At 45.1% G+C, this 71,725-nt stretch overlaps 1 protein-coding gene and 1 pseudogene across 1 annotated transcript; one reads left to right on the forward strand and one right to left on the reverse strand.

The window, feature by feature from the left end:
- Window positions 1-18,079: 18,079 nt before the first annotated feature.
- LOC112391486 (NF-kappa-B inhibitor beta pseudogene) lies at window positions 18,080-20,754 on the forward strand (annotated as a pseudogene).
- A 3,493-nt stretch (window positions 20,755-24,247) lies between these two features.
- CHRNA1 (cholinergic receptor nicotinic alpha 1 subunit) lies at window positions 24,248-38,940 on the reverse strand. Its single transcript, XM_024732840.1, has 9 exons — window positions 38,898-38,940; window positions 33,286-33,431; window positions 33,138-33,182; window positions 31,969-32,078; window positions 29,128-29,323; window positions 28,395-28,632; window positions 25,700-25,923; window positions 24,684-24,923; window positions 24,248-24,379 (listed from the first exon to the last, which is right to left on the reverse strand). Exons 1-9 carry the CDS (start codon window positions 38,938-38,940, stop codon window positions 24,248-24,250), a joined length of 1,374 nt encoding a protein of 457 aa, XP_024588608.1.
- Between the last annotated feature and the right edge of the window lie 32,785 nt (window positions 38,941-71,725).

The following is a 71,725-nucleotide window of genomic DNA, read 5'->3' on the forward strand; positions in this document are numbered from 1 at the left end:
GGCAAATATGTTACTGATGAGAAGGCAGTTGTTGTGTCTGGTGTGTAGTGTATTGCCAAGAATAGGCCTGCTAGGACTTGTAGGGTTAGGCAGATGCCTGGTAAGGAGCCAGAGTTTCATCATGAGATATTTGATGGGGTGGGGAGGTCAATGAACGTGTGGTTGAGAATTTTTATGAGTGGGTGGGTTTTTCGGGTGTTGGTCATTGGTGTTCTTGTAGTGGAATGGTAATGATGGTTTTTCATGTCATTGGTCATGGGTGAAGTCCATGTGAGAATAATGATGACATTTATTTATTTTAAGCATTATTTTTGTGATTAGTTTTGCGGGGTTTCTTCGAAGCCTTCTCCTATTTATGGGGGTCTAGGGTTGATTGTGGGTGGTGGTGTTGGGTGTGTTAAATTTTGGTGGTTCATTTCTAGGTTTAATGGTGTTTCTGATTTATTTAGGGGGAATATTGGTTGTGTTTGGTTATGCAACGGCTATGGCCACCGAACAGTGCCCTGCGGTTTGGGTTTCTAATAAGGTTGTACTGGGAGCATTTCGTTTAGGGCTGGTAGTAGAGTTTTTAATGGTGCTTTATATTTTGAAGGATGAGGATGTGGAGATTGAGTTATTTACGTTACTGGTGATTCTGGGTTTTTCAGCGCAGAGGCTATGGGAATTGTGGCGTTATATAGTTATGGTACTTGGTTGGTGGTTGTTACGGGTTGGTCCTTATTTATTGGCGTTGTGGTTATTATGGAGATTACTCGGGGTAATTCAATAGGAGTATGCTGAGGAATGATAAAAAGTAGAGACTGATAAGGCCTTTTTGACTTGAGACTAATGTGGAAGATTTTAGTTGAATGAAGGCTGTATTCTTTGGTAGGATGGTTTCTAGTCAGATTAAGTCTAGTAAGGAGGTTGCTAATTTTTAGCTTATTAATAGATTTAGATGAGGAGGTAGGTGGTGTATGATGGTGGGGAAGTATCCTAAGAGAGCGGAGAACTTGGAGGAGTCTGACGGGTGTATATATTTTAAGTTTTGTGTGTTAAGGTTGATTTCGAATGCTAGTACAAAGCCCAAGGTTGTTACTACAAGGGCAGTCAATTTTAAATGTAGGGGCATGGTTATTAGGGGGATGGTTGTTGGAGGAATGCTGTTGGAGATGAGGAAGCCAGCAAAAATACTACCGATAAACAGGCTCTTGATGGAGTTGATTAAGAGGGGTTGTCTCTGAAAGAGAGAAGCGCGGCTGTCCTAGTAGTGCAAAGAAGATAATGTGAGTGTTATAGATGGCTGTGAGGGAGGTAGCGGTTAGAGTTACTAATAGGGCTCAGGTGTTGGTATAAGACGTAGTGGCGGTTTCGATAATCAGGTCTTTAGAGTAAAATCCGGTGAGAAAAGGTATTCCTGTTAGTGCTAGGCATCCAATGATAAGGGCCGTTGCAGTGAAGGGTAAGGTCTCGAATAACGCTCCTACTTTTCGACCGTCCTGCTCGTTGTCTAGGTTGTGAATGATAGACCCAGAGCATAGGAACAACACGACTTTAAAGAAAGCGTGTGTGCAAATGTGTAAAAATGCTAGATGAGGTTGGTTGAGGCCAGTCGTTACTATAATTAAACGTAGTTGGCTGGAGGTAGAGAAGGCAGTAATTTTTTTGATATCGTTTTGGGTGAGGGAGCAGATAGCTGTAAAGTGGGTGATAAGGGCTCCTAGGCAGAACATTATTGTTTGAATGAGTTTGTTGTTTTCTAGTAAAGGGTGAAATCGGATAAGTAGGAAAACTCCTGCTACAACCATTGTGCTTGAGTGGAGTAGGGCCGAGACTGGGGTAGGACCTTCTATTGCTGAAGGGAGTCAGGGATGAAGTCCAAATTGGGCTGATTTTCCGGCTGCGGCTAGTACGAGTCCCGTGAGGGGTAAGTTTAAAGAGTTTTGGCTGAGCATGAACATTTGTTGTAGGTCTCATGCGTTTGTGTTAGATAAAAATCATGCCACTGATATGATGAATCCGCCATCTCCCATGAGGTTATATAAAATTGCTTGAAGAGCAGCTGTGTTTGCGTCTGCTCGCCTGAGCCATCATCCGGTAAGCAGGAAAGATATGATTCCTACTCCTTCTCATCCAATAAAAAGTTGGAAGAGGTTGTTGGCTGTAACAAAGATTAGTACACTGATAAGGAAGAGGAGTAAGTATCTGAAGAATTGGTTGATACAAGGGTCGGAGTGTATGTATCACATTGAGAATTCTATAATAGACCATGTGATGAACAATGCTACTGGTACGGCTATGATTGAGAAATCGTCTATTTTGAAGCTAAGTATTAGTTTGAGAGTTTGGATGGTAATTCACTGTCAGTTTGAGATGAATATTTCTTGGCCTGTGTGAAGGAATATTATTGTTGGGATTAGACTAGTAATGAAAGCACAGGAGACAGTATTTTTTACATATCATGGGTATTTGTTATTTTTATAGAAGTTCGTGCTAGTTATCATGATTGGAATAATTAGTATTAGTAATGTAATGAGGGCAAAAGAAGAGAATAGGTTATTTTAACCAATTCTTTGGTTCCTAAGACCAATAGATAACTACTGTCCTTTAAGAGTTTGAAAAAACCATACTATTAGGTATGGGGACATGAATCAGCAGTTCTTGCAATACTTTTTCGGTAAATAAGAAGTCTTAGTCTTCTGTTGCTAGATTCACAATCTAGTGTGTTTTTTAAACTATATCTACAGTACAGGGGCCCAAGATGACCTTGGGGTTTAGTGGTAGGAGTAGAAGTGGAAAGGTATGTAGGGTTGTAAGAGCATGTTCTCACGTGAAGAAGGGTAGAATGTTATTGACATGGTGTGTATGTTTGCCTCGTTGTGTTATGATTAGTATATACGTGGAGTACAGGGCTGTAATTACAATACTGGTTCCTATTAGGATAATAGTGAGATTGGATCACGAGAAAGCTGACATGACTGAACGGTTCTCCGATTAGGTGAACGGTAGGGGGTAGGGCGAGGATGTTAGGCTTGCTAGCAGTCATCAAGTGGCTACCAGTGGGAGAAGAATTTGCAGGCCTCGGGCCAAGATTATGGTTCGACTGTGAATTCGCTCGTGATTTGAGTTTGCTAGGCAAAATAACAGATGATGTGAGGCCAAGAGCAATCATTAGGGCGGTAGCCCCTCTATAACTTCAAGGGGTTTGAATAAGGATAGCTGCGATAACGAGTGCTATGTGGCTGACTGAGGAGTAGGCGATGAGCGATATTAGGTCTGTGTGATGCAGGCAGATAGAGCTAGTTATGATTATTCCTCATAAGGAAAGAGTATGCCATATATTTTGTGAGAGGGTTAAGTACTGATGTGATTTGCAGCAGGCCATAACCCCCGAGCTTTAGTAGTATGGCTGCAAGGACTATGGAGCCTGTGATAGGGGCTTCTACGTGTGCTTTGGGTAGTCAAAGGTGGAGGCTGTAGAGGGTCATTTTTACTATAAATGCTATCATGCAGGCTAATCACATAAAGACGTCAGACCAGGAGATGGGTAGTGGTCGGGTTCAACGTTGAAGTAATAGGAAATTTAAGGAGCCTACAATGTTTTGTAAATATGTTAATGCCACTAGTAGTGGAAGTGATCCAGTTAGTGCATAGAATAGAAAGTAGAGTCCTGCATTAAGTCGTTCTGTTTGGTTACCTCAGCAGGTAAGGATAATAAGGGTGAGGAGTAGTATGGCTTCAAATACAATGTAAAATAGGATGAGTTCTGTGGCGTAAATGTTATGGTTAGAAGTGTCTGCAACGTGATTAGTATTGGGAGGTAAAGTTTTTTTCGGATTAGTGGTTCTTTGAGTAGGTGGGATCGGCTAGCCATTAACATTAGGGGGAGGAGTCATACTGTTAGGGTTACTGGTGGTGTGGAAAGGGAGTCGGAGAAGAATGTTAGTGAATCGTTGAGGCTATTGTCGTTGATTAAGAAGAAGTAGGCTTGTGAAGCTAATTAATAGGCTGTGGGTTGTGGAGTTGATTCAGATCGTGTTGTTTTTTGATAGCCAGGTCGGGGGTATTAGTATGATTGCGGGGATGATAAGTTTTTAGCATGGGAGAAGGTTGAGGTTTCGTACGTAATCGGTCCCATATGTGTTCGATACTATTACTAATAGGGCTAATCTGAGAGCTGCTTCGCAGGCTGCGAATACCAGTAGGATGACTGGTATTATGCTGGCTAAGGGGAAGTGCGAGTTTAAAATTGTTACGGGGGCTTCCCTGGTGGCACAGTGGTTAAGAATCTGCCTGCCAATGCAGGGGACACGGGTTCAAGCCCTGGTCCGGGAAGATCCCACATGCCGCGGAGCGGCTAGGCCCGTGAGGCCTACTGAGGCTACAGGCTCAACTACTGAGCCTGCGCGTCTGGAGCCTATGCTCTGCAACGGGAGAGGCTGTGACAGTGAGAGGCCCATGCACCGCGATGAAGAGTGGCCCACACGTGCCGCAACTGGGGAAAGCCCTCACACAGAAACGAAGACCCAACACAGCTAAAAATAAATAAATTAATTAATTAATGAAAAATAAATTTAAAAAAGAGATGGTTAGGGCTGCTAGGATAAACAGTGATAATATTATACCTTGTAAGCAAAGTAGTGAGGATATTAGATGGGATCGGTATATTAGTAAACCTATAAGGGATATGGTGAAGGTTATTATAATGTTTATATGTACTAGAGACACTTGGTAGTTATGAGTTTAATCACAATCTAATGAGTCGAAATCACGTGTTTTATTTTAAACTAAATACCATGTTCAGCCCACTCCAAGCCCTTTTGAGTCCACTCGTAGGCCAGGCTGGTTGCTAGTACTGAAATTAGAAACAGGGTTATGACAAGTATTGTTTCTAGGTTGTTTGTTTGGGTTGCTCAGGGGAGGGGTAGTAGGAGGGCAATTTCTAGGTCGAAGAGAAGGAAGGTGATTGCTACTAGGAAGAATTTTATAGAAAAGGGTAGGTGGGCAGATCCTATAGGGTCAAATCCTCATTCGTAGGGGCTTGTTTTTTTCTGTGTAGATGTTTAGTTGAAGTCAGAAGGCAATAAGTACGAGTAGTGAGGCTAGTATTGTGTTTGTTAATATGGTCAGTATTAGGTTTATTGTTCTTTTACGGGGTGTACCGAAACAAACTGATTGGAAGTCAGTTGTACTAATTAATACTAAAAGGCCTATGAGCCTCATCAATAAATAGATTCATGAAGAAATAGTCATACGACATCTACAAAATGTCAGTATCAAGCAGCAGCTTCGAAGCCGAAGTGGTGGTTGGATGTGAAGTGGAATTTTAGTTGGCGTAGGAAACAATAAGAAAGGTGGATTCCAATGTAATCCTTTGGGAGCCTGTGGCTACGAAGAAAGCCTGTGGCTTTCTACGAAGAAGGGTGACCCACAGACCCTGTCTGAGATTGTAAAAGGGGTTTTGTGTGTGTGTATATATATATACACACACACACATACCACATCTTCTTTATCCATTCATCTGTCGATGGACACTTAGGTTGCTTCCATGTCTTGGCTGTTGTAAATAGTGCTGCTATGAACATTGGGGTGCATGTATCTTTCCAAATTAGTTTTTTTCCGATATATGCTGAGGAGTGGGATTGCTGGATAATATGGTAGCTCTATTTTTAGTTTTTTAAGGAACCTTCATACTGTTCTCCATAGTGGCTGTGTCAAATTACATCCCCACCAACAGTGTAGGAGGGTTCCCGTTTCCCACACCCTCTCCAGCATTTATGATTTGTCGTCTTTTTGATGATGGCCATTCTGACTAGTGTGAAGTGATGCCTCATTGTGGTTTTGATTTGCACTTCTCTAATGATTAGTGATGCTGAGCACCTTTTCATGTGCCTGTTGGCCATCTGTATGTATTCTTTGGAGAAATGTCTACTTAGATCTTCTGTAGGTGGGCACAGTTTTGATTCCAAGTCCAGAAGGGACTAAGGGAGTAAGCCCTGTGGAAGTTGGGACTTCTTCACCAGCTCCACGGCCTCCCTCCCAAGAGGGGCTGCGTCTGCCCAGAGAAGGGCCTTGAGTGGGCAGGCTGGGCTATAATCCTGGCACTGCTACTTCCTTGCTTCCTGCATGACGTTAGGCTAATTATTTCTTTCTCCTGAAAATCAATTTTGTCTGCAAAATGAAGGTAATAAAACGTCCTTGTGTAGCATTGTCATGGGAATGAAAATGGAACATACTTTATAAGGATCCAAAGGGAAACACTTGAGAGTGTGAACGGGGCGTTATTAGTAATCTCCACAGGAGCCCGCCTAGCGGCACTGTCCCCGACAAAGTGGCACATGTGGTCTCCTTAATTAAAGGGCACATGCTAGGTGCTCAGTGAGTGGTAGGTCATTTCTACTGTTACATCTACTTAAGACAGGATTGCCAGATTAGCGAAGAAAGGTTGTGTCACAGGGCCCAGCAGTAAGGTGAGAATTACGGGGTTAGTGATAAAGTAAATGTAGCCAAGATTCAATTCATGAATCACTGGGATTATCGCACACAATTAGCATGAAACACAGGTTAGTCAAAGTAGGGAGGAAAACAGGGTGGGTAATAAACCAGTCCCAGGAGAAGTTTGGGAAGGAGGCGTCTAACACAGGCAGTGGTCTCTGGTCCAGCAACAGGTCTTGCGACAAGCGTGAATAGAAAGTCACCCTCTGGGGGCTTCCCTGGTGGCGCAGTGGTTGAGAGTCCGTCTGCCGATGCAGGGGACGCGGGTTCGTGCCCCGGTCCGGGAAGATCCCACATGCCGCGGAGCGGCTGGGCCCATGAGCCATGGCCGCTGAGCCTGCGCGTCTGGAGCCTGTGCTCCGCAATGGGAGAGGCCACAAGAGTGAGAAGCCCGCATACCGCAAAAAAAAAAAAAAAAAGGAAGTCACCCTCTGCTCTGACACGGCCTCCGGTGTCCCTGGATCAGGTCTCAGCAGTGTGGAGCTGGGTTCTCCAGCGAAGAGCCTTCAAGTCACTGGACTCAGTGGTCCCATGTTAAGGAGTCTGTCAGAAGCAAATGAGACTGTGCCCCAGGGGGTCTTGTCTCTGTCAGTTGCTCCTCCTGTTCCAGTGAAGTTTTTCCAAGGACATTACCAAACAATTTCCTTATCTAAAGAAACAATTTATCACAGGAAGACACCACAGTCCTATACTGGATGTTCCAAAACAACTAATATGGAAGTTCGTGTTGGCCACTGCAATTCCATCTTGAATTACTTAACACAGCTTAAATCCTATGAGTTTCACACCAGATGAGTAGGAATCATGACATGAAAGAAATCACATCATAACACAGGGTCTGAAATATTGCCTGGAACGTACTTATAATAAAAAATTAGTTATTGTTTATCTGAAATTCAAATTTAACTGGTTATACTGTACCTTATCTGGCAACTCTTGTTTAAGAGCCTCAGGTCACAGGGACTTAAGTTATAGAAGTAAAACTCTGTTACAGCCAATGCCATGAAGAGGGATTGCCTCTTAGAAACAAACTGTTGCATTGGTTCTTTTCTCCCAGCAGTCACTGGGGTTATTTTGGAGCTGGCTTTAGGAGAAGGGGGAAGAGAAACCAAATGAGGGTGAGGGGAATGGTGGAAGGTGATGGAAGATCCAGAGAAACTGGAGGGAAGATGACCAAGATTTCCTGAGGAACAAATGGAGACAACGCTAGACCCTTTCAGGGCCTGGAGCTTTAAGAGATTAAGGACAGAATGAGCCCTTTGGGGAAAAGATAAAGAGGAGTTTGGAAAGCTCAGCCTGAGGTGATGAGTTGTACTTCCAATGCCCTGAAGGCAGGAGGATGGTTACTGGTAACCCGTGTAAAGTTTCAGGTGTTGTCTATTTCAACCATGACATTTTCGGTATGTTATTTACCCAGAATGTGCAGAGGAGAAGATTAGCAGGGCTTTTTCTTCATTTGCTCTCTTTTTTACCTTAAAGGTGATTTGAGAGCTTTGTCTCTCCTGTTGGTGTGAGAAAAGACAGTGAGAGAAGGAGGGAGATGAACCATGGTCACTTACACACTGAGTGCTGCAGGCGCATGTGAGAATCAGTCCTGGGGCTGTGCTGTGGGCAGGAGTGGGTCTGGGAAGAGGTGTCCACCGGCAAGGCCAGGGCTCCGCAGTGGTCCTGTCTGACTCAGAGGGACACCTGCTTGTTGGTGGCGGGGCTCCCCCTGGACTCTGCAGAGCCAGGACTAATGTGAGCACCGAGGCTGTCATTTTTGCAGAAGAGCCCTGGGAAGACTGTCCTCTTTGCTGGGGCGTTGTCTCGGTGGGCCATCAGCCCCTTTGGCCCTTCACTGATGGGCTCCCCCTCTTTGGGAGGGGGTGGTATATTTAAGGCAATTTAAGGAGTGATGCGAGGGATGCAAGCTATAGGTTTCTTTCTCACTACTGCCCACAGACATTCAGTCTGGGTTAAGCCCCTGCACACACACAAACACACACACACAGAGGCATCCCCTTTTTCTGGTTGTGAGAGGAGCCTTTCCCCTTTCTAATCTGAGTCCTGGAGTGGGAGGGAGAGAATTCCTCCACCAGTCCCTTCCTGAGATCAGACGGCTTGGTCGTATGGAGGTGATGCAGTAGAAGAGGCTATTTGAAAAGCCTTTCTAGAAAGCAGAGCACAAGACAGCTGCAGGCTCTTACTCGGCTATTGACCTCGCGGTCAGGATAGAAGTTTGCTCCTAGCAGTTGGGGTCAATTCCTTCTCTCCTTCCCCTTCACCCCCATAACCCACACGAGGCCGTCTGCATGCTCCCCTACAATCCAGCCAACCAAACCACACACTGAGACCAAGACATTGGAGAGAAGTGGAGGGTGGCGCTGAAGGCAATCACCTGGCTCCCACCTTCCGCCTGCCTTGCTCCTCTATCGGATTCAGAGTTTTTCATTTGACAATCCCCTCACTTGGGCTTCAGCATCAGCTAGTTTCCACTTTAGCTCCTGTTCCCCAGGGATGTGGCTTATCCTGGGGATTATCCTGGGGATTATGGAGAGAGGATTATCCAATGAAAAGAAACTATGAAGCCAGTTAGGAGAAACGTGGGCAGAGGATGGGTGTCAGGTGTGTTCCCTCACGTCTGCCCTCCGCTTTCTCTCTCCAGTATTTGGATTCCCATGTGCGGTCCAGAACTAGAGTTAAATGTATTCAACATAAAAAAACTTCTTTATTCTGAGATTATGCTCTTCCTAATTTTTGGTGTTAGAAGTTCTTTTTTTCCCATAAAATGAAGGTCATAATGAATGATGATTTTAAAACTGTTCATAGTTAGCAATATAAGATGTTAGCAGACTCGTGTCAGTCCCTGAAAACAATTTCTTTAAAATATTTTACGCTTACACTTGAAATTCAGAAGTCTGGGAAGCACTGAGTTAGGACCTTGGCGCCCCAGGTGGCTGGGCCAGAGCAAGCATTCACGTTCAGGTACCCGACGTGGCACTCACAGACACACCTCTGCACTGCAGCATCCTTTCATGACAGGCAGGGAGGTGACGGAGCAGACTCTTTCCGACATCATGGATTCTAGGGTAGAATAAATCTAACCTTCCACTGGTGTCCTTATTATACCACGGAAGCTGATGAGAATTCAACATGCATTTTGGCAGCAAAATGTTGCCGTGTTTGAGAGTTCCGTGTACAAAGCCGGTGAAATACATTCTCCACCGGATTCTAAATTTAATTAGCCCCGTTGCTTCCTAATTTTGTGAAATTGAACAAATATACATTTGAATCCTAACTGGACAAACATGGAATGAGGGGCTGTGGGAAAACTAGGAGTGGATCAGATGTGACTTCTGCCTTCCATGAGGTTACAACCCAGTAGGGTGATGAGAAAATGACCAACTGTGGTAAAGGGAGGACAGTGGGGGAAAGGCATGAGATGACTCAGTCTCGGGGGAGTGGGGTGGGGAAAAGGGGAACAGTTCAGAGGAGGCAGAGGTCACAGTTGACAGGGGACCAGCAAAAGCATTATGAGAAAGGTGACATCTAGATGGACCAAACTATGTGAGCAATGTGGGAGCTGCAACTGTGTAATCGCCCGAGTGTCCCTAGATCCCTGTACCCAGTGAGTGCTCAATAAATGTTTGAAGGATTCATTAAATAAGTATTACTGGTGATATATGTGCTAGTTTAAAAAAAGAGTTACTAAACACTATGTTTTTCTTGGGCTTAGAGCATTTGGGGAAAGCTCTTAGTTTAAGCAAGTTTTATGTGTATCTACTCAGGGATGCTTTCTCCCATTTCAATTCAGTGGCTGCAGTACTTACTTTTCAGCACAAGAGGGAGCTGCTGCCCAGCTTACTTAACTAAAATAGTAGTATTTCTCTAGGTTTGCCCATTTTTCTCAAATTACAGTGTAATATATTGTGTCACTTAACTACCCTCCCCCCAAATAGCCCACCAACCCCAAATTTCCTATCAATACAATAAAGTTATTATCGATGGTGCACTATTTTCTGAAAAGAATTTCTCCTGTTACATGATTAGTAGGAAAAATATTAAAAAATATTTTAAAATATATAAGATATATTTTAAAAGGTTTATAAACAAATATCTTAGACCAAGCGGACTGTTCTTCAGAGCCCTAAATAATCCAGGGTTTCCCAGTGATGGGAGCTTTGCTTATAAAAATGCTTTAGGACCTCATATGTGGGCAACAAATCTGAGGTAATAGTCACTTCTACGTGCCCAAGGTTTCATGAGGATCAAAGTCCAGGAGAGATGTTAGTTGAGTCCAGACCTTTGAACTTAGGATGTGCAATTTCTTTTGCAAGGAGCTACAAAGTGTAGATTAGGAAGTAGCCAAAATTCAGGTGTGTCTTGAATAAGAACACCTGATATTTATAGTAATCAGAGTTTGGGGGAAAATTAGCAAGTAATTGTGTATATGATTTCAAAGGATTTCTTAATTTACTAACGGATTCTTTACAGAATTTTTCCAATAGCAAGCTTCCTAGTACTGTACATTTAAAAAAAACACTTGAATTCCCCAAATCAAATCTACATACTATTTTTCAGTGACATTGTTTCTGTCAAAGTGTGTGCTGCTATCTAAAAACAGCCCCTATAAATGACAGTGTATAGAAAATTTAAATGTGGGAGGTAGCATTATTAAGGTAAAAGGAGAGCAATGTGTTTTTAGCCACCTGCAAATGAAATAATAGAAAGAGTTTAAAGTGAAAGAATATTTGCCCAATTCATGAGCAAATTCAACCTATGTAAAGAAATCTGAATTTCATCTTAAAGAAAGAAAACAATCCCTCTGGTCTTCCCAGAACTATTTCATTATTTATGATTCTTTTTGGAACTGTAAGTCCCAGATTTCTGCCGTCACCAATGGCCACACTCTCCCATGTCTGAATGCCCGTGTTTGTACATCACCTTCTACCTGTACTGTTGTTTCATGCTCTTCACTCTTAAAGGGCAAGGACCAGGGCTTCTTGATTTTTGTGTCACTTACAAAGCCTAGCCCAGGGCCAGTGGTGGGCTCTTCATTCACGTTTAGAAAAAAAATCACAGCCAAGGGTGACTGATAAGGAGGAAGGAAATGGGCTCTTAATGCTTAAGGGTTATGTGTTTGCTTATTTCTGGTTGATTGGTTGTTAAATCTTAATGCTTCAGTCAAGAGGTAGGGGGCTTCCCTGGTGGCACAGTGGCTGCGAGTCTGCCTGCTGATGCAGGGGACACGGGTTCGTGCCCCGGCCCGGGAAGATCCCACATGCCGTGGAGCGGCTGGGCCCGTGAGCCATGGCCGCTGAGCCTGCACGTCTGGAGCCTGTGCTCCGCTACGGGAGAGGCCACAACGGTGAGAGGCCAGAGTACCGCAAAAAAAAAAAAAAAAGGAGGTAACAGGGGTGGTGAGGAGCATGGACTCTGGCATCTTGGGTTCAAATTACAGCTCAGCTGCTTCTAGCTGTGTGTTCTTGAGTAAGAGTCCTGTCCTTTCCGTGTCTCAGTTTCTTATTCGGTAACATGGGATGATGCCGATGCTGATATGAATCTTCCCACATAGGGCTTATTCTTTATAAAATGTGCAGAACAGTGTCTGACATACAGTAAATACTATTAGTGATTATAAAATAGAATAATTATATTGACTGAGATGTAGTCAAAGTGTACGTTGTTCATTAAAAGCCAAATAAAGCTTTAAAAAATGTAATGGAGATGGAGTGATGAAAATGTTCTGGAATTATATAGTGGTGATTGTTGCATAGCCTTGTATACTAAAAACCACCGAATTGTGTACTTTCGAATAGTGAATTTTATGGTATGTGAGTTATATCTCAATTACAAAAATGTAATGGAGAAAAATTCAATTCAACAAATATTTATGGACACATAATCGGTACTCAACCTTCTCCTGGGCTCGGTGGAGGATATAAAGCACTTTAAGACATAATCTTTGCTCTGGAGGGTATTGTTTAAGCAGCATCTGCAGTGTCATCGACACCTTCCCCAGCGTTCTGGAGGACCTCACTCTCCATGTTTCTTACACTGAGACTCAGAAGGGTTATGTAGCTTGCCCAAGGTCCCATAGGAAATATGGGTAGCAGGAACCCAGCTGCTTTCTTCAGGTAGGGACAGTCTTGTTGAGGACAGATGATTTACATCTATAGAGTAACTAGTGAAGCAAACATCACAGGAGGTCATCAGGCCCATTATGTGGGATAAGGAAAATCAAAAGGAGCAGCCAGCGGTAGGGAAGGTTTTCTGGAGGCAAAGGCCTTTAGAGGGGTCTTTATAAAAAGGGGAGATTTGTGCATGTGAGTCACAGTGGGAGTAGGCATCGTAGATGTGTAAGAAGTGCTCCCTGACCTGCTTTTCCTAGAATTATGCATATTCTCAGGTTGAAAGCCTCTTATAGTGATCATGTTAACAAACACGACATATGAGACATTCAGCTGATACAGCTGAAGCCGTAGGCATTTGTTTGGACCAATGACACCAAAGTAGGATGTCAATGAGAGAACAGGAGGATCTAAACACAATTTAATTTGCTTGACTCACCACCCATTTGCTTGTTTCGTCATTTATTCAGTACTTTTTATTTCTTATTTTTGAGCGCCTACCTGAGTAATATCTGAGAATATAAACAGAAATAAAATGCAATCTTTGCCTTTCGGGAAGATTCCAAGCTAGGAGTTGACGTCAGACAGGTATACAAGAAAATAAAGTGATAAGTGATATATAGCAAAGGGCTATAGAAAGGTGAATGGAAACACAGACTTAGAAACACTACGTTCAGTTGATGTTCAAAAAATAAAGATTGTTGAAGAGGTTTATTTTTCTGGCTAAAACGTATACTCTTGCAAAGTACCTTAACAGGGCCTTTCCCAGCTGATAGAAGGACAAGAAAGGCTTCGGGAAGAGGTACCCAGGGCTGGGAAGAGACAGGAGACCCCTCCTCACTCTGCTCCTGTGAGCTCCCTGGCTGGTGGGTGGGCCACTTGTCCCAAAGTGGTTTTAAATGTAAAGTGGGACAATTTCTCTGCTCTACCTTTCCAAGTGACTTCCTGAGGGAAGATATGTTGGGGCCTGGTTGGAGGAGGGAGCCAGGCCCCTTAAGGATAGGATTCCTCTCCCCCAAGAGGAAAGCAGTCTCTCTATCTGGGCCTCACTTTCACCCAACCCTCACTCAAGGGACTACTTTCAAGGATAAGAAAGGGGCAGTTTGTGATTTTTTTTTTTTCATTTTAACATCTTTATTGGAGTATAATTGCTTTACAATGGTGTGTTAGTTTCAGCTTCACAACAAAATGAATCAGTTATACATATACATATGTTCCCATATCTCTTCCCGCTTGCGTCTCCCTCCCTCCCACCCTCCCTATCCCACCCCTCCAGGCGGTCACAAAGCACGGAGCTGATCTCCCTGTGCTATGTGGCTGCTTCCCACTACCTATCTACCTTACGTTTGGTAGTGTATATATGTCCATGCCTCTCTCTCGTTTTGTCACCGTTTACCCTTCCCCCTCCCCATAGCCTCAAGTCCATTCTCTAGTAGGTCTGTGTCTTTATTCCTGTTTCACCCCTAGGTTTTTCATGACATTTTTTTTTCTTAAATTCCATATATATAGGTCGCCGGAGGGCGTCTGTTCTTTGCTCAGACAGGACGGGGTTAAAGGAGCCGCTGATTCGGAGGCCCTGGCTCACTCAGGGCGGGGGTAGGGAGGGTCACGGAGTGCGGGGCAGGCCTGCGGCGACAGAGGCCAGCATGACGTTGCTAGCCTGACCCTGGCATTGGCAGGCTGCACAGGCTCCCCGGAAGGGTGTGTGGATAGTGACCTGTGTTCGCACACAGGCTTCTTGGTGGCGGCAGCAGCGGCCTTAGCGTCTCATGTCTGTCTCTGGGGTCCGCACTTTTAGCCGCGGCTCGCGCCTGTCTCTGGAGCTCCCTTAAGCAGCGTTCTTAATCCCCTCTCCTCGCGCACCAGGAAAAGCGTTCAGTAGGTGCTTTGTAGGAGTTGTTCCACGCGTAGATGTATTTCTGGTGTATCTGTGGGGAGGAAGGTCCAGTTTGTGATTTTAAAAAACAATACTTTTTATTGTGGTAAAATACACATAGCATAAAATTAATCATTTTAAGCATCTTTTAGTATACAATTCAGCAGCGTAAGTATGTTCACAACGTTGTCCAACCATCACCACTCTCTATTTCCAGAACATTTTCATCATCCCAAACTGAAATTCTGTACCCCATTAAGCAATAACTTGCCCCTCCCCCAGCCCCTGGTAACCATATTCTACTTTCTGTCTCTATGAATTTGACTACTCTAGGTATGTCATTTAAGTGCCATCATATCATATTTGTCCTTTTGTATCTGGCTTATTTCACTTAGCATCATGTTTTCAAGGTTTATCTCTGTTGTAGCATGTGTCAGAATTTCATACCTGTTTAAGGCTGAATACTATTCCATCGCATATGTGCATCACATTTTGTTTATCCATTCATCCACTGATGGACACTTGGCTTGTCTCCACCTTTTGACCATCGTGGATAACACTGCCCTGAGCATTGGTGTACAAGTATCTGTTCGAGTTCCTGCTTTAAATTCCTTTGGGTTTATACCGTCAAGTAAAATTGCTGGATCATATGGTAATTCTGATTTGCTTTTTGGGGGACCACCAAACTGTTTACCGTAGTGGCTGCACCATTTTACATTCTCAATACAATGCACAAGGGTTTCAATTTCTTCACATCCTTGTCAATAGCAACTGCAGTAGAATGTGGAAAGGATCCTGAACTTGAGTTGAAAGAAGTCAAGTACCGTTTCTGGCTTTTCCTTTTTACTCCCTTCCCTTCCCAGCTCTGCTTTTTAATAAAATATTTATAGGGGAATAATTTTAGATTTACAGAAAATTGACAAAGATAGTAGTCTTAGTCTGTTTGGGCTGCTATAACAGAATACCATAGACTGGGTGAACAACAGAAATTTATTTCTCACAGTTCTGGAGGCTGGAAGTCCCAGATCAGGGTGCCAGCATGGTTGGGTTCTGGTGAGGATCCTTTTTAGAGTTGCTGACTACAGACTTATCGCTGTGTCCTCACCTGGTGGAAAGGGCCAGTAAGCTGCGTCTTGAACAAGGGCCTCTTAATCTCGTTCATGGGAGCTCCACCCTCATGACTAAGTACCTCCCAAAGGCCTGACTCCCTAATACCACCATATTGGGCATTAGAATATCAGCTTCCCTGGTGGCGCAGTGGTTGCGAGTCTGCCCGGGTTCGTTCCCCGGTCCGGGAGGATCCCGCCTGCTGCAGAGCAGCTGGGCCCGTGAGCCATGGCCGCTGAGCCCGCGCGTCTGGAGCCTGTGCTCCGCAACTGGAGAGGCCGCAACAGTGAGAGGCCCGCGTACTGAAAAAAAAAAAAAATGCAGTATAGTATTATTAAGTATAGTCACCATGCTGTACATTGCATTCCTGACTTTTTGTTTTATAGCTGGAAGTTTGTACGTGTTGTCTCCCTTCACCCATTTTGTCCCCCTCCCCTCCAGTCCTCATCTCTGGCAACCACCAATCTGTTCTCTGAATCTATGAGCTTGGTTTTGGGTTTTTATTATAAATTATTATTATTATTTTTAAGATTCCATATATAAATGAAATCATTCAATATTTGTTTTTCTCTGTCTGACTGATTTCACTTAGCAGAATGCCCTCAAGGGCCATCCATGTTATCTCAAATGGCAAGATTTCATTCCTTTTTATGGCTGAATAATATTCTTCTGTGTGTGTGATATTTTCTTTTCTTTTTTTTTTTTTTAAAGATGTTGGGGTAGGAGTTTATTAATTAATTAATTTATTTTTGCTGTGTTGGGTCTTCATTTCTGTGCAAGGGCTTTCTCTAGTTGCGCCAAGCGGGGGCCACTCTTCATCGTGGTGCACGGGCCTCTCACTATTGCGGCCTCTCTTGTTGCGGAGCACAGGCTCCAGACACGCAGGCTCAGTAGTTGTGGCTTACGGGCCTAGTTGCTCCGTGGCATGTGGGATCCTCCCAGACCAGGGCACGAACCCGTGTCCCCTGCATTAGCAGGCAGACTCTCAACCACTGCGCCACCAGGGAAGCCCCTGTGTGATATTTTCTTTATTCATTCAACCATTGATGGATATGTAGGTTGTTTCCATATCTTGGCTATTGTAAATAATGCTGCAGTGAATGTTGGGGTGCATATATCTTTTTGAGTTAGTGTTTTTGATTTATTTGCATAAATTCCAAAAGTGGAACTGCTGGATCATAGGTTCTATTTTTAATTTTTTGAGGATCCCCCATACTGTTTTCCATAGTGACTGTGTCAATTTACATTCCTACCAGCAGTGCATGAGGGGCCCCTTTTTTCCTCATTCTCTCTAGCACTTGTTATTTCTTCTCTTTTTTTCTTTAATTGAAGTATAGTTGATGTACAATATGGTGTTAGTTTCAGGTGTACAGCAAAGTGATTCAGTTATATATATATATATGTGTGTGTGTGTGTGTATATAAATATATATATATTTTAGATTCTTTTCCATTATAGGTTACTACAAGATACTGAATATAGTTCCCTGTGCTATACAGTAAATCTTTTTACTGTTTATTTTATTTATCTATTTTATATCTAGTAGTTTAGTATAGTAGTTTGTATCTGTTAATCCCATACTCCCAATTTATCCCTCTCCCTCCCCTTTCCCCTTTGGTAACCATAAGTTTGTTTTCTATGCCTGTGAGTCTGTTTCTGTTTTGTAAATAAATTCATTTGTATCCATTTTTAGCTTCCACATAGAAGTGATATTACATGATATTTGTCTTTCTCTGTCTGGCTTACTTCTCTCAGTATGGTAATCTCTAGGTCCATCCAGATTGCTGCAAATGGCAATATTTCATTCTTTTTTATGGCTGAGTAATATTCTATTATATATATACCATATCTTTATCCATTCATCTGTCGATGGACACAGGTTGCTTCCATGTTTTGGCTATTGGAAATAGTGCTGCTGTGAACATTGGGGTACATGTATCTTTTTGAATTATAGTTTTTTATGGATATATGCCCAAGAGTGGGATTGCTTGATCATATGGCAACTCTATTTTTAGTTTTTAAAATACTGTTCTCCATAGTGGCTGCGCCAATTTACAATCCCACCAACAGTGTAGCAGGGTGCCCTTTTCTCCACATTCTCTCTAACACCTGTTATTTCTTGTCTTTTTGACGATAGCCATTCTGACAGGTGTGAGGTGATGCCTCATTGTGGTTTTGATTCGCATTTCCCTGATGATTAGTGATTGAGCATCTTTTCCCGTTGACCATCAGTATGTCTTCTTTGGAATAATTTCTATTCAGGTCCTCTGCCCATTTTAAAATCAGATTGTTTTTTGCTCTTGAGTTATATGAGCTCTTTATATTTTGGGGATGTTACCCGCTTTTCAGACACACGATTTGCACATGTTTTCTCCATTCAGTAGGCGGCCTTTTCATTTTGTTGATGGTTGCCATTGCTGTGCAGCAGCTCAGCAGCTTTTTATTTGCTGAGACCCTTCTGACACTCTCCTCTCTGAGCCTCAGTTTTCTCACGTGTCCAATGCGAACAATGATAACGGCAACCTCTACCCACAGGGTACGGTGAGGACTGAGTGGATAGAAGAAGTGAGAGTGTTTTGTGGGCTGTAAAGCTTCATGCCCACGGAAAGGATTATCATTGAAGCCTGCAGCCTCCCTCCTTTCACCAACGGGCCTCCCTTCCCTGCACCAGGTCTTGTGCCTCTTGCTGACTGAGCTGCCAAAGGCTGTCAGAAGGCGGCTCTGCCACCAGGCCTGCCCTGGCCAGAGGAGTCCTGGCGCTCCTGGCCCCGTAGGTGGCACTGACCTGCTTGAGGGCTCTGGCCTCTGGCAGGGCCTCTTCCCAGGGCTTCCTGTGTGTTTATAAAGCTCTTCCAGGTGCTGGCAGCTTGACACTTTGGGGGTGGAGAGAGGCTGGAGGTTACAGGCTCAGCTCTCTCCCTGGGCATTTGAGATGACCACTTGGGATATCCTCCGGCCACAGAGGGAGGAAGAAACCATGAGTTGGCTCAGCTGCTTTTTTTTTTTTTTTTTGCAGTACGCCGGCCTCTCACCGTTGTGGCCTCTCCCGTTGCGGAGCACAGGCTCCGGACGCGCAGGCTCAGTGGCCATGGCTCACAGGCACAGCCGCTCCGCGGCATGTGGGATCTTCCCGGACCGGGGCGCGAACCCGTGTCCCCTGCATCGGCAGGTGGACTCTCAACCACTGCGCCACCAGGGAAGCCCTCAGCTGCTTTTTAATTCTCTCCAGTTTGGGGTCGGGGAGGGGTGGTGGGCTGAGGGTGCAGGGGTGATATTCTGAGTCTGGTTTGAGAGATTGCAGGAGCTGAGCTCAGCACGCTCTCTCCACTCCTGGCTCCCTCTGGGGCTTCTTGGAAGGATCTCTCGTTTGCTCACGGCTACTCTCTCCCACCTGGCTTCTTGGTTAGTGCTTGTAGTGGGTTGAACAGGGGTCCCAAAAGGTCCTAACCTCTGCTACCTGTGAATGTGACATTCTTTAGAAATAGGGTCTTTGTAGATGTAACCGAGTTGAGGATCTTGTGATCAGATCATCTTTTAGGCCCACCCTAAATCCAGTGACAGGTGTTTTTATGAGACATAAAAGGAGGCAACACAGGCAGAGGGGAAGGTTATTGAAGACAGACACAGAGATTGTAGTTATGCTGCCACAAGCCGAGGTACGACACAGGTTGCGGCAGCCGCTACAAGCTAGGAGTGAGGCGTGGAGGCCATTCCCCCTCAGAGCCTCCAGAGGGAACCAGCCTGTCAACACCTTGATTTTGGACTTCTGGCCTTGTCTTGGTCAGCCCCGGCTGTCATAACAAGGCACAACAGACTGGGTGGCTTAAACAACAGAAATTAATTTTATCACGGTTCTGGAGATTGGAAGTCTGAACTCAGGGTGCCGGCATGGTTGGGTTCTGGTGAGGGTCTTCCTCCTGGCTTGCCAACTGCTTCCTTTTCACTGTGGCCTCACATGGCAGAGATAATGACAGACAGCAAGCGCTCTGGTGTCTCTCCTTAAAAGGGTACTAATCCCATTATGAGGGCCCCATTTTCATGACCTCATCTAAACCTGGACTCCCCAAAGCCCCGTCTTCAAATATCATCACATTGGGGGTTAGGGCTTCGACATATGCATTTGCGGGAGGGACACACAATTCAGTCCATAGCAGGCCTCCAGAACTGTAAGAGAATAACTTTCTGTTGTTTCAGGCCACTCAGTTTGTGGCAGTTTGTTATGGCAGCCTTAGGAAACTGAGACACTGGTCCTCCCCACTTCCCTAGGCACCCTCCTCAGTGAGACTACCAGTCCAAAAGAAGACTTACAGCAGGGCCAAGGCAGGTAGCATGCCTGGGGAAAGCTAAGGGTGTGGATGAATGGTGTGACAGCGGCCTGGACTCTCTGGGTCCAGACTCAGTGCCCGCAGGAGAACTGGCACTGGGCAGCTGGGGGCTGTCATGGGTGCCCCTCGTCTTCAGCTCCATCTCGGAGGAGGGGGACCTGGCACTGCACTTGGTGGTGATTCAGCAGCATGAGCCCTTCCTGGATCTCCTCCTAGGCTTGTGGCCAAACAGCCCTGCACCCGGCAGCCGTGCTAGGGAGGCATCCAGGGTGCAGAAGTCATATGTGGCAGGCACCAGGGTGCACATGATGGGGCCACACCGTGCCGCACCTGCTCTGCCACATCGCAGCTCCAGTGCCCACCTGGTGCGCAGAGGAGCTGCCCACGCCTGCCTCAGTCAAGGCCTGACCACACCCCACCAAATGCCTCAGTTGCCTTGTACCTGGGACCTACTTAGAGAAGTGGAGAGTGAGGAGGGTTGGAAACTGCAGCTCTGGTCTGAAAACTCTGAGGGCCACGCCCCACTCCACACTCCGTCATCCTCGAAGATGCAGAGATGGTCCAGCTGCTCCCAGGAGGTTGAGCTGACCTCAACAAACCAGAACCCACGTGAGGCCAGAGCCCCCTGCCCCCGGCAGTGGAGACCCAAGCAGCTGACTGGTGGGAGATTCTCCTGAGGGCAGGCTTGGGCACTGCCGCCCCCAGGTACGCGTGTGCACCCCCCGGGGCAGCCCTTCTCCTGCCCACCCCCTCCTCGCCTGGCTCTTCCGAGCATGGAACATCTGAGTCTGAGGAAAGGATGACAAGCCTAGCTTCTGCAGCAGCAGTAGTGACAGCCCCTGCGGGGGTGAGGGCGTGAGTCGAAAGGATAGATTGGACGGTCCAGCAGCGGGGGCAGGGTACACTGGCGGGTGGGAACGGGGAGAAGAGATATCAGGCAGAGCACTGAGACCGACCGTGGGCTGGAGCAATTGGAGAACTCAAGCAGCAGAGTGCAAGTGTCCTCACGGAGCAGTCAGCACAGACCTGGACAGGGGTGGTGGGAAGGACTTGGACGGTAGTGGTTGAGAATTAAAGCAACGGCAGAGGTAGAACTCAGGCGGAAGTGGAGACCATGGGTCACAGTGATTGGCAGCTAGAGACAGTGACAGGTGATTTGGGGGAGCAAGAGATGAAGCACTCAGGTGGAGGAGAGAGACTGCAGTGGCTTTGGCCGCTGAAGAACTGGAGCAGGGCTAGGACTCGAGCAGTAGCGGTGGGAGAAATGACTTTGAAAATGGTGGGTTGAAAGCTAGGAGCAAGGGAACTCAGGTTTCAAAGCAAGACCCAACTGTTGGAGTGTGAGGAGAGACCTCGGGCAGCGAGGAAAGAGGCAGATACCTGCGCTCCTCTGCCTCGCGCCCCTCCCCCCAGGGTGAACACGATGGCATCGTGGTCCACAGTGATTGGAGCAAAACCAAATACCTCCCACCTCAGCCTCGAAACGTCTCCCCATCTGATTTGTTTGATTGTTAATACAATTTCCAATTTGATAAAACCCCAGTTCTGACAACCAGAAAAGAAAAAAAAATAACTTAGGGATTCGAGCTCTGAATAATTTCTGCTTCCATTTTTTGGTCTATAATCCCCATCCCCCAGGAAAACTTACCCGTCTTGTTCCAGTTTGAGGATGCTCCTTATTTCCCAAGAAGTCACCCCTTTACCCAGACACACTCATCAATAAAGCCACGTGGGGCAGGACAGGGCTGGGTGCTCACCTCTAGGTGGCGGGGGGAGACAGATCCCAGCCTCCCCTCCCATTTCATCAGGAGATCAGCCCTTAACGAAGGGAAGAGATTCCAAAGGTGAAAGTCCTTGACCTGGTGACAGATTGATGCAACAGGTATTTAGGGGCTGGTGGAGCTTCACACTGTGACGTTGTTGTACCCACTCAGGGCCACCCTGCTGGCTTCCCGGACAGGTGGTGAGCAGGAAACATGTTGGAGGGCCTCACTTTTAGGGGAGAAATGGTCTATTTGATGTAAAGAAAACAGCATGAGGGCAGGAGTTGAGACCTGGCTTGTCACTAACTAGCTCTGTGACCTGAGGGAGGTCACTTCTCTGAGCCTCAGTTTCCTTGTCCTTAGAATGGACAACATGATTTTTAAGTTCCTCCTCTGAATCCATAGTGAGTCCTGGGGGACTGTGATACGTTAGGCAAGCAGCAGACTTAGGTGCTGAATCTCTCTCCCTCTCTTTTGGCTAATTGTAGTAAAATCTACAGAATGTGAAACTGGCCATCTTTTTTCATTTTTATTTTATTCTGAATTATGGTAAAATACACATAAAACTTACTGTCTTAACCATGTTTAACCATTCAATCAGTGGCGTTAAGTACATTCACAGTGTTGTACAGCCATCACAACTGTCCGTTTCCGGAACTTCTTCATCATCTCAGGCTGAAGCGCTACCCATTGAGCAATAACTCTTCCCTTCCCCAGAGCTTGGTAGCCTCTATTCTATTTTCTGTCTAATGAATTTGGCTACTCTAGGTACCTTCTGTAAGTGGAGTCACACAATATTTGTCCTTTTGCATCTGGCTCACTTACTTAGCATAATGTTTTCAAGGTTGATCTGTATTGTAGCATTTATCAAAATTTCATTCCTCTTTAAGGTTGAATAATTCATTATAAATGTATGTATATGTATGTATGTGTGTGTGCGTGTGTCTATATATATATACACACACGACATTTTGTTTATCTATTGATGGACATTTGGGTGGTTTCCACCATTCAGCTATTGTGAATAATCCTGCAGTGAACTTTGGTGTCCAAGTATCTGTTCAGGTCCCTGCTTTCAGTTCTTTTGGGTGTATACCTAGGAGTGGAATTCGTGGATCATATGACAATTCTACGTTTAGCTTTTTTTTTTTTAACATCTTTGTTGGAGTATAGTCGCTTTACAATGTTGTGTTAGTTTCTGCTGTATAACAAAGTGAATCAGCTATATGCACACGTATATCCCCATATCCCCTCCTTCTTGCGCCTCCCTCCCATCTATGTTTTGCTTTTTGAGGAACTGCCAAACCTTTTTCCCTTTAGTTTACTCTTAAATGAAGGCACTCAGTCCTGCCACGGGTGTGTGATGGGGAGTCCTGTGGAGATGTAGATCGAACCCACCTGCATTCAGACGGGCTGCCTGGCACTGCCATTCCCCGTTCTCCCTGGTACTGATGTGGATCAGATGTGTTCTGGGGATCTGATGGCCATTACTGAGCCCAGGGCTGCACATATTCTAGTTCTGGGGTGAACTGCCTTGTGGCTTATAGGTTGCTATGGAGAAAGGAAATAATTTTCTCTCCTTGTCCAGAATTGCAGAAATGATGATGATATGTGCACACATTTCGGATTTCATTTATAGAACTAGAACCCCAAACAGGAGTGGGGTAAGGACTGGGGGAAAAGGCAGGTGGTTTAATTGGGAAGGCAGAAAGATGGCTGACACTAGGACTGAACCTCTCAGAAACACTGACCAGAGTCGCAGAATGGCCCAGATGGAGCCAGAGTTGATCCAAAGAGCAAGCGAGCAGATGAACTGGCCCAGCCCAGAGCTGCTTTGAACCTACAAGGTCTAGGTTCAAATGTCAGTTCTCCTTGTTATTTTGGGCCATGAACTTAACCTCCCTCAAGTTCAGTTTCCGCATTTGTAAAACAGGGACAGTCATGAGAGTTCTGAGGATAAATAAAAACATGCCTGCGAGCCCCTTCCCACAGTGCCTGGGCCCACGCTCAATACAGGTTAGGACCTCTTTTCCCTCAAACCCCGAGCATCAAGCTCAGGTGCTGTATTAGACTGGGAAGACCTTCCCTCACCTCCAAGTTCTAGAAACCTACTTTAAAGCATGAGTTTTTGAGGCAGTTTGCATTGTGGTGGCCACTCTAGAATTTTCCTAATGTCTTTCTACTGCTTTCTTTCTCTCCAAGTCAAATGTTTCATTTTTTTAGGACTGGTAGATGGGGCTTTTGTAGAAGGCACAAAACTGACTTTTAAGCAAAGGATAGACGCTTTGCGTAAAATTTAAAAAACTAACAGAAAAGCTCAGTTATCCTGGGCAAAATTCTTCTGGACACTGTTGGAAATGAACGCTTCATGTAGCAATCCAGATTCATTTACTGCAAAGGGTTCACTCTCCAGGCAGCCACAGCAGGAGTGAAGGGAGAAGCAATGTGAAGACACTTTGAGGCCATAATCTTATGTAAACAGAAACTTTTGTCACGAATAATAAATACAGAAAATGAAACGTTTGATAAGTGAGCATGTATCCGAGTAGGCGAATTTCCCTGGCGCCGAGGTTCAGCTCAGCTTTCTGCTCACCCTTGCTGATTTAATTCAATGAGCCGACCTGCAAACACAGCCAGCGTTCCGATGATGCAGACGAGCATGAAGACTCCGAGGAGAATGTGGTCCATCACCATTGCAACGTACTTCCATTCCTCGGCCGCCTGGGAGAGAGGGATATGTTAGAATTTCCGTAAGACGATCATGGACTCACGGTGTTCGTGCTATCCATCATCTAGGGGCCCTTCAGTCTGTTGATCATCCCTCCACTGGCATTATGATCTTTATTTTTTAAATAGGTTATTCACAATATGATTTGCTAAGGTGGCCTAGGGGGTCACTGGGCACATCTTACATCAGTAGCTGCCCCTTGAACGCCAACCTCCCCATCAAGCCAAACCCATCCCTCTGTGCTCGAGCATTTGACCATTTAAACAAGAGGTGCAGATCTCAAGCCACAGAGCTTACGTTATTGGACTCCTGGTCTGACTTCATGGTCTCTGCGATGTATTTGATGCCCTCAATGGCACTTTTCACCTCGGGGTGTTTGATCAGGGGAGAGTGGAAACCCATGGGTGGAGGTCCCGGCTTCCCAGAAATGTCAGAAATATCAATGTCTTCTGTAAAAATTTTTTTGTCTTGTTTTTCTCTGGATGGTCTTTTCATCGTGGAGAAGAACATGATATTTGGGATAGTGTCGATAAAAACCTGTAACAAAATTTAAAAAGTCCACGTATGGGAATTATTGTCAGCAGGGCAAGCATCAAACTCTGATTTTGCATAAGCAATGTGACCTTAGGCGAATTATTCAGCTTCTCTGGGCCTCAGTCTCTTTGTCCCTAAAACAAAAGGACTCTACTAGATTTTCTCAAAGCTTCCTCATCTGTATCCTGTGACGGGTCAAATTACTAAGGCTAACAGAGATGATTCTGTAATGCCAGCAGCTTGCCACTGGAGGGAGCCTGTGTGCAGCTACTGACTCAAGAAACCAATGAAGCTTAAACTTCCAGACCCCCTGTAGGCACCCACTTCTCATCAAGCCCCCTCCCTACCCCCCACTCCCAATTTCTAGCCCTTATTCTAGTCTCAGCAGATGATTCTACCAGCAAAAAAATAAGCAGTCTGTTCACAAACTGGAAGACATAAAAACAGACATCTCAAGATTTCACAGCATTTGAATAAAAGGATAGTGATTTATTCATCTTCTCTAATCAAAGAGATTCTTTAAGGCTGAGTTTGGAATGGGCTTCGTTAATTCTAGTTTTCTTATCTCCCTGGGCCGGTTGCTTGAGTTATTTATACCCAGCAAGAAGCCAAAGAAAGTTCCTTCCCCAAAACCCCTACAGCCCAGAAAGGACTTTCCGTTCCTAAGTGCCCACAAGGGTTACCTAGGAGGCCACTGGCCACACAGAAGAGTAGGCCTGCGGATGCCTTGAGGGGAGGGGCAGCCCTGGGCAAAGTGTGCCGGGGCCTTGCTTGCTCACCTTCCGCACCCACTCGGGCATGACGTGGGTGCTGGGGGAGCGGTGGTGTGTGTTGATGACGATGACGGTGATGATGATGGATGCGATGACGAACACCATGGTGAACAGCATGTACTTCCCAATCAAGGGCACTGCACTGGAGGTGGAAGGGATCAGCTCCACAATGACCAGAAGGAACACGGTTAAGGACAGCAGGACAGAGATGCTGAGAGTCATCTTCTCTCCTGGACAAAAGAAGAAACAAACACGACCCACCTGTTATGGGCTAAATTGTTCTTCCACCCAAATTTATGTGTTGAAACACTAAGCCCCAGCACCTCAGGGACTGTTTTGGAGATAGGCCTTTAACGATGTAATTCAATTAAAATGAGGTCTTAGGGTGGGCCCTCATCCAATATGACTGGTGTCCTTATCAGAAAAGGAGATTAAGACACAGACACACACAGAGGAAAGGCCATGTGAGGACCCAGGCTGAAGACAGCCATCTGCAAGCCAAAGAGAGAGGCCTCAGAGGAAACCAACCCTGCTGACACCTTGATCTTGGACTTCCAGCCTCCAGCACTGTGAGAAAATAAATCTCTGTTGCTTAAGCCACCAGTCTGTGGTCCTTGGTGAAGGCAGCCCTAGCAAACGAGCACACCACCAAAACCCAAGGGTGAGAGGAATGTGACCGGCATGTTCTCAAGGTCTCGTTGTGGGGAATTTTTTCTGCAGAATTTCCTATGAGACCTTGGCACCTTAACACTGCTGGTGATGGCAAGTGGCAGGCATTTTCATTAGAGGCTGCCAAGCAGGAGATGCTACTTCACCTCTTGCCCAGCATTCCGTTTCTTGGCGGAACTCAGGGAACCCAGAGAGGTTCTGGGTGGTAATCGAGACCCCAGATGGCAGTTTTTCCGTCCGCAGCAGAATGTCTTAAACCTCACAAAACTGAACTGCAGCCTAGCCTACTTGTTACCCAGCAGATGATGGGCAGCCCAGAAGTACATGTATCTTTTTCTCATTGTGGGAGCAGAAAAAAGCTGCAAGACCAAAGCCGAGAAAGGACAAAATCAATGATTTCACACCACTCGCTTTCTCATCTTCATCTAAGGGGATGATTTGGGTTTTTTTTCTTGTTTTGACTTTTTTGTTTTTCATACTAAGCGATGAGGGATTCCCCTTCCCCTGAATCTTCTGTCCAGGCCCTACACTTTCAGGGTGAACAATTCCCGGATGGTGTCTTGGTTGGACAAGGAAACAAGAAAGCCAGGGGCTGGATGGCACTGGAATATTTTTGTGGGGATTGACCAGCTCAGATGCAGTAGCGAGCCTTCGGAAGGGACTTTCCTTGGGCTGGTCTTGGTGTTTGTGTGCTGGGAAACCCCTCGTGTGGCCCTGCTTTCCAGTGTGGAGCTTTTCCCATTCTGGATGCGTCCAGATGCTAGGAATATACACAGGATCCAGAGTGGATGCAAACAAGAAATTGTCAGTTTCTGGTGGGTAAGAAAGTCTTCAAAAGTAAAAAAGAAAACAGAATTATAAATATCGAATATTGATCAAGGTACATCCAATTTCTTGATTAATGATAATAACGATAGCTAACAATTATCAAGCAGTCTCACTGTTCTAAATGCTTTTCAAGCATAAATCATTTAATATTTATAGAAACTCTGATTAGTTTCCATATTGCCCTGCCTAGAGTGTTCTATCTTCACTTAAAGAAGCTTCATTTGATTAGAAAGGTGAAAAGATACTTGTTATGATTTGTTTAAGAATGAGTACAATCCCTAGAACATATGTTCTGTGGGGAAAATTCTGCCTTGTTCTCTACCTTATCCCTGTCTTGTAACAGTTGTTTAAACGGTATATGTTGAGTGAGTGAATGTGTAAGTTTATTTTTTCCTTGTTGGAAAGTTGGATTTAGACTTTTGTGGGTTTTTTTTTTTTTTGGTTTTTTTTTTTTTTGGTTTTTTTTTTTTTTGGTTTTTTTTTTTTTTGGTTTTTTTTTTTTTTGGCCTTTTGATAAAATTGTTATCTGTCAGGATTTTGAGGACCACCTTACCATCTTTCTTTTTTCCCTGCTTGTCTGCCGTAAATCATTTAAGAGCAGTGACTTGCTTGCAGGCATATGTGTTCCCTTTCCCCCTTTTCTGTAGATTGTTGGTGTCTGGTGAAATTATGTCACAGATGTGATTACTCAGTAGGAGGTAAGTAAGTCGTCCAGGCTGATATGGGAGAAAGAATTGCCACTTGGGAAGTATGGTGTTTTGTGTAAAGATACTGCCATCTGGAGAATGGATACACAAAAGCTATTTTCAAGGGGCAAGCCGTGGGCAAAGGAGGCAAGACCTGAGTAGTCACGTACAGCAAGTGACTTCATGGGGTACGAGGCATCGGTAGTGCCTGTGATACACGCCTTACCCAGCACACTTCGGGGCACACAGCAGGTATTCGGCAAATAGGTGCTGGTGGTTATTCACTTAACCGGACTGAGCTAGGTTTGCGCATCTTCAGAGTCCCATTCAGCTCTCTGCCTGCTCTGTAGTCTGCCCCAGCTGGAATTTCACCACTGCATGTGGCCAGTCAGTACACGCATCCTCCCAGGGATGAGGGTTTGGGTCTGTCTGCCTGTATTTGTGTATTAGCAGTGGTTATTTCTGGCTTCCCCCAAAATAGTAGCCCGAGATCCATCAGGGTCAGCAGCTGCACCCACCTGAGTCTGTGGGCAGGTAGAACACCAGGCCGGTTAAGAAGGAGAAGAGCAGGCAGGGAATGATGACGTTGACGATGAAGTAGAGGGGCAGGCGCTGCATGACAAAGTGGTAGGTGATGTCCAGGTAGGGGGTGGAGGGGCAGCAGGCGTAGAACACCCAGTGCTTCCAGCCCCGGGACTCCTTGATCACCCATTCCCCACTCTCCATGAAGTTGCTTAGGTCTGGCTGGTCGCTTTCCTGAGAAGATGGAATGAAACTTTGAATTCCCAGCCTCGTCACCCTGAGGAGGGGGAGGGTTTCCTAATCAGCTGTGACAAGGCAACCGATCCCAGCACTGTCACATACCCAGGAGGGACCCTGGGTCACCTTCGCTTTGGGGTCTTAGGTTCCTTTCCTGTAAAATAAGGGGGTTTGGACTATTGGGATTCTCCATGTTGACTATACATTCAAGTCACTCGGGAGCTTTAAGATATACTGGTGCCCTAGCTCCACCCCAGTCTGATTAAATAAGAATTCTTGGGCCTGAGCCTGGGCCTAGAGAATTATTTAAGCCCCAGGTGGTTCTCTTATGCAGTGCATCAAGAACCTTCCCAACCAATTGAGAACCATCAAACTAGACAATCCCCAAAGTTCGAATGGGTGCTGACAGCCTACGATAATGGAGGGGCAGAGTTGGAGACCTGAATCACGCTTTTCCTGCATCCAACCTCCTCACAGTAGGTCACCACCCACCGGGTTGATGGCCACCACGGATCCGTCATAGGTCCAGGTGCCCAGCTTCATGCTGCAGTTCTGCTCGTCAAAGGGAAAGTGGGTGACGATGATCTCACAGTAGCTTTTAAAGATGGCGGGAGGTGTCCACGTGATGTGGCCAGTGTAGTCCAGGAGCACTTTGGTGAACTTGACAATGGCAAAGTCACCATCTGCACTACAATTGGGATAAAAGAGGAACAGGGATCCAAGTGACAGATGAGCCTTCAATTCTGCTTGGGGATGCTAACGGGAGACAGTTGTTAATTATTCAGGTGCTAATTATAGAAGCTCTCTTTTGCACAGCATCCCTTTTTATCTGTGGCAATGTTTTTCAAATTTGTCTGATAATAAAGATCACTGGGGTGCTTGTTTAAAATATAGATTCCTGAATCTAAAAAATAATACAAGTGAATCTTTACAGACCAAAAACAGACTCACAGATACAGAAAACAAACTTATGGTTACCAAAGGGGAGAAGGAGGGAGAGGGACAAGTTAGGAGTATGGGATTAACAGATACAAACTACTATACTTAAAATAGATAAGCAACAAGGATTTAGTGTATAGCACAGGGAATTATATTCAATATCTTGTAATAACCTATAATGGAATATAATCTGCAAAAAATCTGAATCACTATGCTCTATACCTACAACTAACACAATATTATAAATCAACTACACTTCAATAAAAAATAAAATAAAACAAAATATAGATTCCTGAGCACCATCTAAGTGCTGAATCAGGATATCTAGGGATGAACCTGAGAATCTACAGTTTTAAAGGAATAACAGGTGACATGGATTCACTGCATCCCAGATTCTTCTTCCCAGTCCTCAGTAGTATTTGTGATGTTAATCTCCATGTATCCCTTCTCTGATATACTTTGAAAGTTAATTGAAAAAACCCAGGAATTTTAAAGAAAAACACGTCTAGTGGTTCATTACGGTGACAAGCACGTTAAAGAAGGGGTCTATTACCTTTAAAGAACTATTTAGACCGCAGTGGGGTGGGGTCACAAACAGATGCCTCCAGGGCCAGGCAGGCAAAGAAGGAGGGAGGGTTGAGCCTGGCATGGGGAGAGACCCTCTCTTCCCTGAGGAAGGCACCACTCAGCTCTGCCATGGTGTCTGCGTGGGAGCGAAGGCTCCATGTTGCCAGATATTGGATTCTTCCTTGGAAGCTGGGAATCAAGACTTTTAATCCAAAGTCGCCATTTTTTTTTTTTTTTTTTTTGCGGTACGCGGGCCTCTCACTGTTGGGGCCTCTCCCGTTGCGGAGCACAGGCTCCGGATGCGCAGGCTCAGCGGCCATGGCTCACGGGCCCAGCCGGTCCGCGGCATGTGGGATCTTCCCGGACCGGGGCACGAACCCGTGTCCCCTGCATCGGCAGGCGGACTCTCAACCACTGCGCCACCAGGGAAGCCCCAAAGTTGTCATATTTTTGAAAGTTGGATTTTTCTAGAGAAGTTAAAAATTCAGATTTTAATGTATTTCCCAATTTTCAAATGTTGGCAATAATTTCTCATTAAAAAAGGCAACATGGTAGATACTAAAAAAATAACAAACTATTTCTGAAGGTCTTGTTCAGTGGGTGGTCTGCTCATTCCAGAGAGCAGGTCTGCTCATTCCAGCCTGTGCCCCAGGGCCTTGGCAGAGAGCAGGACGGTGTAATAGGTGCTGAAAAGTGGGTGGGGTCTACCTTGCTGGGCTTTCAGGGACATGTGGTATATATTGTGCCTCACTTCATAAATCAAGAGATTTTCTTCTCATTAATTTTTCCTTGGGACTGAGAAGAGGCTCTATCCAGAAAACTATGCAGCTTGAGACCCTCCCAACAGAGCAGAGGGAAAGGATGGTCTGTGTCTCTCCTTCGAAGCAGGTGAAACAGAATTCTCTCCCCCGTGAGGGTCTTTCTGAGTGAGCTTATCAAAAGGACCTGAGGATTTTAATTGCTTCCCTCAGATTCTAAGTGAAAGAGAAACTTAAAGAGATAGACACTCTGTCCTATGAGCATACTTGTCCAAAAGTTTACACAAATGATTGTGTACTTTGACTCAAGTTTGAATCCCAGGTCGGATTGGAAAATATGTAATAAAGTATCAAAGTTGGGGAGGGTCGTCTTAAAAGGTATCGTTTCTTCTCACTAGCCCTGGCCACCTTGCCTGGTGAGTCTGCTAGAACGCACAGCCTGCTCGCTCCAGACACGTGCTATAGAATGTCAGACCACAAATCCTCTAGGCCAGTGTTGAATGCTCCTGCCTGGGAAGGATGCTCTTTGCAATGAACATTCCCTGACAGATGAAGGGCGTATGATAATGAACGTGTCATTAAATTGGAGTGTCTTGAATCACATTATAATTTCACAACATGCAGTCTGTCACAGAGCCCAGTGGATGGGCTACACAGGCATCCCAGGCCATCAGCAGCACGCAGCATCTTGGGATGCTGTGAGGATGTGATGAATAACAACCCCGGAGGTTCAGACCTATTGGTCGGAAGGACATTTAATTCCAAGGAACTCAATTATATGATGTTTGGTTTCCTTGGATAGTTGCCATATACCCTACAGGAGCTCTCAGGGATTAAATGTCCCCCACCCTGCAGCCCTGTTTCAATTTGGCTCTGATAATTGTTTCTATTCATAACACGAGACACCATATGGCACCCCTAGCATGTCAACTTGGCTCTTGGTTTTTAAGGGTTATTTAATGTGAACAGTGGTGAGACGCATGCCAAGAGTGGCAGCCCTTCCGTTAGGGCACTTGGGCTCCACCTGCCCCCGTAATGTCCGCCTTCTAATCCTGTCTGTTTTGCTTACTTGTTATAAAGAACTAGGTCCGGGTGCCAGATCTTTTCTGATGGAATGTGAATTTTTTTCACGCCACCATAGTCGTCTGGGTTCCATTTTAAGTTGTAATCCACCCATTGCTAGAAACGAAGACATTTAGTCGATTAAAAAATTAAAAGTATTTTTAAAATCTAGGCTTATCAAGAGCTCTGATGAGCATGGTAATTCTGGTATGGACAGAAATTGTGTTCCAGTAAGAAGGGTTTGATTCAGAATTCAGTTTTCCCCTTAGTAACAAGTAAGAGCAAACACAGAGCACTGAGTACATGCAGGCACTGTTGTGAGCATTTTACCCATATTCATCATTTAGTCCTCACAATGTTCCCATGAGGTAGGAGTGATTATTGACCCCATTTTACAGGTGAGAAAACAAAGGTAGCCCCAAGTAACGCCACCAAGTGGTAGCAGATCTACCAGGTACACAGCCCACCTTAGGAAAGGAGAATGACCCTATTGGGAATGTTTTCCTCAAGCAGGCAACATCATATTTTTAAAAAGTATTATATTTTCTTCTACATTATGAAAGTAACATATACCCAATGCAGCAAATTTGGATAACACAATGTTGAATTGTCTCCCCCAAATTAATATGAAGTTCTAAACCCCCAAGAATGTGACCTTATTTGGAGTTAGGGTCTTTACAGAGGTAATTAAGTTAAAGTGAAGTCATTAAGGTGGGCCCTAATCCAATATGACTGGTGTCCTTATAAGATAGGGACGTTTGAAGACAGATACATATTCAGGAATAAAGTCATGTGAACGTGAAGACAACAAATTCTGAGCAAAGGAGAGAGGCCTGGAGCAGGTTCTCCCTCACAAACTTCAGAAGGAACCAATTCTGCCAACACCTTAATTTTGGACTTCTGACCTCAAAAACTGTGAGACAATAAGTTTCTGTTGTTTAAGCTGTCCAGCTTGTGACTTTGTTCCAGGAGTCCTAGCAAATTAATACACACAGAAAAGCACAAAGTACAATAAAAAATAAACACCAAAACATGATCCACAGCCCCACTACCCCAAAATATCTACTTTTAACATTTTGTTACATATCCCTGTTACCTAAATTGATTCCCTCTGGGCCCATGTTAAATTTCAGGGTGAATAAAAACAACATGAATGCAATTATCTAGCTGAGTTACCTGTTTCAGACGAACATTGGTTGTCACGATCTGATTTACTTCATCCTGCAAAAAAGATAAGGCCCCATCTTTAGGAGGACAAGAGGGGAGCCAGGGGAGGATGGTCCGGGGTGGGAGGTGTGGAGAGCCTGGAGCTCTCTTGTCTCACCACGTTGATGAGCTGTATCAGCTGCAGGCCCACCGTCACCTCCACGGCCTTGCGGTGGTCTTCCACGGGCCGTACTACGCTGTTGTAGTTTTCAAATAGCTTTGCCACCAGGCGGGTCTCATGTTCGGAGCCCAGGACGAGGCCAGCTGAGACAGCAAACAACACACTCACTGTCAGCTCTCACCCTCTACACACACTAACGTGAGTAACTGAGGTGTGGCCAGCTCATGGAAGGCACGCAGGCCCCCTTGTTGAAGGGCTCCCTGATGCAGCTGTTATTGCCTTGAATTCCTTTCCAAGTGCAGCTGCCAGTGTGGTCCCTTCCCAGTGGGGCATGCCAGATTATCATGCACTTGTACTTTGGACAGATGACATTCCTTCATCCAGCATCTGTCTGCATCAAGTTTGCTAGGAACACGCACACACAAGAAGAAAGGTCCACACAAAGTCGGTCTTGCTATTTCAGAATCTGGTCATGATGCAATGAAATCTCAGACTGGCTGGCCTCAGAGCTCACGATGCTATGAGCAGCCCAACATTGATGCTGATCCACACCCACTAAGATGTTATTCCGTAATTAACAAAATTAAAATTGACAAATATTGGTGCGGTTACAGAGAAACTGGAATCCTCCTGTGTTGCTGGTGAGAGGTAAATGGTGTAGCTGCTGTGGAAAGCAGTTTGGTGGTTTCTCACACAAGTTATACACAGAGCTACCATATGACCTAGCAATGCCACTCCTGGGTATATCCACAAACGAACTGGTCATACAAAGATTTGTACATGGGGTGGGGGATGTATAAATTAGGAGGTTGGGATTAACGTATACACACTACTATATATACAATAGATAACCAACGAGGACCTACTGGGCATTACACTCAATATTCTCTAAAGGAAAAGAATCTGTAAAGGAATATACATACATATATATATGACTGAATCACTGCTATACACTTGAAACTAACACAGTATTGTAAATCAACTATACTTCAATTTAAAAAAGAAAAAATACAAAAAACCCCCAAAGCAAACAAAAAATCTGTACATGAATATTCATAGCAATATTTACAATAGCAATATGGTAGAAACAACCCACATGTCCATCAATGGATAAACAAATTGTGGTATATCTATGCAGTAGAATGTTATTCAGCCACGAAAAGGGACGAAGTTCTGATACATGCTACAGCATGAATGACTCCTGAAAACATTATGCTAAGTGATAGAGGTCAGACACAAAAGGACACATATTGTATGATTTCATTTATATGAAATATTCAGAATAGGTCAATCCATAGAACAGAGAGTAGGTTAGTGGTTACTAGGGACTGTGGGGACTAGGGAATGGGAGTGACTGCTAATGGGCCCAGGGTTTCCTTCTAGGGTGATGAAAAAGTTCTGGAATTAGTGGTGATGGTTGCATAACACTGTGAATGTACCTAGTGCCACTGGATCGTGTACTTTAAAATGGAAAATTTATGTAATGTGTATTTTACCATGGTAAATCTTACATACTTATGTATTTTTCCATAATTTAAAAAAAATAAATAACCACTGCTGATGGGCCCATGTCCCAATTAAGTTGCTAAGAGCGAAAACCACATGTTCTGCTGACCTGGGTTTGGGGGTCCTATTTGGAGCATGAATGATTCCAAGGAATCTTTACTACGTTTTCCTTCGGGATGGAGGGCAGTATCATCCAGTATTCTCAGAGCCCGCAGGCTTTGTGTGTCCAGCATGATGTGCTCCTTACCAGCAGGCAGGCAGGCAGACATTCTCGCCTGAGATTCCGAGAAGTGGGCTGACTTGTCTGAGGTCATGCGGCTAGGGCAGAGCTGAAGTTAGAGCGGGTCATTCTGTGCCGTGCTCCTGTACTCACTTTTAATGTTATGAATGTGCTGGAAACTGTACAGCTACATGTGCCATTATTCCTATGAGAAACTGTGTTCCAAATTCCAACAAGTTCCTTATGAAGGATCTCTGTAACTCAAGCCTGCTGTGGTTTGGAGGTTGCCTGTTCAGGTCTGGGAGAGGAAGTAGACACACAATCCATTTGTCCGGATTCGTGTAACCAGATCTCCCCTTTCCGCAGGTTGTTGCTGAAACTACACTTTTTCCCTGGGCCAAGACAACTTTAAAAATGAAACAAGTGAAATGCTTTCCCTTTTTTCCCAGTTGTGTTAACCGATCACCGCTAAGGCAGGCGATTGGTTGTTTTTTTTTTCTCCTTCGATCCTAAGTTTGGAAGCGTTTGTCAACAAAATAATTATTAAGTAAAAAGTAATTCTGTTTTCTATCTTTATTGATCAACAAAAATAATAACTAACACACCCAACTTGTTTTGTGCCAGACTTTCTTCTGTGTGCTTTTTACATACTAAGTCTTTCAATCCTCATAACTGGCTGTGGTATGTACTGTAGTAATTATCCTCACTGTACAGGTGAGGAGACTGAGGCCCAGGTTTCATAAATGGTGGAGCCAGGATTGACAGCCAGAGCCCATGCTCTCAACCACTATTTCTCATCCAGGACTTTATATCAGTTTGAAACAACCAATGCCATGGAATGAATTGAAACACGTTCATGCTGCCGAAAGTACGTGTTTTAATTAGCCTGTAGAGCTTTATTAAAGGTCCTGTATTCATATTACCTTATTGAATCCTTATAAAAATCCTATGAGGTCAGTGTTTACTCCTACTTCACAGATGGGAAAACTGAGGTCTGGAGAGCTGAGCCGTGTATTCATGGCTCCCAGCTAGTTAGAGGTGGGATTATAAGTGGAGGCCGTCTGACGAGAGGGCCTGTGCTCTTCACCACCTCCCTGAAGGCCAATGTATCATGTCCATTCGGATTTTTGAAGGTTTCAGTATAGCTCAGATATCTTTATTATGACCTTCCTGAACTCTAGATACTGAATGCCTTACCTAGCCTACCTCTTCATTTCTAGTTTCCCAAATTTTCTGAACCTAAAAGGGTCTGTGCAGAGCTTTCATGTGGCATCTCCCCCAAACTACCTGCATTTGAGGACCCTTAGAGCAGCATGTTGTCCAAAGACCCAGGTTTTGCAGGTGCCCCACTGAGCCCCTGGGATGCAGCTGTCCTCTGTCCTCCACACCTTGTCTATCCCGGGGCCCACCCAGCCCACGTGGGGGACGGGTGTGGATCACTGAGTGCCTTGGCCACTGGGTTTGAGGTTATTGCTTTGGTGTTACCTTGGGCTGCTTATTTTTAAGTGACCGTTTATTCCAGTTTGACAGGAAGAACATACTAGAAAGCAACAGAGAGAGCAGATGCTCAGCGTTCTGTGACAGGAAAACTATGCAGGCCAACCCTAAGTTCTGCTAGGGAGTAGGGACCACTGGGGAGCCAGGCACGGTCGGGGTTCCAGGGATACTCACTTCTTCCTCTGCACCCTCGCCAAGGCCAAGGGACCTTGTGCCTTTTGCAATGAATTTCTAAGGAATTTCCAAGGAGGTCTCTATTTCTTAGACCATATTTGTTGGTATTCTTTTCTTTTTTCCTCCCCAAATCAGGGTAGAGTGAGAGAAAATTTATAGGACCTGAACTCAGAATTCTAGGTTTCTGTTCCCAACTCCAGTATGGTCTGGAGAATTGGACCATCTCTTCACAGATTCAATAAATCACAGTAAATACTTTCTTTAAAAGGCAGGATGTAAATTAACAAACACAGACAAACACATACGTAATGTCAGAGTCTCCCTTTTCAGCCAAATCATGCTGGTCATCCCTATTCAGACGGTGGTAACATTAATTCATTCACATATTCGTTGAACATTTGCTGTGTGCAAAGCATTGTTTGAGTAGCTTTGAGGTTTTCCAACATGAATCTGATACAGATCCTGTCTTCCTACCTTCATGGACATTGATATTTTCCATTTACATAAATAACTGTAAACAAGCTGGAAAGTAATATGCCATAAGAAAGGTGGTAATGAAGTGCTTGGGATTCCTGAGCTGGGGGAGAGGAAAGGTTGTAATGAAAGTGCTATAAAAATAGAACAGAGATCATTATGTTACGCTAACACGGGAAAAAGTGTCCCTCACTTTTGCCCCCAAAGGACTGGATCTAAGTAGGGGAACCCAGCCACAATTTTAAAGTGTTCTTTTGTCCCGTACTAGTCCAATCTGTATTTTTATGTGGGGAACAGCTTGGTGGGTTGGACAAAAGGAATTCTGTCCTGTTAATAGCCACCTTGGGTAATTCTTATCTCAACCTGGTGCTGTGTTTCTTGCTACCTTTTCAATTTCAGGCTGTGTTTTCTGACCATGCACATAAAAAAATGGAGTCTGATCACATTCCAAAGTTTGTACATGAAGTGACTTTGGGACGGTCAGTTCATGTCTTTTAGCCTCAGTTTCCCTATAATATAAATTTGAAGATGTTGGGTTGCCTCGTCTTGCTCTAAATTTCTGTTAACTATCCATGTGAATTGACACCAGCAAACTCTAGGTTTGATCTAAATACATATCACATACTTCAAAAAATAGCTAAACTTGCATTTTTGGAGATCTTAGTGTCCTAAAAGATCACTTAAGGATTTTTATATATAAACATATCACTTAAGAATTTTCATTGAGTGTAGTGTTTGCAAACACACACACGCACACACACCACCACCACCATCACCACCAAGCCAGCTTTGGTTGGATCGAGTCCAAATCCCAGAGGATATAGTTTATCAGAGTTTAGGCTATTTCCTTCAACTCTGCTATTGAAAGCCATTTATAATACAGCTCTTCACCTCTTTTGCCCAGAAGACCCGTGTTTGTCAGAGCAGTATTAGAGAAGAGAAATCACAGAATGTCAGTCGCCTTGTTTCTCAGTTGAGATGATATCACCAGTAAACTTTTATATGAAGCAATCAGCAAACATCTATTTCCCTCGACCGGAAGTTTGGGATTCAGGATAGCTTTTCAGCTGCTGTGTTGTGACACATTCCAGAGTTGAATGCAGGTCAAGGGCTGTGCAAGGTTTTACGGTTTCAATTCAAACCCAAACCTACATATAGTAGGGTCCTTTAAAAAAAAAAAAAAGTAGACCGTAATGCATTCATATGAATTTTTTTTTTTAGCTTCAGAAGTTTAAAAAATTACAAAATATTTCATCTCTCATGGAGAGAGTTTAGTTACAGTTATGAAAAGGTTTCTCCCTCCAGCACATGGAGCTGTCAGTCTAGCCTCTTCATTTTCAGAATTCTCCTAGAGCCATAAAAAGACTTGTTAACCATACTGCTTGTGATTGTAAGTCACCCTTCTAAGTTCCTATAGTTGTTCAACTATGATAGCAGCTCCGGGATGGTAGAAGAGGTGCTGAATCAGATCATACGGATTTACTAAGATGCAGGCACTGAAGGAAAGAGAGATTGCATGTCTACTTTGTAGCTTTTGACCAGGCAGCTCCTACTTTAATTGGATAACCCACCTAAAAATCTTTATCCACAAACCCAATCGAGCCAACATCGGTGAGAAACGGACAGAGCAGCCTGGGGCTGGTGAAGTCCTGCCATTCTGTGTTCCCATCAAAGAAGCAAGACTCTGGTTCGGGGGCTTCTAGTGCTTTAGCCTCAAAGGAGCAGCCCTGGCACTTACCTGAGCAGAGGCCAAGGAACAGCAGCAGCGGCCGGGGTTCCATGGGCTGGTGGTGGGGTGTTCGCCTGGGCCGCTCTCTGGCTGGACACTCAGCTGCTGGAGGGTTTGGCAAGTGAGTGAGCTGAACCAAGCTATTGTTCACACCACCTGTTTGTGGCAGTGACAGCTGGGCTGCCCGGAGCCCTGGAGCCCGGGGCTGAGGTCCTTACGTTATTGCAGGGTGGACACTTTACACAACTGCTGGAACTTTGACAAGCTGAGGGTGAACTGCGCTGTGTTTTCAATGCACCATGAGTCAGGTCTTCATAAAAAAAGAAAACACGTTAGAGTAGGGAATGAATTCTTTTGCCTGGTGAGCAACTCCCTCCCTTTTGTATAAACCAGAACCTCATCTGTGTGGATTGATTTGATCAGGGTCACTGGGTCTGAGTAGATAGTCAGCTGTGTGTGTAAGACACTGATCATCCTAAACCACAAAAGTCCACATTCTACAAAGAGGAAAATTTATTTGCTCTGGTTCCCTCTAGGCTGAGAATGCCTGGGGCTTCTGTGAGGGAATGAATTTGAGAAAAGTGGGGTTGGTGCCGCTGGAGAGAATTCCATGTTTGATTGGGTTTGGTTTCAGTGGCTTCTTCCGTAAAACTGGTTTTACGATAGCCCCCGGAGTGGCTGTCCCCAGCCCTGTCTCTGTATCAGGCAATACCTATCCTGCAGTGTGCCATTAGCGACAGCAAACAGCCCACCTCCCATGTCCTGTTATTCAAGTGAGAAGTAATTAATGGGAAAATTGGCCCACTGCATAAGCGCTGTTCCAGGCTCCTACTTCCTGCCGTCATTCCTCTGCCTACTCTCAGGGAAGCAAAGAGCAGAGTGCTTCAGTTTTTCAATTTATTTGTTTAAAAAAAAAAAATCCTGAAAGCCAGTAGTTAGTAATTGCTCAGTCAGAGAAGGATTTTTGCCAAAATAGAAAAGGGAGCAGTTATTTAAAGACACCCTGCCGGTTCCTTCCTTGCTTCCTTCTCAGATTGAATCAGGTGAAGAAGGTCCCTCACCTCAAGCCCAAGGACAGCATCCTGACCAATTCCCCCATTCCAGTGAGTCCAAAGAAATAATTAGGGAAAGGGCTGGGAGTGTAGTGAAGAGAGCTTAGAGTCTGCATTATTTATATGTTTTTTGCTTTAAATTGTGGGAGATGTGCTGTCAACAGAAAAATTGGTCCCCTCCTTTCCATAGCATAGCACTGTGACTACAAAGCCAGGAATACATCCTTTCACCCTGCCCCTTACATCTACATGGAGCCATGGGACTGAGTTCTAGAAAATGAAATGGGAGGGGAAATTTTATGAGACTCACCATCCTCCCACTGGAGTTCGTCCATGCTCTTCTAGTCTCTGACTGGCTGGAATGGACATGGAATGGACATGACCCCCAGGGTGACCTTGGAAACCACATGTTGAAGGGGGCTTTGCTTTTGATATCCTGAATCCTTGAATGACTCCAGGGAGGAGGGTGCCCCATTGGCCTGGTTACCACCCAGCTCTATTTCATGAGAGAGAACAAAACTTTGACTGTGTCAAGCCATCAAAATTCTTGGGTTTATTTGTACAGAAGGTGGTTTTATCATCGTTAATACAAAATTTACTCCCTTGCATTGGGGATCCTAAAACATGTAGCACAGTGGGGAAGATAAGAAAATTGGTACTGGAGGCAGAAAAGATGAAGATAATAGCAAATTACTTAAAATAACTGTTGTCCTAGATTTCTTCATGAGCAAAGTATGTACCAAGCCAGTGGCTCTAGAAGAGGTTGGAAAACACAAAGTCAGTATTAGGGGGCTTTTTTGGGTTTTTTTGTTTGTTTGCTTGTTTTGTTTTTTGGCCACACGGTGTGGCTTGCAGGATCTTAGTTCCCTGACCAGGGATCGAACCCACGGCCCCTGTAGTGGAATGGTAGAGTCCTAACCACTGGACCTCCAGGGAATTCCCAGTTCTTATTGGCTTTGCTTAGGGAGTCTGTGCAAGGAAGAGTCAAGCTCAGGTAACAATTGGTTGGTTCAAGAACAGAAATGAAAGGGATAGGATGAGTCCAGAAATCTGGAGCCTTCCGCTTTGAGCCCTAAGAGTAAGTGATAACAGAGAGAAAAAAAAAAGGCTCTGAGCAGCAAAAGCCCATTAGGACTTCTCAATACCTGGTCTCACCACTGTAGCAAAAATCGTTTAAGGTTGCTCTCTTCACGCTCAGGCCAATTTCTTTCCCAGAGGGCTTCAAGATGGTTTCCATTAAGTTGGAGGAGAGAAGCCTAGGGGTTAGGGTGCAAAGAGGTAAATCAGGCTTGAGAATTGTGTCTGGTAAAGAACCCTAGTAGTGCATACTGTCACGTGCAAATGACTGCAAAGAAAGATTTCAGAAGCTTACTAAATATTTGAAGGAATTGTATGGCCAAAGAATTCTGTGGTTTTTTTTAAGAGTTTTTTTAAACATCTTTATTGGAGTATAATTGCTTTACAATGTTGTGTTAGTTTCTGCTGTATAACAAAGTGAATCAGCTATATGTATACATATATCTCCATATCCCCTCCCTCTTGCATCTCCCTCCCACCCTCCCTATCCCACCCCTCTAGGTGGTCACAGAGCACAGAGCTGATCTCCCTATGCTATGTAGCTGCTTCCTACTAGCTATCTGTTTTACATTTGGTAGTGTATATATGTCCATGCTACTCTCTCACTTCGTCTAGAGTCTGTCATACAGAGTGAAGTAAGTCAGAAAGAGAAAAACAAAAACCGTATGCTAACACATATATATGGAATCGAAAAAAAAAAAAAGGTTCTGATGAACCTAGGGGCAGGACAGGGATAAAGATGCAGATGTAGAGAATGGACTTGAGGACACGGGGAGGGGGCCAAAGAGTTCTTGAACTCAGACTACAAAAACCTTGGTTGCCCAAGCCTTGAATCAGTCCTTCGGTGCCCAAAGACGCACTGGGGGAAAGCAAGCTACAGTCTCTGCAGGAGGGCACTGTCCACACTGCTCACCTCACATGCGGCCTTGGAGATAACGGACCAGGAAGAACCCCGGCAGAGGGCACATCCAAGAGCCACGGAGGGCAATGGACAAGGGAGCTCTGCCCAGAGAGCAAAATCAGAGACTTAACCAAGGAATTGTTGCAGACCCTCTCAGAGCCCAGCCACGTTCCCTTGGCTTTCACCTCGACTTGGAGAAATCTACTGACTGCCCACACCTGCAACCCTCTACCTGAGACTTTTTTTTTTTTTTTTCCTGGCTGTAGGACAGGGGACATGATGGAAGTGTAAGGGAATTAATGCCCCGCAAAACAGCCCCCAACCACTGTCGGAGGATAAATTCCCGCCTAGGATGGGATAACTGAGGCACTCTCTGCACTGCGTCCCAGGGTTCGTCCATGGGATGGAGTCTTGGTTGCCCCTAGTGGGTGTGGCCTGACAGCCTTGCCTTTATTCGTTTCTGTCTCTTTTCTGTCTCAGTGTCCTCACCCTGCCACCTCTCTGATAACCCCTTGCTGGGTCTGCTTCTGGGGAAACGCAAATCGAGACAGAATTTCTTGCACTGTCTGGGCAGGGGATCTTCACGATGACGTGCGTGGGTGCCTTTCCCACGTTTCCACCATCTTACCTATTCTCTTCTGTGGGCGAACTGCAGACTGAAAAAAAAAAAAATTAAAACTGCTATCATCCACAGGGGTAAACCTATTTTTTTCATTGAAAAGTTTATTATTAAAGTAATTCAATTTTATTATAGAAAAATTGGAAAACAGATGAACAAAAAGAAAAATTTTTATCCATGATCCTTCTACCAGAAATATCTATGGTTAATGGGTTATTTTATATACATTCAGACTCTTTCCATGCATTTATGTATGTTTTATGTATTTATTATCACTGACCCCAAACCCTGCTTTATGTTTCTTTAAGTCAAAAGATTTCCTTTAATTTTTAGGTTTTTATGCTAGGGAAATGATATTTTCAGGAAAAGATTAATTTTTTTGCAGTTTTATTGAGGTATAATTGACAAATAAAATTGTAAGATATTTAACGTGTACAATGTGATGATTTGACATCCATATACATTGTGAAAGGATTCCGCCCATGCCTTCATTTATTAAAACTTTTTGTCATTGGGCATTGCTATGTGCCAGGCACAGTTCTAGGCATTTGGAATACATCAGTAAATTAAATGAAGATTTCTGTTCGTCAGGAAAAATGCATTCTAGTTGGCGGAGATTATCAATAAAAAAATATAGAACTATACTCCAATTAAAAAAATAAATATATATACAGATAATAAGTGAATTGTTTAGTATCTTAACAGGTCAAAATGCTATGGAAAAAGTAGAGCAGGGTAAGGGGGATCGGGACAGCTGGAGAGGGGATCGCAATTGTAAACGTGGTAGGTTGAGGGTACGCTTCAATGAGGATGAGGCATTTGAGCAAAAACCGGAAGGAGGCGCAGATATCTGTGGTATGAGCCTTCTGGGCAGAGTGAGCACAATAGAGGTCCCCAGGGGGAATGGGCCTGGTGGGCTGAAGACAGAGCAGAGGAGCCACCCCGGCAGGAGCAGAGTGAGCGCTGGGGAGACGGCCAGAGGATGAAGTCAGAGAGTAGCCTGGGGGCGGAGGGGCCTCAGCACACCTTGTAGACTGTTACTCTGTGTGAGATGCGGAGCCCCTGATGGTTTTGAGCGGGAGTGACATGATCTGACACATGTTGTAAAAGGGCAACTCTGGCTCCTGTGGCGACAAGAGGCTGTAGGGGAGACAAGTTAGGAGCTACACAGTAATCCAGGAGGTGGATGGTGGTGGATGGGACCAGAGTGGACGCAGTGAGGGCCATGAGAAGTAGTTGGATCTGGGAACTATATTCTGACACTAGGGCTAACGGGATTTCCTGAAGGATTGGAGCTGGATGCAAAAAAAAAAAGAGAGGATGATGATTAAAGATGATTTGCAGGGTTTTGGCCTGAACGTTATGAAGGTCTTATGTGCCAACAAGTGAATTAAGGAAGGCTGTGGATGGAGCAGATTAAAAGGGAGGAAAATCATGAGTTCTGTTAGTTTGAGGTGTCTATTAGAAATCTGAGCCGGCAGTTGGATTTAGGAGTCAGGAGTTTAGAGGAGAGGTCTAGACTAGGGTAAATGGTGCTTAAAACCACGACTGGATAAGGTCAAAGGAATGAGTATAGACAGAGAAGAGAACTAACATCAAAACCACAATGAGCTATCACCTCACACCTGTCAGAATGGCTATCCTCAAAAAGACCACAAATAACAAATGTTGGTAAGGTTGTGAAGAAAAGGGAACCCTCGTGCACTGTTGAGGGGAATGTAAATTGGTGTAGCCACTGTGGAAAACAGTATGGAGGTTCCTCAAAAAACTAAAAATAGAGTTGCCATATGATTCAGTGATTCCATTCCTGGGTACATATGCAAAGAGAATGAAAACACTAATTTGAAAAGATACAGGCACCCCAGTGTTCACAGCAGCATTATTTACAATAGCCGAGATATGGAGCAACATAAGTGACCACCAACAGATGAACGGATAAAGAAGATGTGGTATATGTATGTACAATGGAATATTACTCAGCCATAAAAAAGAAGGAAAGTTGCCATTTGCAGCAGCATGGATGGACTTGGAGGGTACTATGCTTAGTGAAATAAGTCAGACAGAGAAAGACAAATACTGTATGATATCACTTATAGGTGGAATCTAAAAGTTACAACAAACTAGTGAATATGACAAAAAAGAAGCAGATACAGAGAACAAACTAGTGGTTACCAGTGGGGCGAGGGAAGGGAGAGGGTAAGATAGGGATAGGGGATTGAGAGGTGCAAACTACTGTGTGTAAAGGAAATAAGCTACAGCAAATGGAATATAGCCAGTATTTTATAATAACTATAAATGGAGTATAACTTTTCAAAGTGGTGTTGTACACTTGAAACTTATGTAATGCTGTGAATTAACTATACCTCAATTGAAAAAAAAAGTTGGGAAGAAGAGGAGGATGCAGCAAAAACAGAAGGAGGAAACACTGAGGCAGGAGGAGATTCAAGAGAGGATGGGGTTCTGAAAGCCAGGTGAAGGGCTCTGCAAGGAAGAAGGTGTGGCCCACTGTGTTAAATGCTGCTGATGGAGCCCATGAGATGAGGACGGAAATGACCACAGGGCTTAGGGATATGGCGGCCACTGGTGACCTTGACATGTACAAAACCTGACTGGAGTAGGTTTAAGAGGGGAGGAATTAGAGGGGCTTTACTGCAGAGCATAACAAGGAAATGAGGTTGTAGCTGCTGAGAGAAGTCGTCAATAGAAGTTTTTATGTTTTGTGCCCTTTTGGGGGAAGGGAAAAATAACAGCATATTTACATGGTGATCATGATGACCCAACAGTAACCAGAAAAAAAACATTGTGTAGTAGGGAGCTGGAAGAAAACACCCATATAAATGTTTTCAAAAATGAGATTTACTATACATGCTTTTCCATAACTTACAGAGTATATAATAGGCTCCCAGTCAAATAATGTCTCTACATTTTCATTTTTAATGGCTGTAGAATATTCTAGTTTTTGAGTGTATGATAATTTGTTTAACCAACCCCTTATCACTGGACTTTTGGATGATTTCCTTTATTTATTTTGCTGTTACAGGCAATCATGCAGTGGACATCCTTAAAAACCAGGTAATTTTCTGATTGTTGCCTTAGGATAAGCTCCTACAAGTGGAAGTACTGGGTCAAAGAATGAAAAGATTTTAAATGATTTTAATGCATATCAAATAGCCCAAATCCCTGTTTTAGAATTGATCAAAGCCATTCAGGTCTGCCCTTACCACAATTATATTTTTCTGTTATACCTATCACAGTTGTGTACTGTTACATTTATCTGTGTGATGATCTGATTTATGTCTGTCTCTCCCACTAGACTGCTGACCAGCGAGTGCAGAGACAGCGCCTGATTTTGCTCACTGCTGTATCCTCAGCTTTTGGCCCAGAGCCTGTCCCATGGTAGGCATTTGGTTAATAATTATTGGTGATGGAATGAATAAATGTAAAGCTTAGTTCAATGCATAGGGGAGAAGATCACACTGATCATGCCATTTGGAGGTAGAATGAGGGATGGCAATCAATTGCTCCAGCGCCTCTCGGGGTACCTGGTACATAGCTACAAAAGTGTTTGTAATTGACTAATTAAATAATGCATGAATGAAGGGTACTGCTTTTACAAAAGTCCACCTTCTTGGGTGGCTTAGTGAATGGAATAGTTGTGGATCCTCCCAAGGTCACTTCTTTGGAAAAAACCCTCAGTCTGTGTCTGTATTTTGGTGCCTCTCCCAGGAGCCTGGCTACCCCTTAGCCGAACCCTCCTGTTCCCAGCGCTGAGTTCTTCCTTCCAGCGGCCAGCAGGTGGCAACAGTGGGTCATTGAAGAGACGGTGGGGCGGCTCTCCTGCCTGGGGCACCGCCCGCGGTTCCCAGGGCCTGTCGGGGTGCCGTCCACCCGGAAACCTGAAGGCAGGAGGCTCAGATGTGTTCCTGGGGACCCCGGAGCGGTGGTCTCCCCTCGGGAGAGTTGGGAAAGAGGGGTCAGCTCTCAGCGCCCCCGACAGAGTCTATTTTATAGTTCACAGTTACCAGGAGTCCTTACTGGACAGCTCAAGAGCTAAATGAAACTCACTTGAAAACCTGGACTTCTTCTGGCTCTGAGATGCTATCCAGTTCACGCCAACTGACCCGCCTCTGTCATTGTCTCCGTCTGCCCGAAATGGTCAGTTTCTTTTAATTCAGTTTTTTTTCAGCCAAGCTCAGTGCCCGGCAGTTCAGGCTGACAGTTTGGTAGGAATTACTGGATCTGTAATCATTGGGTTACAGAAATGCTTCTTATGACGTACAAAACAGGTTGCTGCCCGCTCACCATGGGTCCACCCTATCTTGGTGCTGTTTTGTTCCAGAGGCTGGAATGGATTTGCCCCCATCCATCTTTGCTCTCTCTCTCTCTGCTTTGTCCCCTTGAGACTAATGATAGGGAGGAAATCACCATTTGCCGAGATCCAGCCGTCTACCATTTCACTCTCACAGCCACCCGGAGGGGTGGGTGTATGTTAATGTGTCCAAGCCCACTTAGGTCGTAAGTAGCAGAGATATTTCTAATTCCATATATGGTGCTCTGGCCACTACACTCATGGTCCAAACTGTGCTCCAAGAGGCCCCTCAGAGGGGAGATGTGTCCTAGCGGTGGAGTTTCTTGCCTCTCACCTTTGCTTCATCTAGTGCAACTGCACTTGGACTTAAAAGAAAAAAATTATATACATATGGGTGTGCGTGTGTGTGTATATATATTCTCCTTCTAAAAGGAAAGCTTACATAATATTTTATGTACTTATATAAAATATAAGCAGAAGTTCTGAGCCTCACAGGATATGTTGATTCCAGCGTGCATTCTGACACGTGACTCATGGCAGAAATGTGCACTGTGGCTATAAGACAAAGCAAAGTTCACAGGAACTGCAGCAAGACCTTGGCCCTTGCAGTGCCAGGGTCTAACCACTTGATTAATTCAGGAAATGCTTTGATGACAAAATCCTTCTGCAACTGACTTCTCACGTTCTCTGGGACAAACACAAATCAAGGAAAATAAATCTGATGCAAAATCAAATGTGTCCCGCTCCCACTCTCTGCCTGTAACAAAGGGTGTGTTTTGAACTTTTCTTTGTCACCCAGAGTCTGGGTAATATCAGTCTGAAGGAAAACTAAAGAAGCCTGTGAGGCCGAGTTGAATGATAAGTGAAAAACTGCGGCAGAGAAAGAGGGAGTGGAGAGAGAAAAGCCTCTGGCGGGGTCTCTGGAGCTGAGAAGGGAGAGAGAGAAGGAGAGAGTGCTAGTCAGAGAGGAGTCCAAACAGTATTGCTAAGGAACTTTGCTGGAGATTTAAAGTACACTCCTACCTTTGGCATTTTCTCAAGAGACAGAAAAGATTTGAATTGTTTTAATTATATTTTCCTGCAAGGCTGGGTCCAAGACTGGACCGTGTAGGATTCTGGGTTTGTATCGGTTACATAAGCAAACTTCAGTCTTTGCTGTTGTCTGGAAGAGTCAAAACCATGCATGTTTTTCAATTTCCTTTTGTCAGCTGCCTGAGTTTCTATTCTGAGAGGTGCAAACTGTTAAACATTGTTGTTTACTTGTGTTCCCTAAATAACTTTTAATTAGTTTTAATTTGGACCAGGAATGTTCCACTGTTGACATAGTGACAGGAATTATCAAAAGTAAAATTAATAAGGAGCTCCAGAAAAAAACTTGCACTAACATTATAGTATTTTATCATATCTATCTCAGCAGAGACACAGATAATTTTAATTTTTTAATGTTGGTTTTTTAATGATTTTCTTCAAAGTAATGATTGCATTGGAAAGAGGTTATTTAAACCTTATTTTTCACTTCTCAAGCAACTTTCACTTCTCAAGCATCTTTCACAATGGAATTTTTGTGTTGTCTTTCAATGAAATTAACTGCATTAGTGCAAGAAATGCAGTCAAATCAGCAACTGTATGTAGCCTTTCAAACGTCATGTGGAGCTGGATAGTTATTGCATTCATTACACAGTGGAAAACAATGAGCAATGACACTTTCACCTAAAAAACTGCCAAAAGGGCTTCCCTGGTGGTGCAGTGGTTGAGAGTCCGCCTGTCGATGCAGGGGACACGGGTTCGTGCCCCGGTCCGGGAAGATCCCACATGCCGTGGAGCGGCTGGGCCCGTGAGCCATGGCCGCTGAGCCTGCGCGTCCGGAGCCTGTGCTCCGCGACGGGAGAGGCCGCAACAGTGAGAGGCCCGCGTACCGCAAAAAAAAAAAAAAAAAAAAAAAAAAAAAAACTGCCGAAGAGAAAAGCTTGTCAGGGCTCTCAGAATATCATAAAGCAGACAATACAAGAAATTTCAAAATGTTGGGGTTTTTAAATCAACTCTCTCCTCTCCCCTCCCTTGTCCTTTAGGACAATGGTGTTAGTGGTCCCCTAACCATTAATGCATAATTCTAACAAAGACTTGCACACCCCTTTGGCTAAAAAGTAGCCAAATATCAAAGAGCTACTAATCTTGGGGTCAGCCCTTTTTCCAAAATGAGTAAGGCCTTCTGAATCCTTTTGGGTAAAAATCTGGCAAAGATCACAGAGAATTTAGTAAAGGTTTCTGATACATCAGTGGAATATCCTATGAGGATTCCACCCATGAGACTAATCCAAGCATGCTCTAGTTTAGTCCAAAAACCTATAAAGTCATAAATGCATGAGCGGGTTTCTTTAGTGAAAGGCTGTGGCCTGCGGGGTAAATTCGCCAAGTGCAGCAATCAGCTGTGATCCTGTCTACAATCTCATCTTCATCATGCTCTTAAGTACTATGTAATTTGGTCTTGGGACCACTTAGCTAATTACAGATTAGAAGGATGGAGCTTGAATGTTACTGAACAACTGACAGAATTATTTAGTATTCTGCAGTTCAGTGAAAAGAGTATAGATGTGCTTGAGTATTTATGGAGTTTTACCTTCTCTTTTTGTTATAGAGGTCTGACAACAAATCAAAACGTGTGTCAGCGCCATAATGATCTAGATAGACTTTTAAGGATTGGCTAGCCAAGACTGAATTTTATTCAAACACTATTTCATTTGTCATATTGATGTAACCGAGCAAGGGCTCGTGTGCCCACAGTGCAGAAAGCCAAACTCTGACAGTGGGTGTTTGTGGCAAAGTAAGGGTTTATGTCAGGGCTCCAAGCAAGGGAGTGGGTGACAAGCCTCGGATCCACTCCCACTTGGTCTTCGAGCTAGAGGTTTTCTTAAAGGGAAAGAACAAAGAAGCTGGGGTTAATCATCGTCTTGTGACATTTCTTATTCATAGTTTCGGGAGTCAGGATGCCTATGTTTTATGTCTCTGGTCTGGTGGTCCATGACGGGGGCAGTGGGGATGGGGTGTGTCTGTTAGCTCATCTTGCCCTGGGGAAACAACCTGAGTGTGTACGTCAATGATGTTACTGACAACAGCAATTTTAGTCCTCTGACTCCGGTGGATTAGCTGCAGTTAGCAGAGGATTGAGGTCAGAGGGCACAAGAAAGGGAATAAAATTTTGGATAGAGAGGTTAATCATAAACTCAGCAGGGGAACTTGGTTTTAGGGAGACTCGGTTTCACTAATTTTAAGTATCTTAGCCTATTGTATGGCTGTGATTGGTACTATTTAAACTGCCGACATCTGTGCGTCCCTTCTGTGTGACCTGACAATGTATCAGTGGCACTAGCTTGGCTTTGTCACAGCTCTGGGCACAGTGGCAGTCCCTGGGGGTGTCTGGAGCTCCTAGATAGACACGGTGCATCTGCCTGGAGCTTCAGTTTTACATGAAGCCTCGCGGAAAACAAAAGTAATCAATTTAACCATTTATTTAATGTGCTGCCAATTCTTTAGTTAATTTGCTGTGAAGCAAGCAGAATTATGCATTAACTATGTTATGATTAAAAACTAAATATTGGCTAATACTTGCAGTGAGAGAATAACAACTTGTAAACCAAGAAGTGTGTCTGTTTAGCTGGCGGAGTTCCAGCCAGAAAAGAACCAGTGACATGCAGGAAAAAATAATATGATGACAATTGTCCTAGGAGAGTGATGGGCCATAGTCCCACCTGGCCCAAAGGTGAGGCAGCCCAAAGCCTGCTGCTCTCATCTCCCATCAAAGTCCTCTGTCATTGGACAGGAACTCTAAGGACTACTGTTTCCAACCCGAGGAAACAGGACCCATCCTGTTATGTGAAGTCCTGAAAAACCTGGACCAGCTGAGCGTGGGCAGAGCCATTAGAGAAGTTCCCTCCCACCTCATCCTGGCCTGTACTGGGCACAAGGACATCCTCCAAGAATTGTCCCCATTACTCTCCCAGACTGGCTATGGCACCTCCCAGCTCCTGTGCCTGAGGTGCCATGGATGGCACCTTGAATGGGGACCACCCTATAGCACACCCTCCTTGTACCCCTGCCCTCACCAGTCTACCCCACTCTGGGCAGCACAGCCCCGCTCACATCCAGTCCTTGTCCCTGGTCCAGGCTTTGAGTTCCTGTCTTTGTGTGGTCCATTCCCAGGAATAAGGACTGAATCATTTAAAGCCTGATTTTTCTGTGAAAATAAATATGACCGCAAAATTCATATGACCGTGAAGACCTCAAAGAAGATGGGTGCTGTTTGTGGCCCCTTCGAGCGGCCCCTGGGGGTGCATTCATCCTCCGCTGCTGTTAGAGTACCACCAGTGTGCACATCAGAGAGGCACGACTCCAGGGGACACCACAGCAAGGTGAAGGACGCATCTGTGATGTCCTACCCTCCCACCCCAAATTGGGGACAGTGCTCTCCGGAGGGTACGTGTCCTGCTGGAATCAGGGAAAATTCCATACAGTTCCAGATATCCGGCCTCCTAACTGAACACCTGCAATGCCTTTGTCCCCTCCTGCCAATCTGTGCAAAATGTCAGGGAAATAAACCAGTTTTCCTTCTTCGTGGGCTCACAAGTTGTGCCAATTTTGTGCAGACTGGTCCTTTTCTCTCGTTTTCTGTAAATTTGTTTTCAGAAGTATTTGAAGTTGTTTTGGTGAAATTCAGCTCTAAGTTGCTTGTTTTTCGTTTCAAGAAAGACAAAGGCAGCCTTGGCTGGTGCTGGGGAAGCTGAGCTCAGAGAGCTCAGGTAGGATCAAGGGCTGTTGTGGCTTCCTTGTGATGGTTTGTGCACCAGGGCACGTGGCCTGGGCTCCATCCTCTTCCCTGCCCCTTAGAAACTCGGGGAGCCCAGGCAGGAATGAGAAGCCTTTCCGAGCACATGACTGTTTCTGGATGGAGAGGTCCTGGGATGACCTTTTCCTGGACAAATGACTGCTGTCCCTTACCTGGCCTTTCCTCCTTTCTCCTGCCCTGAGGGCTTTCAGGATGCATTTTGGGTGGGAAGAAGTGTACCATGGGAGTCACTCATTGGAGATCTGATTGTGAGAGTCTTTGGTTCCAGACAGGCTGGTTCCAGGCCTAATTCAGTTAATTCTGGATGAAGATTGAGGGTCTGACCCTTCTCAGAGAGCCCTTCCCTCACAACCTCTTAAAACATAATTTCCCAGAGACTGATCTTTGGTTTGTGTTTCCTAGAGAATAACTGGCAAGTTTGGAGGATTGTACTTCCGTATTCATTTCTACTCTGGTGGCTAATTAGCACGTTGGTTAAGAAGGATCTTGCGCATTTATTAGAATGGTCGCCTTAGCAGTGTGTGTCTCCAGGGTCTGGCTCTGGGACAAACATCCCCACCCTCCCAGCTGCACAAGGTTTGTGTATCCCTTTTTGTCCTAAACCAGAGTTCTCTCTTGTACCATAAGCATGAAGACTTTGCAGATGGAAATTCATCCCTGAGACGGGGGCAGAGCATCTGCCTTCCCCCGGATGGCTTAGGAAGGGCAAAGAAAGATTCAGAGGAATGAAGGTAAGAAAGCGAGAACCACAGAATTGGGTCAGCTTAATTCTAGGGAAGCACTGGGAAGCAGGTTTGGGGAATGAGAGGTTACTGTCAGAGACTGAGGGAGACGCACCAGGGAGCTGCCTAGGAATGCGGAAAAGGGCCCTGGTATCAGGGTAGAAAGACCCGTGACTTCAAGGAAGAGAGGCTGAAGAAAACCCTGGCTGGCTGTGAGCAGGGAGAGGGAGAAGGTGTGGGCTGTGGGGAAATGGAGAAAGAAATTAGGGAGAAATTCAGACAAGCCAGGTAGTGCTGGCCTGTACAGGAACATGTGACTGGCCTGCGTTTATTGGGTCCTAAATTTTCTCACACATCAATAAAGTAACTCTTCCACCTGCATTAGAATGGGATGCATGTATACCCCTTCTCTCTCCCTGCCACCCCCAAGAAGATGATATAAGGACACTTGTTTGGGGACATAAATTCTAATATGTTTGATTTTTAAAAAATTAGTTTCATCACCCCAAAGTTATGCTTGGTACATTCATGGTCTGCCTTTATGGTCTCTGAATTTGCCTTTTCAAAGCCAGGCTCTTCTCCAAAAATCCACTCTGGCAGGAGATCAAGGGTAGGGCCCAATGTTCTTCAGCTAATGATAAAATTCCACAGTGAAGCTTTCCCAGCATCACCCAGAAAGGACCCAGAACTAGCAATCTGGCTCTAAAAACCGCAGCATATGTCCCTATACAGGCTGTGCATCTCGTCTGAGCAGCATCCCTGTCCCCGGCCAACAGGAGGATGGCTCGGTCAGGTGGGGGCAGATGGTGCCCAGAACAGCATGCCCCCAGGCTCATCTCTGGTGTCCCTTCCGAGTCTTTCCCACACCCCATAGCCACGGCCCTGCCCCTTGCCCCAGTGCCAGTGCTGTGGTTTGCTTATTTTGACGTATTCATCCCCGACATGTCAAGATGAAAGGCAGGAAATGGGCAGTTCCAGTTCCCATAGCAGGAGTGGTTAGACCACATTGCATCACATCTCCAGGCCGGTCATGGGATCCTGGAGGCAAACTCGGCGCAGGTTGACCTCAGGCACTGCACTCACTGGTCGCCGAACCCCCCGCACGGAACCCCTTCTCACCACGGACTGCCGGCAGCCTTGCTCACTCCCACTACTGCCTGTGGCTGAAGCCACCTTCTCAGAAGGTCACTCGTACTGGGGCTCCCCACTGCCCTGAGGGGCGTGCCCCAGAGCCAGCCCACTTCCTGCCAGCCACTCCCAGGCCCGGGTGGCCTGACTGTCTCTGAGCAATTGATGTGGAGCTTTCCCTGCGAACAGGAAGTGCCCCCAGATCTTCAGGGCAGAAGTTTGGAAACCCCCAGGATTCTAAAAAAGTGGCAGAAGTTGACCCACCAAGACTCAAGCAAAGGAAAGAAAGAAGAAAAAAAAAAGCCAAGGCTTTGTTGTTTTCCCTGACTACTGGCTTTTCCTGCAGCCACCCAGTCAGCTAGAAGATTCTTCTGTAAACACGTCATCTTTTCCATGAGACATAAGTAAGCATCGCTTCCACCCACACTCAGGATGTTAAAACATTTGAAAAATGATTTGTTCTGGGCCAGAAAAAACCTTACAGGAAGAATTCCATTCCTCTTCCACCAGGTGTGTCCCAGGTGTCTGGGTTATGGGGACGGTGGGGACTGTAAGTGTACAGTTCCTGGCTTTGGTGCAGTTACACCAAGCCCTCTTCAACAGGCCACAGAAAGAGCATTTGTGCATTTCATTTCCTCCGGGATGATTTTTGAAAGTGGCTGTAATGCACCTGATCACTTTCAGATGTGTTCGGTGGGAAGCGGGTGATTTGAAAATGCCATAAAGCCAGCTTGCAAGGTGCCCAGATAGAGTGCCACTTCTTCTTCAACAGAAGCCATTAAAGATGAATACTCAGGGATGATAATATCCTTTTGTGCCTTTGTCTGGGGCAGCTTATTAAGGTAGAGACCCCTCAGCGTTGACAGGACAACCCCTTCCTGTGTGTTCTAGGAGAACATAATTGGCTACAAAACCTTTTCTCGGTGTCACCACTGCCACATACAAACCCAATTAGCAGCAGTGAACTCCGATGACTCCTGGGAACATGGAAATCGCACGTTCTACAGCTAATCAGACCCGTGGAATGGTGGCACATAGCCCTGTCCTCAGGAAGGTGGGATCCGGGGACCACAGGGGGCTGGGTTCTCGCAGAGCCCGCCTTTTTGGGTGAATTACACGGTCTTCAGGGATTAACAGTCAGAGACCGGCTTCTGTCTGCTCAAGGCGTCTGGGTCTGGGAGCACCACAGTTTTACTGTGAGGCCAGAGATATTCAAAAAGAGTCATCTAGGTCTTGATTCAAGCACAGCCCCTCAGTCCTCTCCACAAGTCCCTCCCCACAAATCTGGATGGATTTAAGAAACCCTTTGTTTCTTGTGATCTGACCCTCCTCCCAAGGACTAAGGAATCGTACATTCTGACTCCTGAGAGACGAAACAAATACATAATTTCAAGGCATGGAAGGATGCTCTGGCCCACCCCCATCTCAGTTTAAATAAATAACTAATGCTGGCAGGCAGGTGCTAAAAGCATGTGCAGAGAGAAAACTATTAATGCAAAAGGGCAAGACCAAAGGAAATACTTGCCTAGTTTTGGAATCCTTATTATGACGGGACTCTGGTGATCGTTAATCATTGCCATGTGGGATCATAAGCTGGAAGAGGCACACTAGACTCCGGGCACCTTGCTCCTAGTAATAAAATTCCCATTTAGAAATAAGCTTCTGACTAGAGCAGCTGGGCTCAAATCGACTGGCCCAGCAGCCATGCAGGAGGCTGACACAGAGCCTCTCTGGAGGTCATGCTTTACCCTGATTGGTGGTCTGGTTGTTTCAGGCGCTCTCCACTGCCCATGGGACGGGTCACTCCTCTTTTTCCCACCCAGTGATTGATGGGAAGAGCCCACTGGGTGGGGGAAGCCCCGCTATTAGGGTAGGACTGCAGGGCTGGTACCAGATCTGGAGGCTTTCTCTTTTTTATTTGACATGTGCCGTGCTGGGTTCGTCTCCGTCGAGTTGGGTCTACTCTGACCTCTGGCAGCAGAGAACATTTGGAAAGAAGTAGGGTGGAAGTCTCTGGAATCGGAGACCTGGGGAATCAGCTGGAACTCTCACCTGTAAGCAACTCTTAAATGGCAGAAAAGGCAGAAAAGGACTCTTAAATGGTGATGGGATGGTCCAGGGTTACAGGGGGGCGGGAGAGTGAGCTTGGAAAAACAGAGGCCTGAGGGTTCAGACACAGGCCCACAGGCAAAACGACTCCCAACCCCAGTCTTTCCATGACTGCGCCCCCTGCTGGGGATATCGGGGCATCGCAGCCTCCCAGGCAGCGCTGGGACTGGACGCGGCCACTGTGGCTGGACAGCTGACTTCGGGCCGCAGACACAGGACCCCAGAACGCGGCCACAGGGCTCCTTCCTGGCTCCTGCCACCGTTCTGGCTCCTCACTCAAGTCCAGAGCTGCCCCAAACGGTCAGGACCGGCCACTTGCCTGTGCCTCACAGATGTTTATCGCGTTGCTTGTACGCCTGAGTTCTGATGCCGGTTCTCCCACTTTTATTGTCAATGGGCCTTAATGAAGATGAAAGGAGACATCTCCTGAGCCCTGGAGGTTCCTCTCCTGTCCCTACACCCAATCACCTCTGGTCCAAGCCTAGTATTCTACTTGGTGGATATCTATGCCCTTCCCTTCTCTTTCTCAGGCTGTTGTCATTTTTATTTTTCGCCTTAGAAACCGCATAGGGCGAGCGGGCGGGTTGTGGGGCAAGATCAAATGTGCCATTGCTCTGCAGAAAGTTTAGGGGGGCAGGGTGGAACCAGTGGCCAACTAGCGGCCAAGGCAAAGGTGAGACCTGATTAGACAATGCTAAGCATCTGTCAGAATTCCCAGCACGTGGAACAAAGCTTCAGCTGGGGGCTTCGGCTGGGGTCTGCGGCTTCCACGGGGAGGGGGAGAATCTCCGCGAGCAAGGAGATGTCTCTAGCTGCAGGATGGAGCCGGAGCCGGAAGAGCTCGTCCCCCAGCCAGGTAGGAAGGAAATGGAGTGGGCTGGAGAACATTGGGAGGTTTTGAAAGAGTACAAGACTCCCTGTTTATCTTCTCCCTAGCTTCTGCAGCCGGTCTGCAGTTGGGGTAAATTCAGCACAGGAGGAAGAGGCAGCATTTCCTCCCCCTCTCTCCTCCCATTTTAGGTGAGAGGAGGAGGTGGCATGGGGGATAGAGAGAGATCTGGCGAGCTCACCAGCTGGTGCTGCGGTGCTGAACACAGCGAGCTTGCTCTGTGCACCCACAGAGAGGGGCCCCCTCTCTTTATCCCTTCCCCCATCTCCTTGAAATCAGGATGGAGGGAGTAGGTAGCCCCCGACACGGTGGGATCCAAGGGTCTCCACAGCCAGCATGTCCCAAGCAGAGCCCCACCAACCAAACCGGATCATGTAGCTTCTGATGGGGGCTGTGATTTTGGAGAATAGCATTGCTTCCCGCAGACCCAGGTGAAATGCAGTCCTGCTGCCTGGGGACGGTCATGACTAGCTCCATCCCCTCTGCAGAGCTGGTTACTGAGGGGTGGGTGAGAGATTTCGATGCTAGTGAAGGGGAGGGGGGGAGGGTACACAGTGGCAAGTGCTCTGGGCGTAGGGGTCACTGAGGCTCTTGGATAACAAGGGGCACCAGGGTGATTGGAATGAGTGAGCAACAAGGGATTGGGGACAGGATAATCAACTCATGGCCTCGTGGCCACTAAGATGCAGCCCCACCTCTCTGTAGCTTGAGGAAGAAGCTAGAAAGTTTTGCTCCAGCTTTCCTAAGCCCTGTTGAAGCCCCTCACGAGAGCCTGGGTCCGGACAACATGCCCAGATGCCCCTCGGGCTGCGTGTTGGCTGTGGAGATGGTGGAGGGAGCACAGAGGCCAGTTCACTTCGCAGGGAGAAGTAACTCTCCCAGCCAGCTCTAGGGACAGACTTAAGCAGGATTTCATTTATTGTTTCTATTTTCTAAATGGTTTGTTTTAAAATCTGGTTCAAGGCCTTGTAGTTATGGAGACGAGATACCCGGTCTCCACTTGGCTCATCTTGTGTTTTTTTCAGGAACCGTACAAAGGGCTGCCACATCTGGTCTTGTTTGAGCTGCAGTGTCTGTACTCTGAGAGCATCAATGCAGGTTATAAAATTATAACGCTGATGATAACAGTCTAGCTCTAGTGTGAGCTACTATGGAAACATTCTTGTCATTGGTCTTTGCTGTGGATTGGGCTAAGCACCTCTCTCTATATACTGCTTATCACCAGAAGTAATGGTCAGGTTTGGCTTTGGTTTGCTTCAGGTGTGTACTGGTGTTTATGGCCAAGCTGAGAAACACACTGTTGCCACTCACCATTAACTTACTTGTTAAGTAAGATCAGCCTTACTTGGGCTGATCCTTTGGTTGTCTGGGCTCCTTATTAGGAAGTGTGATATTTGGTTATTACTGAGCCCTGCCTGGGTGGGAGCGTCATTTTGAGTGGGCCCAGCTTGGGACCTGGAAGCCAGCATTGCCAGAGGGCGGCTGGCCACTGGGCAGTCTAAAAACCTAAAAGGGAGCTAAGGGAGGTGGGTGAGAGCTGTGCCTTGTTATGCTGTTTTGATGAAGACATCACAAGTAGGCGAATGTTACATCATATGTATTATATAGACACATGTATGCAGATATGTTAAAAAGTAATCTTCTGGTGGTGGAATGCGGGTGAATTTTTTTCTTCGTGTTCTGTGATTTCCAGGTTTCTGCTCTGAGAATAGCTTACTATTGTGATTAAAGGAAGAAGGCCACAAATATTAGTTTGTAAAGAGAAGGAACGAATTTTTATTTTCAAGTAACCTGTACAGTAGGATATTTTTTCTAGAATTATATGTATAACTTGTGTGTCCATCTACCTGTCCATCCACCCCTCCATCCATTTATCCGCCCACCTACCCACCCAACCATCTTTCATTCATCCATCCATCTATCCTTCCATCTCTGTATTTGCACAGAAAGATATCTGGAATTCTGTTGACCGAATGTTTGTGATGGTTATTTCTGGGTGGTGAAATTTCAAATGGCTTTGTGTTCTTCATACTTACCTCTGTTACTTGAAATTTGTAATAATGAGGTACAGTTTTTAAAAAGAGCGCCTCTGTTCTATTCCTGGGTGAGGCCCGGTCACAGAGCCTAGGTGAGCGCTCCCAGCAGGCAAGGCCAAGCAAGACTCTGACCTTGGACCCCTGCTCTCCAGTGACACTGAGGCTGCCTGCTGAAGCCCTAGTATGGCAGGTGTGCAGCTCAGCAGGGAGAGAGCCGAGAGGGAGATGCGGGTGACACCTGAGCTCTGTTTAAAACCCATAGCCAGTGGCATCCTGAGTCTTTGATGTACGTTTTATGCCCGGCTGACTGGGTCTGTAGCTGGCTAGGGCTTGTGGTTCACAGCTCCAGGGTGGCAGCTACAAGCCCCCGGGTCCCTCTGCCCCTAAGAGTCTCATTCTTGTGCGGTGTCTCTCTCACCCCAGTTACCCTGAAATTGGCATAGGGGCTCCTGTGGAGGGATCTCCAAGGGTCCCTGGGTTTGGAGGTTGCCAAAGTCAAGGATGTGTCTGTTAAATGTTTTTAGCTCCAGTAGAAGAGCCAGGCAGGCGCTCCTTGTATACGGGTTTGCAGAGCATTTTCTGAGTACTGGGGAGCTGGGAAGCAGCAGACACTTTCTCACCTGGGGTGAGAGTGAGACCGACAACCACTTAGGAAAGCAGGCTGGCATTTATTATCTAGTAGAGGGGAAGATATACAGACACGGTGACCAGTGAATGCTGTGCTTCTGGAAGTGTATAACAATGATCATTGGAGTGTTTTACATAAGATCCCCAAACTGGAAACAACCCACCGTCCATCAACATTGATAGCATACATGCCCTAAATAAACCGAGCTATGTTTGTACAGTTGAAGGCTATACGTTTGTAAAGATCAACTAACTACAAATAGGTGCAATGACGTGGTTGTAACTCACAGACATAAAGTTGAGTGAACGGAGCAAATTCAACAATGTATACAGCCTTAGTCCTTTCATGCAGAATTCAAAAACAAGCAAAACTAAACCATCTTTTTAGGGATTGCAATATAAAAGTGGTGAACATATGAAAAAAAGTCAAGAAAAATTATTATAAAAGTTGGGATAGGGTTACCCCTGGAGGAAGGGAAGTTAGAATCGGCCAGGGTTTCCCAGGGTGAAGGGGGGCTCCCGGGGTGCCTGGCAATGTTCTCCTTCTTAACTTCGGTGCTGGTGACAAGGATGTTTGCTTTACAATTATTCATTAAACCCATCAATTACATCTCACGTGCTTCTTTGAATATATGTTATATTTCACAACAAAAATACTAAGAAGAAAAGAAAAGCAAAATGTAGCGAAGGGATCTTCCAGCCTCCATGGCCTTTTTTTTTTTTTTTTTTCCTCTAGGCTCCCTTTATTTCAAGGACCTCAAGCAGCATGTTTGTCCAAGTCTCTGACCAGGGTCAGACATCGGTAGGCTCTTATTCCCCAAGTTCTTCTATGAGCTTAGCCTTGTGTCAGATCAGTAGATGACTAGATAGACAAAGTGTGGAATATACATACAACGGAATATAATTCAGCCTTAAAAAAGGAATGAAGTACTGATACGTGCTATAACATGCATGAACCTTGATTGCATTCAGTGAAACAAGGCAGACACAAAAGGACAAATACTGTATGATTCCACTTATGTGTCATCGTTTAATGGGTAGAAAATTTCTGTTAGGCATGGTGGAAAAAGTTCTCGAAATAGAGAGTGGTGATGGTTGCACAACCTTGTGAATGTTCTTAATGCCACTGAATTGTACACTTAAAAATGGTTAAAGTGGCCTTCCCTGGTGGCACAGTGGTTGAGAGTCCTCCTGCCGATGCAGGGGACACAGGTTCGTGCCCCGGTCCGGGAGGATCCCACATGCCGCGGAGCGGCTGGGCCCGTGAGCCATGGCCACTGAGCCTGCGCATCTGGAGCCTGTGCTCCACAACGGGAGAGGCCACAACAGTGAGAGGCCTGCGTACTGCAAAAAAAAAAAAAAAAGGTTAAAGTGGTAAATTGTGTTATGTATATTTTACCATGCACTTGGAAAAAAAGCCTATAGGGGCTGTTATGAATGGAATGTGTCCCCCTAAATTCATATGTTGATATCCTAACAAACAGTGTGATGGTATTAGTAGGTGGGATCTTTGGGAGGTAATTAGGTCATGAGGATGAAACCTTCATGAATGGGATTCATGCTCTTACAGGATGAGACAGGAGAGCTTGCTTCCTCTCTCTGCTGTTAGCCATGTGAGGATACAGGAGGGCAGTCATCTGTCAACCAGGAAGCAGGACTTCACCAGACACTGCATCTGCTGGCACCTTGATCTAGGACTTCCAGCCTCTAGAATTGTGTGAAATAAATGTGTGCTGTTTAAGCCACCCCATTTGTGGTAATTTGTATTAGCAACCTCAACCAACTTAGAAAGGCTCAAAAAATTGTTCCTGCATGTTGAGATAGAGGAGAGAGACAGGGGCTGTGGAATCATTTCTGAATAGCAGGAAAGACAGAAAACAAGGTAAAGTTTCCTCGTTGAAGGCTGAAGAAGGAGAAGAAAACACTGTCCTTGGTGGGTTTCTGGAGCTCCTCCTGTAGCCCCGTCAACATCAGAGATGACCCAAATGACCAATGACTGGGTAGATTTGGCCATTTCTTGAAAAGTAGCCCAGCTCTCTCCTTCCTGCACTCATGCCTAAGTAAAGGCCAACCCCAGCTACCCTTCAAGGAGCCATCCCTTGAAAAAGTACTTTTTAGAATTCTTCTTTTAGAAGAACAAAAAACCCCCCAAAGTTAGGAAAAGGAAAGAATCTTAAAGATCAGATCAGAAATAAATGAAAAAGAAATGAAGGAAAGAATACCAAAGGTCAATAAAACTAAAAGCTGGTTCTTTGAGAAGAGAAACAAAATTGATAAACCATTAGCCAGACTTACCAAGAAAAAAACAGAGAAGACTCAAATCAACAGAATTAGAAATGAAAAAGAAGTAACAACTGACAATGCAAAAATACAAAGGATTATGAGAGATTACTACACACAACCATATGCCAATGAAATGGACAAACTGGAAGAAATGGACAAATTCTTAGAAAAGCACAACCATCAAGACTGAACCAGGAAGGAATAGAAAATATAAACAGACCAATCACAAGCACTGAAATTGAAACTGTGATTAAAAATCTTCTAACAGGGGGCTTCCCTGGTGGCACAGTGGTTGAGAATCTGCCTGCCAATGCAGGGGACACGGGTTCGAGCCCTGGTCTGGGAAGATCCCACGTGCCGCAGAGCAACTGGGCCCGTGAGCCACAACTACTGAGCCTGTGTGTCTGGAGCCTGTGCTCCACAACAAGAGAAGCCGCGACAGTGAGAGGCCCACACACCGTGATGAAGAGTGGCCCCTGCTCACCACAACTAGAGAAAGCCCTCGCATAGAAACGAAGACCCAACACAGCCAAAAATAAAGAAAGAAAGAAAAAAAAATCGTCCATCAAACAAAAGCCCAGGACCAGATGGCATCACAGGTCAATTCTATCAAACATTTAGAGAAGAGCTAACACCTATCCTTCTCAAACTCTTCCAAAATGTAGCAGAGGGAGGAACACTCCCAAACTCATTCTACGAGGCCACCATCACCCTGATACCAAAACCAGACAAAGATGTCACAAAAAAAGAAAACCACAGGCCAATATCTCTGATGAACATAGATGCAAAATTCCTCAACAAAATACTAGCAAACAGAATCCAACAGCACATTAAATGGATCTTACACCATGATCCAGGAAGGTAAGGATTCTTCAGTATACGCCAATCAATCAATGTGACACACCACATTAACAAATAGAAGGATAAAAACCATATGATCATCTCAACAGATGCAGAAAAAGCTTTGGACAAAATTCAACGCTGATTTATGATAAAAACCCTCCAGAAAGTAGGCATAGAGGGAACTTACCTCAACATAATAAAGGCCATATATGACAAACCCACAGCCAACATCGCTCTCAATGGTGAAAAACTGAAACCATTTCCACTAAGATCAGGAACAAGAGAAGGTTGTCTACTCTCACCACTCTTATTCAACATAGTTTTGGAAGTTTTAGCCACAGCAACCAGAGAATGAAAAAAAATAAAAGGAATCCAGATCGGAAAAGAAGAAGGAAAACTGTCACTGTTTGCAGATGACATGATACTATACATAGAGAATCCTAAAGACACTACCAGAAAACTACGAGAGCTAATCAATGAATCTGGTAGAGTAGCAGGATACAAAATTAATGCACAGAAATCTCTTGCATTCCTACACATTAATGATGAAAACTCTGAAAGAGAAATTAAGGAAACACTCCCATTTATCACTGCAACAAAAAGAATAAAATACCTAGGAATAAACCTACCTAAGGAGACAAAAGACCTGTATGCAGAAAACTATAAGACACTGATGAAAGAAATTAAAGATGATACAAACAGGTGGAGAGATATACCATGTTCTTGGATTGGAAGAATCAACATTGTGAAAATGACTATACTACCCAAAGCAATCTACAGATTCAGTGCAATCCCTATCAAACTACCACTGGCATTTTTCACAGAACGAGAACAAAAAATTGCACAATTTGTATGGAAACACAAAAGACCCCGAATAGCCAAAGTAATCTTGAGAAACAAAAACGGAGCTGGAGGAATCAGGATCCCAGACTTCAGACTATACTATGAAGCTACAGTAATCAAGACAGTATGGTACTGGCACAAAAACAGAAATATAGATCAATGGAGTAGGATAGAAAGCCCAGAGATAAACCCATGCACATATGGTCACCTTATCTTTGATAAAGGAGGCAAGAGTATACAATGGAGAAAAGACAGCCTCTTGAATAAGTGGTGTTGGGAAAACTGGACAGCTACGTGTAAAAGAATGAAATTAGAACACTTGTAACACCATACACAAAAATAAACTCAAAATGGATTCAAGACCTAAATGAAAGACCAGACAATACAAAACTCTTAGAGGCAAACATAGGCAGGACACTCTATGACATAAATCACAGCAAGATCCTTTTTGACCCACCTCCTAGAGAAATGGAAATAAAAACAAAAATAAACAAATGGGACCTGATGAAACTTAAAAGCTTTTGCACAGCAAAGGAAACCATAAACAGGATGAAAAGACAACCCTCAGAATGGTAGAGAAGGTTTGCAAATGAAGCAACTGACAAAGGATTAATCTCCAAAATATACAAGCAGCTCATGCAGCTCAATATGAAAAAAACAACCCAATCCAAAAATGGGTAGAAGACCTAAATAGACATTTCTCCAAAGAAGATATACAGATTGCCAACCAACACATGAAAAGATGTTCAACATCACTAATCATTAGAGAAATGCAAATCAAAACTACAGTGAGGTGTCACACCGGTCAGAATAGCCATCGTCAAAAAATCTACAAACGATAAATGCTGGAGAGGGTGTGGAGAAAAGGGAACCCTCTTGCGCTGTTGGTGGGAATGTAAATTGATACGGCCACTATGGAGAACAGTATGGAGGTTCCCTTAAAACGAAAAACAGAACTACCATATGACCCAGTAATCCCACTGCTGAGCATATACCCTGAGAAAACCATAATTCAAAAAGAGTCATGTACCACAATGTTCATTGCAGCTCTATTTACAATAGCCAGGACAGGAAGCAACCTAAGTGTCCATCGACAGATGAATGGTAAAGATGTGGCCCATATATACAGTGGAATATTACTCAGCCATAAAAAGAAACAAAATTCAGTTATTTGTAGTGAGGTGGATGGACCTAGAATCTGTCATACAGAGTGAAGTAAGTCAGAAAGAGGAAAACAAATACCGTATGCTAACACATATATATGGAATCTAAAAAAAAAAATGGTTCTGATGAACCTAGGGGCAGGACAGGACTAAAGACACAGACGTAGAGAATGGACTTGAGGACACGGGGAGGGGGAAGGGTAAGCTGGGATGAAGTGAGAGAGTAACATTGACGTATATACACTACCCAATGTAAAATAGATAGCTAGTGGGAAGCAGCTGCATAGCACAGGGGGATCAACTTGGTGCTTTGCGACCACCTAGAGGGGTGGGATAGGGAGGGTGGGAGGGAGACGCAAGAGGAAGGAGATATGGGGATATACGTGTGCATATAGCTGGTTCACTATGTTATCCAGCAGAAACTGACAACACTGTGAAGCAATTATACTCAAAGATGTTAAAAAAATGTTTTTTTCTTTTATTGTGTGAGCCTACTCTGGACGCTACTTGAAAAAGAAAATAAATTTAAAGATGCTGCAACGTGTTTACATATACCCAATGGAAAATTTGCTTCTCAGACTGCTTGAGCAGAAAACCTCACATCCCCATGGCAACCACATTCCACCGTGACCACGCATCTCTGCTAGGTCACCCACCCATTTGTAAGCCCTTCAAGCCCCTCCTGTCAAACACATGGGGCCCAAATGATACCACCCACTGCGGTGGCTCCACGCCTCCAGGATTGCTGGTGAGGGCTTGTTCTAATCTGTAAGGGACATTCCCATCTAACTTGGGGCAGGGACCAGCTCTTCTTGGAAGTCATTAAGAGACAGAGAACTCTGGGGGAATCTATCACCCTGTGGAAACGCAAGGCCCTTGAAGCCTACTCAGGGGTTTGGAGTGCGGGGAGTGCTGACCGGAAAATCAGCCCCTTGGTAATCACAGGAACTGCGAGTCCCACATTCAGTAAAGACTCAGCTGATAATTAGATCCTTAATGCTTTATTCCCTTGAACAGAAATCATGACCTCTTTATAGGGTCTCCATGTCATCTTCCCTTTGATGTTTCAGAACAAGTACTTTTTTCAAATGTATGTTCTCAGTACCATTTTCAAATAGCATTTCGGAATGGCTGACCTATGATAAGGCCACCTTCCCCTTCCTCAGGGGGGTAGCCGGGGGCCTGTCTTCCCCCACAGTCACCCTTCCCTGCTGACACAAGGAAACCTTTGCAGGGGGTTGTGGGTAGAAATGAAAGCCTGCGATTTTGATGTTTCAGGGTCCCCAGCCCCTGACTGGCCAGCATTCTCCTCATCTCTCAGTTTTTATAATCAGCTAGTTTTGAGATTCCAGGCCTGAAGTCTCTTTCCCCACAAAATTGCAGAAAGCTTCAGGCCCTCCGAGAACTGACTTGGTATGTTTGCCCTTTGGGTTATATTTGATTGGGTCAGACTTCCAGTATAAGGAAGACATACATGAAAGAAAGCAACTGTTCATGTTGTTGGTGGATCACAGGGTTTTGTTTGTTTGTTTGGTTGGTTTTTTTTCCTTTACTACTTTCCCTTGCCTTTGAGAAAGTACAAAGTAGGGGAGGGGGAAGTGCTTCCTAACAGGCAGAGTTTCTCTGCATCTTAGGCTAAAGCTGGGCTGGGCTAGTCCTCTGCTGGGCCTTCCCTGAGGCTCCGCAACACCCGCCATAGAGGCAGGCACTTGGCAGGTATTCCTTGCGCAATGTCCCCAGCTCCCCGCTCAGAGTGACCTTCCACCAAACCCTTTGCTTCCCCCACCATAAAGCTGGAAAAAGAAGAAAGAACAGTGGTTTATGGGGTGTAGGCAAGAAAAAAAATCTTTGACATAACCCATATTCAGCTCAGTAGACATGGAGTGGTATGGACTTTGCAGAGTGAGAATCTGAAAAGAAAATGTATAACTGAATAACTTTGCTGTATTAACATAAACACACTGCTATATATAAAATAGATAACGAACCAGACCTACTGTATAGCACAGGGAGCTATACTCAATATTTTGTAATAACTTATAAGGGAAAAGAATCTGATTTTGCAGAATGAAAAGCTCTGGCTTTCCTCTGTAGACAGTTAGCTATCAAATAGAAGTAAGCAGAAAGACAAAGAAGAAAGCATGGAGGGGAGAGAGAAGCGGGGAGAAAGAGGGAGAGAGGATCAGTGTCTCCGGCATCCAGGCCTGACGCCTAGCCCAAGCATTTTTAGGTAACGCCTAGCTTTTCCTCCCCTCCCCACCCCTCCCTTTCTTTCTTTCTTGACAAGATGAAGCTTCTTCCCTTTGGCAGCTCTGTTTTATCTTGCTACACCCAGCCAGAGCTATAAGGATTCAAGTCTGTCTTCACAGATGTTTCCTTTTAATCACTGTAATTAATATTAATGGTGATTAATTTTTAATGAGGACATATCAAGGAACACACTGGCAAAAAATGCCCACTGGTAATTTGAATAACCTTGATTTTGTGAGGCCATCGTCCTTTTGGCTTGGCCACCTGTTTCACAGACAATGCATCGGATCCCAGAATTCTCTGATGTGTTAATTTCTCCTCCTAGATCTGGGACAAAACCAGGGTGTTTCCAGAGCAGAAACAGTGGGGAAGTGAGCTGCCGGGACTGATTTCTCCTCCCACCTCTGAGGAGGCTGTGAAGGGACTTGGTGGGGGGGATCTCCTCTGATCTTTCAGCAGTGCCACCGGGGAAGAGGAATTGTTACCTGGTGAGCATTCACTGAGGCTCATTCTGTGCAAAGTCAAGTGGCTTTGGGAATCCAAAGCCAGAGGGCATCCTGGTTCCTCCTGCTTTAAGTGGATGGATGCCTTATTCATGGGCCTCAGGGAACGGTCCTCTGTAGACAGGCTGGTGGATGCCAGTGAACCCTCCCTCACTAATCATGTAGAAACCATTCATAATGTGCAAACTACCCTCACCTGGCAGCCAGCCCAGCACCGAGGTGCTTATGGTGGGTGAGGACGCTTCCGGGCAGGGAAGCCTGGTGTCAGCTCCCTCACCAGCAGCTTCAAGATGTCAGAGTTATATATTATTGATACGTGCCTAGTAGTTCTAAATTTCTCTCCAATCATTCATGACTTTACCTAAATCAATGTTTTGAAAACAGATGTTAAGGGAGAAAATGTTCTTAAAGAAGTTAGTAAGTTTGCAGAAAAACAAGGGTTTCCATGTACAAGTTGCCAGTTCACTTGATCTCGTTCTTTTTTTTTTTAAGGCAAATCTTTTCAGACTCCTTATTGTGATTGCAATCTTTATTTATTCTTGGCTGCGTTGGGTCTTCGTTGCTGCGTCTGGGCTTTCTCTAGCTGTGGCAAGCAGGGGCTACTCGTCGTCGCGGTGGCTTCTCATTGCGGTAGCCTCTCCTGTTGCGGAGCACGGGCTCCAGGCGCACAGGCCCTGTAGCTGTGGCTCGCGGGCTCTAGAGCGCAGACTCAGCAGTTGGGGCGCACGGGCTTAGTTGCTCCACGGCATGTGGGATCTTCCCAGACCAGGGCTCGAACCCTTGTCTCCTGCATTGGCAGGCAGACTCCCAACTGCTGCGCCACCAGGGAAAGCCCATGATTGCGATCTTTTATTATTTTTTTTTTTTTTATGGTACGCGGGCCTTTCACTGTTGTGGCCTCTCCCGTTGCGGAGCACAGGCTCGGCAGCCATGGCTCACGGGCCTAGCCGCTCCGCGGCATGTGGGATCCTCCTGGACCGGGGCACGAACCCATATCCCCTCCATCGGCAGGCGGACTCTCAACCACCGCGCCACCAGGGAAGCCCCCATGATTGCGATCTTAATAAAGGTGGCGTTGATGCTTGAACAATGCGGAGATTGGGGGCACCAACTCTCTGGCACAGTCGAAAATTTGAGCGTAACTCACAGGTGGCTGTATCTGCGCTTCCTCCATTTTCATGGTTCTGCTTCTGCTGATTCAACCAACCGCGAATCCTGTAGTAAGTATTTATTGAAGTGGACCTGCACAGTCCAGATCCCTGTTGTTCAAGGGTCAACCATATAGTATCTCCCAAACATTTGACTCTACAGCCCTTTACTCTTGAAATAACTGTTGAGCTCCCCAGTGTATCATCAGACTGCCTTGGCTGCTAATAAAACCAAACTAAGCTAACTGGAATTGAAGGCAGTAAGCAGAGCACCACGGCAGCCGAGCAGTGTTACCGAAGGGGGACATCAGAGGCGGGGCTTTGCAGGGTTTTGGGGGTCTGGGCTCAAGTGTTTAAGACATGTATTTCAAGGTGGGGGAATAGAGTCATTTAAGACTGCTGAACATAGCAAGGGGCTTGAGAGGTAGGCTGTGGTTTGACAAGCAAGCTGTTTGCCCAGGTGAGGAGTCCGTTGTCTCGAGTAAAGTGATCTGCAGGAATTTCCTGAAGCAAAGACTTATCTTCCTCAGGCAAAGGTCTCTTGGAACAAAGAGCTAAGTCATGTTGACACAAGCTCTTAGGCCTTCTGCCTCTGTGAGGTTGGTGCAGGTTGTCGTAGTTCTGAGAGCAATTTGTATTTCTTACATTTTGTGAGATGTTAGTCTCATCAAATGTGGTCTGAGAAATATGGAGTCTTTCTTAAAGTGGTTTAATATGGTTCCTGTTAGAACTCATCATCTTCTTCTGACTTAATATCTAATTTAGGTTAGGCTATGCGATTTTGAACAAAATTTGAGTAATAAAAATATTGAGGACAGAATCAGACTTAGGTCAGAAACTAGGAGGTGAGACTCTGAAGGAGAGCACATGAAGCCAACTACATGTTGGACTATTCTTTCTTATTTTCTATATATATATATATATTTTTTTGCGGTACGCGGGCCTCTCACTCTTGTGGCCTCTCCCGTTGCGGAGCACAGGCTCTGGACGCGCAGGCTCAGCGGCCATGGCTCACGGGCCCAGCCGCTCCATGGCATGTGGGATCCTCCCAGACCAGGGCACGAACCCGTGTCCCCTACATCGGCAGGCGGACTCCCAACCACTGCGCCACCAGGGAAGTCTAATTTTCTGTATTTTTGATGTTCTGGCATTTGAGGCCTTCATCCTGGAGAGACCGGTCTCCCCTACTGCTCCTGACGGACCCTGGTCCATCCCCATGTGGCCCTGCATGGCTTCTGTTCCTAGGGATCATCATTTCCATGTTTGTGTCTTACCATACCCGATTAAAACAAATCCCAGGCGCGTTTTAACATACCAACAGGAAATGCAACAGTCTGAACACCAGGGACACATTAGAATCACCAGAGAAGCTGTCTGCCCAGTGCTTGCGCACAGAGGGTTTGATTTAATTGGCCTTTAGTAGGGCCTCAGGTGACTCTAATGTGTAGCCAGGGCTGAGAAACACTGAGCCAGTGGTTCTCAAAGGGTGATCCTGGGACCAGCAGCATCAGTATCACCTGGGGCCTTGTTAGAAATGCAAATTATGGGGCCCCACCCCAGATCTCCTAATTCAGAACCTCTGGCGGTAAGGCCTTTATCAGGTTCTCCAGGTAACTCTGAAAGACGCTAAAGTTTGAAAACCATTGCACTGGGCTAAAGCAGGGCAGAGTCAGAGAAGCAGGCCACCAGTGGGCTGAGGGCCTGGAGCCCTTACATTTATGGCTACATTTAATGCCATCTCCTCGTGCTGGTCAGCCACTTCTTCGCTTCCTAGAACCACGGCGCAACCTGTGAATTTTGGTATGTTGTATTTCCATTTTTGTTTGCCCCAAGGTATTTTTTAAATTTCACTTTTGATTTCTCCTTTGACCCATTGGCTGTTCAGTAGCATGTTTTTTTGTCTCGCCATATTTGTGTATTTTCCAGTTTTCTTCTTATAATTGATTTCTAGTTTTATACCATTGTGGTCAGAAAAGATGCTTGATATGATTTGTCTTCTTAAATGTATTGACTTGTTTTGTGGCTTAACATATGATCCTGGAGAATGTTCCATGTGTGCTTGAGAAGAATATGTATTCTGTTGCTTTTGGGTGAAATGTTCTATACATGTCTGCTAAGTCTATCTGGTCTAACATGTCGTTTAAGGCCCATGTTTCCTTATGGATTTTGTCTGGAATCTCTCCACTGATGAATTAAAGTCCCCTCCTATTATTGTATTGCTATTCTCCCTTCAGGCCTGTTAAAATTTGCTTTATATATTTAGGTGCTCTTAGATTAGGGGCATAAATATTTATAAATGTTATATCCTCTGGTTAGACTGACCCCTTTACTGTTATGTAATGGCTTTCTTTGTCTCTTATTATAGTCTTTGTCTTAAAGTCTATTTTGTCTGATATAACTATAGCTATCCCAGCTTTCTTTTGGTTTCTATTTGCATGGAATATCTTTTTCCATCCCTTCGTTTTCAGCCTGTGTGTATCCTTACTTCTGAAGTGAGTCACTTGTAGGCACCATATAGGTGGGTCTTGTATTTTTTTATCCATTCAGCCACTTTATGCCTGTTGATTGGAGAAGTTAGTCCATTTACATTTGAAGTAATTTTTGATAATTGTGTACTTATTGCCATTTTGTTAATTGTTTTCTGGCTGTTTTTTATTTCCTCTGTTCCTTTCTTCTACTCCTGCTCTCTTCCTCTGTGACTGGATGATTTTCTGCAGTGGTATGATGAGATTCCATCTTTTGTGTATTTACTATAGGTTTTTGCTTTGTAGTTGCCATGAGGCTTACATAAAACAACTTACATTTATAAGCCTATTTTAAGATGATAACAAGTTTAAGTGCATTCTAAAGCTCTACATTTTTACTCCCTCCCATGTTTTCGATGTCACAGTGTTCCTAGAATCTTGGGACAGAGCTGGCACTGATGTAGTTGAACTTAACCTTTGTATGCCCATATCATCTCCTCTCTCATATAGTTTGGATATGTAAAAAAAAACTTGAGCAAATTATTTCTCAAAACTATGAATTTTCTTTGGTAAGAATAAAAACTGTCTTAGGAAAATGTTCATTCCTATGGAGAGGCATCCAAATATCAGGCCGGGCCTTGATTTTTTGCACAGACAAGCCCCAACCCGTGGCCACATTTTACCTACAGACACATCAGAGGAAACTCACTGGTCTGAGATTGGTACCAGTGAAAATCAAAAGATTTTTCTGTTTTCAGAACATTCCAAGTTTACAACATTCTACCTCTGGAGGGCCCTTCTTGCTAATATCCTTCATTTTAATCTCTAAACATTACCTCCTCTGCTTTTTGTGTTACCACAGTGACATGGGCAGTTAAGTAGTTACGTTTCGGCACTAGAAATGCATCTTGCTTCACGTGCTGACGTTACCTGCTCCAATTAATCGTGACTGTATCTGAACAATAATAAACACCCTAACACTTTCAGAGCTCCAAAAACTCGGTCAGCAGCACGCTTATACTTCTTGTTT

The sequence above is a fragment of the Neophocaena asiaeorientalis genome, unplaced genomic scaffold, assembly GCF_003031525.2.
Source record: "Neophocaena asiaeorientalis asiaeorientalis breed wild unplaced genomic scaffold, Neophocaena_asiaeorientalis_V1.1 scaffold96, whole genome shotgun sequence".
Classification (NCBI taxonomy): domain Eukaryota; kingdom Metazoa; phylum Chordata; class Mammalia; order Artiodactyla; family Phocoenidae; genus Neophocaena; species Neophocaena asiaeorientalis.

What these genes read in the sequence shown, in the direction of transcription:
- CHRNA1 (XM_024732840.1), bottom strand. Translation starts at nt 38,940, where the DNA reads ATGGAACCCCGGCCGCTGCTGCTGTTCCTTGGCCTCTGCTCAG. An exon ending in GACCTAGTTCTTTATAACAA is followed by an intron (nt 29,324 to 31,968) that starts GTAAGCAAAACA and finishes TCCCAATTGTAG; the next exon opens with TGCAGATGGTGACTTTGCCA. An exon ending in CTACCTGCCCACAGACTCAG is followed by an intron (nt 25,924 to 28,394) that starts GTGGGTGCAGCT and finishes TCTTTTGTCCAG; the next exon opens with GAGAGAAGATGACTCTCAGC.